The following is a 70,166-nucleotide window of genomic DNA, read 5'->3' as shown; positions in this document are numbered from 1 at the left end:
AAAATGGCAAGCTCCCTGCCAGAAAGGATGTCGGAGAGATGGCCCTTCATTGTGCCTGCCACCATGCCTGGCTCATAGAAGGTACAACAGATGTGGTGGCCATTTCTCCCAAGGGCTAAGGCACTGAGGAGACCTGTCCCCCTCCCTGGTCCCAGCCTCCAAGTCCGTCCTTGCCCTCCCCATCTATTCCCCCCCTCCCACTACCCGCTACCCGCTACCCTCTGCTGTCACCAGGTTTTTGCAGTCCCATCATGCCTTATAAGGGAGGCTGACCTGTCTCTTGCTGGTAGGGCCCACCCATAAAAGGAGAGAGGGGGATCCTTTCCCCAGTAGAGAGTGAGCCAAAGAAAATCTCAGCGGCCTGTCTGCATATGCTCATTAATGAGGAAAATTGTCATCCACTACAACCTAGGGACTGGAGGAGGGATATAGCTGCTCAGAGCAGCAGAGATCTCCTCAACCTGAGCACCTCCCTCCTCCACAATATGTAGCTGGCTGCTTCTGGCCCCAAAAGGACGGATGGGCTACACCCAGCTCAGGGAGCTGGAGAAAGGGGGAAGTCTGTACTCCTCCAACCCATCCTTGCTCAGGGACCTTAACTCCTCTCTCTATTCTTTGTCCCTGACCATGAGCATGCACCCTATGGCTCCAGCCACCACCCATAAATGTGCAGTTCCCACATCGCTCCCCAGTCCAGACCTGCTCCCCAGTTCCAGACCCAAATGCCCCTTTCGTCCTGGTCACCTCCACGTCCAAATCCAGAGACAGCCCAAAGTCAGCCTGTCAAACCTCACTTGCCTTCTGTCCCCAGCCCACCCCAACCTGTTCTTCCTCCCACACTCCCTCTGTCAGTGCAGGAACTTTTGAAGCCATTCATTTGTCCAACACAACTTCAATACCACCTGCATGCCAGGCCCTGTGCCAGCAGCTGGGGATGCTGAGATGAAAGCCATGGTCCCAGCGCTTGGCAAGTTCTCAGTCTAATGGGGAAGACAGAGACCAGGCCCTGAGGGGCAACTGCAGGGGCCTATGGGGCAGAGGAGGAAACGATCCGCCTTGCAGGCGAGGCAGGGGGTGGTCAGGAAAACTTCCCCAGAGGAGGCAGTCTGAGGGCTGAGCGTCCTGGGCACAGCTGGGAAGGAGCATTCCAGGCAAAAGACACAGCGTGTCTGAAACAGCTGAACAGCATGATGTGTTCAGAGAACATGGTCCTCTGCGGCTGACACATACGGCGGGAAACCAGAGGAAAGGAGTGAGTGGGGGAACCAAGGGTGCAGAGCAAGCAGGGAGTACATTTCTGTGTTGCTTTGCTGAGACCCTCCCTCTGCCACTGGGGGTGTTCCTGGTGGGACACCTGGGGGCTGGAGACTGCTAAAACTCCCCAGCAGAGCCCAGGAACAACCAAGCCTCCCGCCTAGAGCGCCTGCTCCCTCCTAGCTTCGTGCCCCCCTCCCCACTTGTGCTCGCTTGTCAAGATGCCCATTTTTCCTGGACTTTTGTGTGCACTCCAGATCCCTGCAGCCTTGGGTTGCCTGTCCTGGAGTGAGCTCCCCACCCCGGTCCAGCCAGCTGAAACCCAGAGGGGGCCCTGCGGCTGCCCTTGCAGTGAGGGCCCTGCAGAGAGGAGACTGGCCTGGGCAGGCGTGAGGTGGGAACACCTCCAGGTCGGCTCTGCAGCAGTTCCCAGGGGCCCTTGATGGAAACACTTGGCTTCTGCTCTGAGCGCCATGAGAAGTCAGAGAAAGGTCCCAAACGGAGGACGTGATAATGCTAGGTTTGTGAATTAAACAGATGATGGAAGATGCGAGGGACAGCCCTACCGAGTGCTTGGCCATGTGGGGCCCACTGGAATGCTCAGCGGGGAGGCAGCACTGGCCTGTCTTCCCATAAAACAGGGGTCTGGGAGCCTGGAGCACACTGATGGGAGCTAGTAGCTCAAGAAGAACCTTGCCCATGCTGGCAGGAGGTGGTGCTCTTCCCTCCCCTTCCCACCTCTCCAAGTCCCTAAGGAGCAAGAGTCTTGCACAAGGGGTGCCTCGGTGGCTCAGTGGGTTAAGCCTCTGCCTTCAGCTCAGGTCATGGTCTCAGGGTCCTGGGATCAAGCCCCATATTGGGCTCTCTGCTCAGCGCAGAGCCTGCTTCCCCCTCTCTCTCTGCCTGCCTCTCTGCCTGCTTGTGATCTCTGTCAAATAAATAAATAAAATCTTAAAAAAAGAGTCTTGCTAAAGATCACTGTGTGAGTTAGTGCCCTGAACTTCAGTCCAGTGCTGTGGAGGCTCTGTAGCTGTAAGCTATAAGCTGACAAGGGAGCCTTGCAAGAAGGACGAAGCCATCCCCAGCTCTGTGTAAGAGAGTGGGGAACCCCACAGGCCCCCACCCCAGCTCCCTTATGGATGTGGCCTACACCCAGAGCCCCCCCCCCTCCCATTTTTCAGCACTTCCTGCAACACGGCCAGAGGTAGCTAAATCAGCAACCTCATGGCCGTGGGGGCAGGGCTAAGAGGAGGCAGAATGTGAGAGGAGTCCCAGCATCCTTCCTGGGATCCAGACGGAAGAATTCCAAAGCTGCAACTCCACACGCAGAGACACATGCAGACAGCGAGTGGCGGGAGTTGCAGACACAGCCACAGCCCTTTCGAAGCATTTAGAGCTGCCTTGGCCGTCCCTTCTTCAGGCAGCTCTCGCTCAGCAATCGGGCAGGGGCCCAGCATACAGAGCGCCACACACAGTGGTAGCTGCTTCACTGGGCTTTTCTTCCTGGGCTCTGAATCGCCTCTGATGGGTTCTCAGTCCCCATCCTGCTTCCCGTCTCTGTCCCTATTCCCATGTCTTCCTGGATCTTACTCCACCTTCCAGCTATGACTCCCTAGGTGTCTCTGGCTCTCTGTCTTTTTTTTTTTTTTTAAAGATTTTATTTATTTATTTGACAGAGAGAAATCACAAGTAGATGGAGAGGCAGGCAGAGAGAGAGAGAGGGAAGCAGGTTCCCTGCTGAGCAGAGAGCCCGATGCGGGACTCGATCCCAGGACCCTGAGATCATGACCTGAGCTGAAGGCAGCGTCTTAACCCACTGAGCCACCCAGGCGCCCCTCTGGCTCTCTGTCTTGATCTATGTCTGTCTATATCTCTGTGTCACTGTCTTTTTCTATCTTTTTCTCTTCTCTCTTTTTCTGTGCCATCGCGGACCAACAGGTAGAAAGAGGATTTAGACTTCATCAGACCCCAAATGTACTTGTGGAAAAGAGAGAATGGGGGCCCAACAAGGGGAAGGGGCCTGCCCCTGGGTAGACACCAAAGCTTGTACTACTGTGGCAAGAGCCTCTCTTATTTGATCAAAGCCAGAGTCTTCATTGTCAGTTCATGCTGATGCTGATTGGGAGCAGGGTATGCAGGAGAGAGGGGAGCAGTGGTGACCCCACAGCAGCAAGGCGGAGTAAGAAGCACATTGGGCCAGTGGACGAGAACTCAGTTCTAGTAACAGCTGGTCCATGAGCATGGACCGTGCTCGCGTCACTTACCATCACAGCCTCAGTCTCCTGTGCTAGGAAATGGAGATGATCAGAGCAACCCCACCTGCTTCAAGAGCCTCTGGTTAATTTTTCATTACAGCAAGGATATGGAAGTGCTTTGGAATAAATTGTAAGGCATCAGGCAGTGATGGAAGGCAGGACAAAGATGATGGTTAAGGATCAGTGACAGTGATAACCCTGGTGATGGTGGTCGCGATGATGGCAGCGGTAATGATGGTGGTGGTGGAGATGATGACGGTGATGGTGGTGGTGGTAGTGAGGACGGTGATGGCAGTGATCATGGTGATGGTGATGATGGTGATGGTTATAAATCGTGGAGCTGGTGATGGTGATGGTGGTGATAGTGATGATGGCAGTAATGGTGGAGATGATGGTGGTAGAATGACAGGGACAACGGGGATGGTAGTCACAAGAGCTGTGATGAAAGTGACCGTTGCGATCTGTGATGGTGACCGTGGTGATCATGTTCACAGTAACACAGGATAATGCCCTGATCCAGCCTTCTGAGCCTGAGATATAAGACAACGGGCATGCTTCGGAGCCAGCAGCCCTCCTCCACCCCACACCCAGGGACCTCTCTCCACCTTCTGTGAGCCCAGACCTCCAATCCCAACTTCCCCTTCAAATTACCCCAAACTGCAGATCCAGGCTCCAGACCTTCAGCTTTCCCATCTCCTCAGCCCCTCCTTTGCAGATGCCACTCTATCCGGAGCCCAAGTGTCCCCTCTCTCACTGTAGCATCCTTCTCAGCTCCCCTTTCCTGGCCACCTCAGCCACCGGTTCCTTCCCTAGACTCACAGCTGCACGGGCAGGGAGGGTGAGCACACTCACCATGGCTCTTCATACCCAGAACACCTCGAGTTTGCCCAGCCCTGGACTCCTTCCATCCAGCACTGCTCTGCAATCGGCTTTCTAAGACAGAAGACAGTATGGACAGGGCTGCCCGCTCCCTACCTGAGGCTCTCCCAAGGCTCCTGGGACAGGACCACTGTGGGATGTATGAGGGCTGCCCCTGGGGTAGCCCCAAGCCTAGCCTTCTGCTTCCATTCCTGCCACACGGGAGTGACGACTCAGTCTCTGGAGACTACGAGAGAGTTTCCTGCCCGTGCAAATGAGGGTCAGCGGCTTCCAAACTCCGTTGCCACCTGCCAGTCCCTGGTAGGCTGGAGCCAGAGGGGTGAGGGGAGGCGGTAGCGTAGGCTGGGTCCTGTCCGCGTCCTGGGACAACCACGCCCTCTTCCAGGGCCTTCGTCTTGGCACAGGGAGGGGTCAGGACCCAAACCAGGAAGGACTGAGAGCAGAAGGGAGACAGAGCTGTCAGCCAGAATTGAAGGCTGAGGTTTGGAGCTCCAGCGTTCTCATCCAGTAACGCTTCCCGTTATGCCGCCCTCTCGCCTGTGCCTCAGTTTCCCCTTTGCAGGAGGCAGAACCACTGACAGATGCGGAGGCGCACTGGTTGCTTCACTGCAGAGTGGACAGCGGCTGGCAGCCTCCTACCACCATGGCCTCCCCAGGGTCACTCACGCGCCGCCCGGCCCGCCCCCCCCCCCCCCCCCCCCCCCCCCCCCCCCGCCACGGCTGCGCCTCTGACGAGCACCGCTAGGGAATCAATCACCTCGGCCGAGCCAGGCCCCGGCCCCTGACATTCCAATTAAACACTTCACTCTGACCTTGGTTGCATCATCTCGGCTTGGAATAACGTCATCTATCTTCCCCAGACGGACGGAGCCTGCAGGCCAGGCAGGGGGGACCCGCGGCCCCCATGCCCAGAGCCGGCCTCGTCACCACAGGGACACATTTCAATCAAGAGGACTGCAGCACTCTGAGGAAAAGAAGCCGTCAGCCTTCCCAGGGACAAGCATCCATCTCCCTGGGAGGAGAAAAATAGTCGTGGGCCCCGCCAAGGGGAGCCCCGTGTTCATGCCTCTGCCCTTCCCATTAGTTGGGCTGTCACCGGCCAGCCAGGAGCTCTGAGGTTTGGAAAAGGAGAGGGTCTGAAGGGGCTTGGTTTGAGGAGTGTGGGGCCCCTGGTAGGGGAGCCTTGCCTCATGGGGCAGCTTTAGCCCTTCCCTGAGGCAGCCCTCAATCTGAGAGAACCCCTGCCCCCAGGCTTCTTCCAGGCTGACAAGAGATGGTCTTGTTTGGGGCAAGTGCCAGGCTGAGTGGCGAGTCCTGCGTTGGGGAATCCTCTTCCTGGGAAAGGAGACCTAGACCTACCTTGTGAGAAGCCCTGTCTGAGAGACACAGGCCCTGCCAAGGGGACACCCCAGGCCTAAAAGGGGAACACAGCCCCTTCCTGATGGTGGAAACAAAGCTCCTGCCTTGGGAAACTCCATCTGAATGTCAGACATGGTCTCTGCCACATCTTGGGCACCCCCTGTACCCCACCCTGTGTGGGCCCCAGAGAGGAAGAGCCCCTCAATTCAGGGCTTCCTAAAGAAGCATTTCTCATCTTTGGCATTCGGCAGACCTGCCTGAGTTCAAATTCCAACTCTGTGCTTTCCTTCCTGTGTGTCCTTAAACCAGTGCCTCGGCCTCTCTGAGCCTCTTTCTTTACCTGGAAAATGGGACCTGCTTTGAGGAGGAAGCAGTGGGCCTCTGTGGTACAGGGAGACCCTTAGGGGTGGGCAGCAGCCTCTGGGTCAGACCAGCTCACAGGATGGGACAGAGAAGCAGTCCAGCCAGCTCAGGGATCCTGGCCCTTGAGGGAAGAGGGAGGCCAGGTCCCACAGGGGAGTAACCAAGCCAGCAGTGGGACCAGAAGCAGGGCCCCAGTGTGCCACAGTCCTCTTTAAGTCACTCGAAGACAGCAAGAGGCCAGAGGCCCAGGGGCCATCCTGAAGATGACATAGGGGTCCGGACTGTGTGGGGCCAGGGAGACAGGGCCGACTTCCCAAAGCAATTCCAGATTTAAGAATTCGACTTTATTACTCCAGAAGCAACAGAACAGTTCTTGGACACCCCCCACCTCCAAAGAACTGCCTCTGAGCTGGCACTGCTTCCTTTGGGGTTATTTTTAGCTTGTTTTCCCGGTAATGATTCTTTTGGGTGGATTTCAGGGTTGTAGCTGCATGCTCTCTGGGAGACAGGAGCGGTATCCACACAAGAAAAAAAAAAAAAAAAAGAGGGTTGTTATTCATAGTAATTTGACTGGATTTGTAAAGTTATTATTAAGCATTTGTCACCACAAAAGTCACTTTGATTTGGCTTTTCCTTGGAGCTCTTCTCCCTGCCCAATTTTCCTTCCTTATCTCACATAGGAGGCCTTAAGAGTTTAGAGGGCCGGTCAAGAACACACAGGGAAACATGGAGGCTGCTCTTCGCAGACAGAGAAGAGAGAAGGCAAACCCTCTGGGCCTTGCATCCCAGAGGAGAAACATGCTGTGGATCGTAATGACAGCAAATTCACACGTGATTTACCATGAACCAATCACTGCTCCAAAGTGCTTTGTAACCCTGTAAGGTAGGTACGATCAACATCCTCATTTAGAGATGGGCAACTGGGCACAGAGAGGTTCAATAAGTTGCCCAAGGTCACACAGCTCGTAGACAGCAGCGCTGGGATTTGAACTCAGGCAGTCCGGCCCCAGGGATTACATTCCAAACCACGCTCTAGACGGCCCCTGGAAGCTGCCCGTGAGGATCTGAATGACCAGTGCTGAGCAGTCCTGGGGAGAGGAGCCTCTGAACAGGTGAGAAGAACACAAGCGTTGGAGGGAGACAGACTCGGACTCGAACCCCGCCCCCCCCACTTCCTAAGCTGTGTAACCGAGCAGGTTGCTTTGCCTCTCTGGGCCTCGGCTTCCTCATCTCCCAGTGGGGAGGATATTTCCGTACCACTTGGAATCACAGTGAAGTTTCAAAGGCATGATGGAGAGGAAGTACCCTGGGCCACTGCCCCTCTGCCCTTCATTCGTTTGTTCATGAAACACTTACTGAACATTTAACGCATAGACGGAACTACACTTGGTGTCGTGGGAGACTTAAAGATGAATAAGATATCATTGCTGTCCTTAAGGATTTTGTAAGTGAATGGGGGGAACCTAGGAGAACGGGTGAACCCTAACTACAAGGCAGACAGTGATGGATTCCATCTGGAGTGAGGAATAAGGTTTTGCAGAAAAGGCTCCATGAGGAGGTGGGAAGGAGGAGCAAGTATTCCAAGAGAGAGAAGAGAAAGGGGTCCAAGGCAGAGAAGGATTCAGCTCACGTTAGAGGGAGCGTCTAAAAGGTGAGGCATAGGTGTGTGTGTGTCGAGCATTAAATGCAAGTCTGGGAAATTTGGAATTAATCCTGCAGACAGTGGGACATGGGGAGCTGGGCTTCTAACAAGAGGGAGACATAAGGAAGCTGAGAATCAGATTTGGGGGTGGGGTGGGGTGGGGTGGGGTGGGAAAAAACTAAACCAAGGGTTCCCCTCCCAAGGGACCAGGAAGAAGAACCTCAGTGTGCATCCCAACTCTGAATGAGCTCCCTGTGCAAAGTTGTGCGTTGTTCACGGCTCCAGGTCTCCAGTCCCCACTTGTTACACTCACGGACCTCCCAGGTGACCCAGAATGACCAACACAAGCCTAAGGGGTCAGGGCCTCCTCGCCAGTCCTCAGCACACTTGGCTCCCCTCTCAGCTTCCCCAGCAGCCCAGCCTGGCATCCTCCACCCAAAGCAGGAGCCCTGGGCTCTGCCAACCCCAGGAGCCTGGCAGAACTAGCTCGATACCTCTGTGGCATCACAGTGGATTGAGAAGGGGCTGTGGAGAAGCTGGACCCCTGGCTCTCCCTCTTCCACCTGCACCTGGCAGCCAAGCTGGCTGACGAAAGAGAAGCTGAGTGAGTTGTAGGAAAAGCAAGAGTTTGCTGCCATTTAGCTGCTAGGCCGTGGCAAAGACAGCATGCTTGCTCCCTCTGTATTTCTCTCTCTCTCTGGTTCTGGCTCTCTGTTTCTCTGCTTCACATTTGATCAGAGCTTTGCCCTGGAATTAAGTGAAGCCGTGTGGGGGCTGGGGAGGAAAAGATGGGAGAGCAGAGCCCAGCCCACATGGCCGGAGTCCAAATCCTCCCTTGGCCAGGTGCCCAGGGGTGGTCCCAGCTTACTGTCAGTGTGTGCCCAGGGGAGGAAGGGCAGGGGGATGGCTAGAGTTAAGGCCGGCAGAGGGTGGGGGTTGGAGGAGTGTGCTGCCTGACGGGGAAGCAAAGGTGGAGTGCTCTAGGGAAATGAAACTAGAAAGATCTTAAACAGATGGTTCGGGGGGCAACTCATTTTGCAGAGAGTTGGGGGGAAGGGCGTGTGTGTGCATGCGTGTGGGGCTTGCACACTCACGCGCTGTTAAGATGCTTTATAAGCCTCTCAGTGTCTTTGCTCGTGTGTGTGTGTGTGTGTGTGTGTGTGTGAAAGTTGTATGTAACTGACTAGAATAATGTGAGAGTGCGCGTCATCACAGGACCTTTGTGTGCCCCTTGCCTCTCCAGCCTCCCTCTCCAGCGCCACTCCAGCTCTCCATGCCTCAGCCCTGTTGTTTCCCAATCATATTCTATTTCCCCCACCCACCCACCCCCAGCTCCAGGCCCTTAGGAAAGCTGCACCCTCTTCCAGCAGCAGTCTCTTCTCCTGTTTCTCATCCCCACCACACACACTTTCTTGGCATACCCTAGCTTGTCTTTCTTCAGCTCAAAGCTCATCTCCTCCAGGAAGCCCTCCCTTTTCTTGCAATACCCAAGATCTAGGCTGAGCTAGACATCCTTCGTCCCAGTCCCCACAGCCCCTGTGTCACCTTCTCTGGAAGCATGCCCAGCTAGCCTGTCTCACAATCCTTGTGTCTGCCCACTTTCCTTCTCCAACAATGGTGAGCTCTCTGAGGGCAGAGACAATTCTATTTGGTTAGCTTAGCTCCAGACACAGAGTAGGTGGTCAATAATTCCTTTATTCAATAGCCACTAACTGAGCATCCAACAGATGCCTCTCCAGGGGCATACAATGGGGACAAAAGATATGTGATGCCTGCCTTCCTGGTCTCCCTCTTATAGAGGACAGAAGACACATCGACACGTGCATGAGTCGACATGGGCATGTCGGCATGCCTGTGCATCCTTAGATTCCAGAAACAAGGCCTGCTAGGGGGCACAGAGTAAGGCTGGGTGGGCAGCACTGGAGAAGGCTTCAGAGGGGAACAGGTGTCTCAGGGGAGATGGAACAAGTGATTATGAAATGAATCCAAGTTCTGAGCTGAACCAAATCAGGGCTGAACCCCCAAAATAATGACCTGGGGAGCTTCATACCCTCCATCAATGAGAAGATTGGTTCCCAAGGCCACAGCAGGACTGAGACAGTTGGTTAGATGTTGGGGATGACCACACGGTAGAGCTGGAAGCTAGGCCTATCTGTATGTGAGCTTCCTATCTGTCAATAACTGGCTGTGTGACCTTGAGCCTGTCACTAGCCCTCTCTGGGCCTTGGATTTCTTATTGACAAAACAGGAAGGGAGTGGATTCTGATCATAATCCTCATTGAGAACATGACCCCCATCCCTGGGGGGTGGGGAATTAACTGTGTAATAATGACTGGGTACTCAGGACAGAGAGAAACTGAGCACAGGGTAATGAAATCAGGATTTGGACCCTGGTTCATTCCATACCCTCTGTGTGTTCCTTTTTCTCACGAAGCCACGTAACCCTATCCCACTGAATCTGGGGAGACTTCATATTGGAGGCCCCTGAGCGGGGACATGTGAAGATGGGCAGAGTTTTAGCTGGGGAAGAAGAGTAAGGAGGCAGGGGCACAGCGCAAGCCAAGATGTGGGGAGAGGAATAAGCCTGCGTGCGGAGGGCCGTGCCTGGCGATGTTGCTGGCTGGCCTGGCCTGACTGGGACAGAGGATTCACACTGGGGAATGAGTCAGAACATGGCGCTGCTCTCGCCATGAGGGTACCCCCCCCCCAGAATCCCTGAGCTAGCCTCCGCAGCAGTGCCCTCCCAGCACTGAATGGCCTGTTGGTGCCCAGTGCCCCCACTGACCGTGATCGTCTCCAGCCAGAGGCTATAGCTTTGTCAAATGGAAGCGTGGGGACTTACAACTCACCAGTTAAAGTGGTTATGCAGGTTACTCGGATTTCTAGCTGTGTGAGCCTAGGCAAGACACTTAACCTTCTCTGAGCCTCACTCAGGGTCTTCCTCTGGAAAATAGCAGTGTGAACAGTGTCTACCGAACGGGATTGCAGGGAGCACCCAGAGAATGCCTGCAAAATGCCCAGCACAATGCCTGGTATGGCAAAAATGCTCAGTAAATGGTAGCTATTAATGTGACCAGCCACTCAATACGGGTCTGTAGAACTAAGCTCTAGAACCTCTCCGTCTGGCTCTTGTCTCTCTCATCCAACCCCTGTGTTCCCAGACCTAGTACAGTGCTTCACACAGAATTAGAGCTCAACAAAAAAAAAAGTCAAGGTAATTAATAAAATGACTGAATTAATTAATTAAAGAAAATGAATGAATAGAAGGACCTCTGTTTTTGCAGCTGGAAAATGAAAGGCCTAGCTTAGAATATCACCAAGCCCCTCGTCAGCAGACTAGGATTCTAGGGGAATCCCAGGAACTCCCCACAAATGGTGAGTTCCTCTTGGTGATGTCCCACATTGGCCTGCCCTATCCTCCCCTGTTGGCAGGCATCCTGAAACACAGGCCCATGGTGACAGGCCTAGCAGCAGGGGAAGTGGGTGCCTGGTTCAGCCTCGGTCCTTCAGAGATACCCATGCAGGGCAGAGGGGCCTGACACAGAGCCCAGCTTCCTCTCTGGCTGCCTGGCAGGAGAGTGGGGCTGTTACAAGTACCAACCAAGAGCTGGGGATCTAGGAAACACCCAACCATTGCCAGTCCTCTGGCTGGAAAGATACTTGGCCCCGGACAAAATGGGAACAGCAGAAAGGAGATGTCGCCACCTGGATGAAAAAGGTTTGGGGCAGAAGAGCACACAGATGCCAGGCCCTTTTTCCAGCCTGGGGTCCCCCCTGGGTTTGCTCCTCTGACCTCCTACCCGGGTTCCAGTTGGGCTCCACGGGGCTCACAGGTGAGGCCACAGCAGTCTGCAGGGATGGTAGAAAAGACCTGAAGGAAGGTATGAGCCTCCTTTCCAGGTAAACAACACGTGGGATTAGTTGGGGACAGCTGGCTGTGTTAACCTCATTGCCGACAGCTTTCTGTCTGAGTCCTAGAACTGGCATTGCCAAGAGTAACAGGCCAATGGGGGTACTGGGGTTGGAGTATTTGGGGCATTTTACTCCCCAGGTGGGCTGTCCACAGCTCTTTGCTTCCCTAGGGCAGGAAGGACGCATTGCCATTTGGAGCAACAGAGGGTAATCAGACCCACTGCCTGGCAGGAGGCTCCCAGAACATGAAGGGTAGATCCACAGAGAGGGTACCAGAAGAACCTGGGTCTGAAATGACATAGCAGGCTGCCCCTGCCTTCCTGACCCTGGGCCTCAGTCTCCACCATAAGAGGAGAAAAATGCATGCTGACCTATAACTTATCACAGAGGTGATCAGTCATAAGCTTAATGTCTGTCTTGTCCTCCAGAATGTAAGTTGCATGAGGCCCAGCTAGGTCTACCTTGCGCTCTGTTGTGAGGCTTCTAGGAACGGGCCAAGCCTATTTTCCAAAAAGAAAATGTCACTTTCCTGGGTGAAAAGGAAACTCACAGGGCCAGTAAGTCTGGGGCAGAGTCAGGTACAAGGCGGGGGCGGGTGGGCAGAGACAGAGCACCCCAGCTGGCCTTGCTCCGACCTACCTCAACACTCTCAGACTGGTTGAGAGAGTGACCCTCAAGATCCATGGCCACCACCCCCTTCCCCCATGAAAGTGATGTCTATAGGATTGAAGACCCTGTCCGTCCGGAGTTGAGTGGGATTGAGATGCAGCCCCTGGGGTTTGGGGCACGATACCCAAGGATGCTATAAAATCATTGCCATTGATCAAACGGGCCTATGGTCCTGTGATGGATCATGAAGTTCACCAAAGTGTGGTGAAAGGAGGGGGGCAAATGGAGGGGGTGGAGAGAGGCTTACCTTCCCTTCACCTAATATCTGGGTGGGTGGGGTGGCACTTAGAGAGAAGAACTAGAACTCTGTGCTCAGTTTCCAGAGAAGGCCAGGAGAATGGGCTGAAACAGCTGATCCACGTCAGCCGCAAACACCTGTTGAGGACAAGCTGGGACCCCATCACTGGAGACCATGGGTCCTCAGCTCAGAAAAGCAATCTGTGTCTCTCCCTAAGACTTACTCTTTACAGGCCTGGTGCCCCTTCCAGCTGGTGGAAAGGGATGGAAGTTCTCCCTGCTTTCTTCCTCTTTTTCCTGGAGCCCTCCTATCTGAGAAAGTGGCTTCTTTCCCCCTTTCTCCCACACACAGAGCCTGATTGCTGGCTTGCCTCTCAGTGGGATGGTTAATAAGCCCTTGGGTGACATTAATTGCTATCAGGCATTAGGGGCTTAATGAGAATCATCTTCCTTGACGACCAGCACCTTCCATCCTGAGGGCCTCCCAGAGCCCGGCCAGCCCTCCCTAGCTGCACCTCAGAGCTCCAGACAGATGTGGGGGTGGGGGAGGGGCGCGAGAGATTCTCCACAGGCCCCAGTTCTAAGCTGAGGCAGCAACAGCCAGCAGCCAGGGAGGAGGGAGGCTTCCAGGAACGGTCCAAGCCTATTTTCCAAAAAGAAAATGTCACTTTCCTGGATGAAAAGGAAACTCACAGGGCCAATAAGTCTGGGGCAGAGTCAGGTACGGGGGAGGGGGGGGGGCGAGGGGGGAGTGTGTGCAGAGACAGAGCACCCCAGCTGGCCTTGCTCCGACCTACCTCACCCCACACTCTCAGACTGGTTGAGAGAGTGACCCTCAAGATCCATGGCCACTGCCCCCTTCTCCCACGAGAGCGATGTCTATAGGATTGAAGACCCTGTCCGTCCAGAGTTGAGTGGGATTGAGATGCGGCCCCTGGGGTTTGGGGCACCATACCCAAGGATGCTATAAAATCATTGCCATTGATCGAACGCCTGGCTGACGGTTGACGGTTGACTTGTCGGGTCTGATCTGGGTTGCGCTCTAATGGAACCGGCCTGACGGTGGGAAAGGACGCCACCCCAGCCACCCCTCCCCCTCGTCAGCAGGTGCCTGGGTGAGTGTGCAGGAGGGGCAGTTCCCCACCCCCCATATCCCTTTAAAGCCTTGCAAAACAACCTGTAGGAAGGCGCGTCCCTCCCTCTCCGCCCCCCACCCCTACCAACGGACGGGTTTTTCCCCAGCTGCGCCCGGGATCCATCCCAAAAGAAGCCCAGCGGGCGAGCTCCCGCGCGCCGGAAGGGCTGGGCGCGACAGCTCGGTGGATTCCCAGCCAGTACCCCCAAAGAGACTCTGGGGGTGGGGGTAGGGTGCCCCCTACCCGCGCCTCTGGCAGAGCGGCTGTAAAGCACCGCCGGCGCCTGGCGAGGAGCGTGCTTCCTTTGAAAAGGGACATCGGTGGCTGCGGTGGCGTCTACCCCGGGGGAAATGCAGCCACCGCAGCCGGCCGGCCCTACTCGGGCCCCAGCGCTAGCCTACAATGGGGAAGAAAAATAAAACATAAAAGAGAGGCGAACAGAATTGCGAGGTCTGCCGCGGCCCGAGTCTCATTAAGGAGCCGCGCGCGCCCCCAGGCTGGGAATGCGGAATGGACACGTGGACCGGGGAGGGGGGAATGGCGTGGGAGGGGGGGGGTCTCCGAAGCGCGCGAGTCGTGGGCCGCGCGCTCCGGGCCCACGTGACCACGGGGAATCTGGGAGGGGAGGGGAGGGGAAGGGAGCGAGCGCGCCCGGCTCGGCGCCCGCTACTGCCGGGGTGGGCGCTGAATCCCGGACGGGGGAGGAGGGCGGGCGGGCGCGAGTGTGTGTGTCTCTCTCGAGTCATTTACGGCGGAGCAGCCGGCGCGAGCGCCGAGGAGGCAGCGGCGGCGGCGGCTTCGTGCAACTGTGGCTCCCTCCACCTCCTCTCGCTTTTTGCTCCTTGATTCTTCGCCCCCCACACACGTCCATGGGGAGCCGGCCCCCCTGCCGGCACCTCCTCTCGGCTTGGCCCCCTAGGAACCAGCTGCCGCCTCCCTGGCCGCGGGCTGCGCGGGCGCCCGGTGCCCCGGCCCCGGCCCCTGGCGTGGCGCCCAGGTCTCGCCGCCCGCAGCCGGGGCTGGCGCGGCGCTCCGCTCGCCCAAACTGACTCCGAGAGAGAGGAAACCGATGCTCAGCTGCACCAAGACAGCGGGCGAGCGGGCGTCCGGGGGCAGGGCGGGGGCGGCAGGGAGACGGAGACGTCGGAGACTCTGAACCCCACAAAAGTTCAAGGTTTGTGCAGGTTCCCCCCGGGGGAGGCGAGAAGCGAGGCGGAGCTGCGCGCCCCTCTGCTGAGACAGCGAGACCTGGGAGGAGAGGGGGACGGCCGGGAGCCGCCGTGGGCTGGCCGACCCCCCTCGCCATCCTACTACGGCTGACAGCCGGGAGGCTGGAGTCGGCGCCCCGGGCAGGGAGGGCGCGGGTCCGGCACATTAGCCGGCTGTCCCGCTCCCCCGCTTCCCCAGGCCGGGTCTCCATGGGGCAGCCGGTTCCGGCCGCACCACCCGCGCCCCAGCCGCGGAGCCGCTGCCCGAGCAGGCGGCGCTGAGCCAGCTTGCGTGGAGCCCGGGCCCTGGTCGAGACTGGAGAGCGCGCTGGAGCCGTGCAGCGAGCTCTGTGAGGGGACGAGCCGCGGGCCGCCCGCCTCGGGCATTTTGCCCCGGCGGCGCCTAGGGTGGCGGCGACCCGCGTCGCCAGTCTCATCACTGCACGGAAACTTTTCCTGCTCCAGATGGATTAAAGTTGCCTGGATTTTCTCTTTCTTTGCGAAAGAAAGCATTCATTTGCTCCTAACCTGGGATTTTTATGCTGGGGCTGCTGCAGGGCGCTTGGAGGAAGGAAGCCGCGCTATCTATGTGGGGTTACTACCGACACCGAAGAAACTGGGGCTTGCGCCGGAAATCTGCACCCTCGGGCGAGTTCAGATTGGAGCTGGGCCTCGGGACTGGGGGATCCTGCACTTGGCTCTAGGTAGTCTCCGAGACGCTGGTGGCCACTGCGCTCCGGGACCGCACGTGCGGCTCCCCCCTCGCCGCACAGATCCTGCAGGGGGCACCAGCCCGGGGAGGTGGAGGCTCCTCCCGCCCGGAGCTGCGCCCCTACCAGCTCCGAGGGTGTAGCCGGCGGCGCCTGGGACGCCCCCTCCCCTCAAAGTGTCCCCGAATTGCACTCCCTGGTCCCCAGAGCTACAGCAGAGACATTCGGACGCCACGACCACCCTGAGTTGGATGTGACCGAACCCAGCCTGGGGCCAAGTCATCGACGACTATTGCCCCTTCGGCCCCTTCCCGCTCCCGCCTCGGCCATGGCCCCAAGGATGTCGGGCCGCGGCGGCGCCGCCCTGCTCTGCCTCTCGGCGCTGCTCGCCCACGGTAAGTGTCGCGGCGCGGACTCGGAAGTGGAGATGCGGCGGGCGCCTCTGGAGGGGGCACAGGGAAGACTAGAGAAAGGCGAGCCCCCACCCCGGACTCGAAGCCGCTGCTCCCAGCCTTGCATCTCGGGCTGCAGCTCGAGTTACCTCCAGCTCCCCCAGCCCTTTGGCGGGAGCGGAGGCTGCGAGCCCCGCCCTGGGGACCGAGCCCGGCCCCGGAAAAGGGCGGGGGGGGGGGTACACTCCAGTGCTTTGCAGGTTAGGAAGAAGGGTCCAAACCCAAGAGTCTGGGGGCGTGTCCGCCCACGGAAATCTGCGGGGATCCAAGGGATCCGCTAGATCGCGTCCGGGCCGCCCCTCCTTGCACTCCCACCCCCGCAGCCGGCGGGGCTGGGGGACGTTTGGGTCCGCGGGGATCTTGTCTTCTCCGCGCCTGGTGCGCAGGCCGGTACGGGGCCGCGCCGCCCGTCGCCTCGCTTCCTGCGGCGGTCCTCGGGAAGGGAAGTGGACTGACCAGGGCCCGGGGAGCCGCGGCGGCTCGCCGTTCGCCGCCCGCCGTCCTGTGAGCTGCATCTAAATGGCCGGCTTAGCTGAGCCTGGAGGGCGGGGGTCTGGGCCACGGGCGCAGGCCGGGGCGGCGGGCGGCGCGCGGAGGGAGCGGGCTCCGCGCTCTCGCGTTCTGCAATCTGTTGCGTCTGCTCCCTGGGCTCGCCCCGGGCTCCGCGGGAAAGGGGGTGGGAGAGGGAGGGCCCGGGGTTGGCGCGCTCTGGCAGTGGGACAGCAGGAATACGGGTAGGGGACAGAGGGTCTCTGAACAGCCCCCCACAGTGGGAACTCCAATCCGACGGGAGGAGGCTGCAGCGGGCCTTCTGCAAGCTGGAGGCGCTCCAGGAGGCGAGGGTGCTGACCGATTGGGGAGGACGAGAGCTGGGGCGGAGGAGGAGAAAGGAGAAGAGAGGCCCTCTGCCCCCTCCCAACCTGAAGCCGGCAGACCTGGGACACATTTCCCTAACGGGCGTCGGCAAAGGAAGCTTTGTTAACCGCGTGTTGAGGGGTGAGCCTGGACAGGCTGGAGAGGGACTTAGATGGAGAGAGCAGTAGGCTCTGCGCATTGATGGAGGACCCTGGATAGGTCGCGCTCAGCTTTTGCCCACATCTGCCCAGTCCTGAGGAGCCTGCCCAAGCTCTAAGCTCCCCTTGCGCAGGCCCACAGCCACTAACCAGCTGCCCCTCAACCTGACCAAGGCGCTTTCTCAAGGTGGAAGAATAAAGAAAGGAATCGGCTCCCCGAATCTAAGGTCCTGGGGCTAGGAGGGGGTGGGGAACAGGCTGACCTCCCTCTAGGGTGGATTGGTTCTTCCCGGCTGGGGGTGACCCTAGAATGGGAGCGGATTTGAGTTCAATTCACCAGACCCAGCCAAGCTCAGTTCTTTATCAGAAGAATGGGCAGGGCAGCAGGATCGGGTGGGAGCAGGGCGAATGCAGCTGGGAACCAGAAATCTCGGCTCCCTGTGCAAGACTTAGGGCGGGGAGCGGGTGGGGTTGTGGGCTCCGCACTTCTGCGCCCTGGAGCTGCAGGGGCTACGCCTGGGACCGGGCCCTGGTCAGCAGGGTGTCTGGGTGCCTAGCTGGAGGAAACTGAGCTCCTGCGTGGGGCTAGGCGTGGTTCTGCCCCCCTCCGAGTCTTGTGCCTTATTGCCCACTTTCTGTTCTAAACCCCAGCCATGGCCCCACTTGGGGGCAGCGCAGGGGCTCCTATTAGGTTCCCACTGCCCAGCTTCCCAACCCGTCAAACCTGGCATTAAAGATCCTTTCTCTTCCCTCCTGTGCCAGAATCTTGCCTGCTTCCTAAGATCCAGCCAGGTAGGGCCTGGCTGTCCTTGCGCTTGCTTCTCTGGAGTGTTAGCAGTCTGCTTCGTTTTCTCCTTAGATGTCTGTGTCTTCCCTGTGCCGGGTTAGTCCCCGAGTGGTGGAGGCAGACCCGTGGGCTTATTCTCCACTGTCCCTCCATGCAAGCAGCTCTTAGCACGGTGCTGGTACCCACAGGACCCACGGCTGGTCCGGCTCCCCTTCTGAGCTCCTTCCCTAAGTCCCCATCCCATGCCTCAATCTCCCCTTCCTCAAGGAATGGTACCAGCAGATGCTCAAAGCTTAGGGGATGCCCCCGCAGAGATGGATAAGACTAGAATCACAGAAGTTCTTCCCCTCACCCCCCAATAAAACCCATATTCCCTGGACCTTCCACCTTCAAGGTTGCCTGACACCCACCCACCCAAACCATTCCTCTGTCAAGAAAAGGATTTTGCCACACTTCAAGCTAGCTTTGGTTGGGATCTCTGGGCTCTTCAAAGAAGCTGGGGTTGGTTCTCCAGCAAGCTACTGAGCCCCCAGGCTTCTGACCACACAGCCAGACTGAGCCAAATAGCCTGGGTTGCTCTCTGATCGACTCTGGTGCCATCGGGCAGGGTGACCTTGGGCTGTCTCCCTCATCCCCCAACTTCCACAAGCCGTGTGGCCCCCCCTCTGTCCCCTTTCTCACTTTCTGCTGGGACTACTGGGCAGGTACCATATGTTAACAGAGCCCTGCTACCTTTCGGGGCCCAGCTCAGCCTGTGGGGTGGGAGTCCAGACTCCCCTCTCGATCTCCAGGCTTCTGCCAGAGAACATCTAAGAAGGCCACTTTCCTGCATCTGGTCTTTGGGAAGGCTTTCTGCTCCATTTTTAGTGTGAATGGGAGTGTAGGGGGGCAGGGTGCTGGTGAAGTCTGTGGTCGAGCTGGTAATGTCAGCCTCCTACTCGGTAACCTTCACTGGCTCTCTGCTGCCTGTAGAATCAAGGATCCGTCTTTGGCCTAGACGATCAAAGGCCCTATACAATCTCATCTCGACCTGCCCTCAGGGGCGGGCACTGCCTGCCCGGCATCATCCATGCATCTTAGGAGGTATCCCTCTCCTCACCTTCCTGCTTCTCTGCTTTTGCACCCAGCAACCCCACCCCCACCCCAGAATACCAGCCTCCAGTTCTTACCCAGCCATCAAAACCCAATTCCAACCTCATTCCCCCCAGGGAATCTGACTCTGTTCCCCCTTGGCTTCCCACCAGTGGCCCCCGCCCTGTAACAGAAGCAAGTGCTCTTTGTGCCTCCTTCCCAGCACTCCCCCCCCCCCAGGGCCACAGTGTGTGCACACACGCGCGTGCAGGGTGTGCGTGGGGATATTCATGTGTGCACCCCCCTGGTGTCCACATCCTTGCATTGAGAGCAGGTGCCATGCATTCTTTATTCTTGCCCCATTCTGCAGTCTGTGACACATGGTAGGCGCTCCGAAGAAATGAATGGCGGTGGGACAACAGCTCCGTATGGAAGGAAGGGGGGCCTTCCTGTGGCAATTGAAAAGGGAGTTCTGGGACATGGGGCAGAAGTTGGGACAGGGAGGAGCTAGGGAGAGGCACTGGGAAAGAGCGCAAAGGAATGGGGCAGAGCCATGCCACACCCTCTTGAGGGAAACATACAGGAAACACACATCTGGAGTGACATGAGTAACATCACTCCCCAGACGAATGTAGGGTCCCACGGCATTCTGACTACATGACCTCAGATGGATGTGTCCCTACAGGCAACCTGGCAACCTCAAGTTTCCCTGGTGGCTTGGGTCCATGCTCTCCCCACCCCACTGATGACCCAAACTCTGGGATCCTTTTGAGAGGCAGAAGGGACCACAGCAGTACAGGGTCAACACTGTCCCTTGGGACGACCCCTCACTGCTGGGAGTGAGGAGAAACGCCCCCCCCACCCCCCCGCCCCTGCAAGCACACACACCCATCTTCTCGCTGGCCACACGGAGTCCTACACCACAACACAGCCCGGTTACATTTAAGACCAGTAGGTGGGGATGTGTTATAAACTTGGTGGCAGAAGCTTTATTAGATCCTGAGGAGAACTCAGTGCTTGGCTATACGGGGTAAGGCCACATTAGAACATGAGTGGAGGACGTGGCCATCTCCTAGACCCTTGCTGGGGGGCCAGTCTAGAACTGATGGCCCCCAGACCTGAGATGGGCAGTGAGTGCCCATGAGGCTGCAGAAATACAGAACCTTAGAGGCACCAACTCCCACCACCAGGGTCCACCTGCCCACCTGGGGCAGGGACGTGGGGGGCTTACGTGGTGGGGGTAGTGGAAGGGTTGGCTTTGCTGCCCTGCATATGGTGATGTCCATCCACAATCGGAAGCTGAAAGACGCACACAGAGCCCCACCTCAACCTTCATGCAGATGAGGACGTGGGTGCTGGGAGAGGGGAGAGGACTGGCCAAGGTCACCCTGCCAGTGTGTTCTGGAATCAGAACCAGCACCAGAGCCCAGGGGTTTCCTGGATTGGTAGTCGGCTCCAGGCCACTGCACAGACACCCCTGCCACCTCTGCTATCCCATCTCCTGAGGGCTTTGTGCAAAGATGCCCTTCTGGCCTCAGGCCAGCCTCAAGTCCCAACCAGTCAGGACAGGCAACCACCAGGGGTGGTAATAGGCCTTGGTGAGCACTACAGGGGAGTGTGGTGGGGCTCCGGAGTTGGTCTTCACCTCTCTTTCATGAGCTCAAAGTCCAGTGGAGGAGACCAGAAAAAAGCCCAGGTTCTGAAATTTGAGGCAGTTTGAAATTGGAGTCCCTAGGAGACAGAAGACAGAGGCTCAAGTCCTAACCTTGTCATCCACATGCTGTGCAAACTGCAGTAAAGCCATCTTCCTCTCTGAGTTCTTTCCTCCTCTGCCAAGGAGAAGACGGAGCCCGGCACGCCCCCTTTCACATCTCTTGTGATGGTCGAGCCTGCTGTTTCGTCCCTTATGTGTCTCTACCCGACGCGGGGCCCCCCTCCACGGATGCCCACAGCAGACGCTAACAAGGGAATCCGTTTCTTTCTCCCCGTTCCCTCCCCAGGGTCCTCCTTACTTCTTCCTTGCCAGCACTTAGCACAGAATTTTAATAAGAGATTAATGAGCCAGTTGTGGGGCATTGTGGTTTTTTTTTTTTTTTTTTTTTTTTAAGATGAATTTCTTTTTCTAGATCCCTTTTCTGTCTTTTGACATGAAAAGTGGGCCCCTGACCATCAATTCGGCCAGCTCTGCCGTACTCCAGCTGTCCCCAAGGATGGGGCAGTGTGTCAGGGAGCGCCAGCATGGGGCTAGCTACCACACTGGTCTCTGGGAGACAAACCACCCTCCCTGGGGAGGGAGGCACCGGGCCGGGGAGGCCAGCACAGTGACAGACAGGGGACAAGCTGCTCTGAGGACACAGGTGGAGAGGCCAGAAGTCATGTTCTCCTTTCTTCGGTCATGTTTGCCCCTTTCAGCCCTACCTCTCCTGGCCCCCCATGCCCACACGTCCACCCCCATGGGCTGGATGGAGTGGGAGACAGACGTGCCTGCCTGGTACTCAGGGCTTGGGGCAGGAAGGAATGAATGCGAGAATAAGGAACTCAGGGCAGAAAAAGGTTAAAAAAAAAAGAAGTAATTGAAGAAAATCACTTTTTGCCTAAATTATCTAGAGGATTTTGGAAAGTTCTGCTTTTTATCAGCCCTTGAATCCCTCCTACATTCTCCTCCCACGTTCTTGCCCGCACCTTTCTGGCCCGAGAGGTCGGACAACGGGTTGCTCTCTTCTCTTGAGGGACTCCTCCTGTTCTGTCCACACTGGACGCAGGAAGCAAGATGTGGACTTGCTGGTGGACTCTGCAGCTTGCGTCCGTGTCCTAGGCCCATACCTCGGGGCCCGCAGAGCCCGGAGACCGGTGTGCCCAGGCTTACCTGGATAAGCGGGATGACAGTCACGAGAGTCGAGGCTTCCGGAGGCATCTCCATCCAAGAATCCAGGTCTGAACTGCGTCAGACCTCACACGGCAGGCCCCTGGCCGCCAGGGCCCCCTGAACCCTGAAGCCCTGCCCAGGGGCACAGCCCCAGAGGGGGCCAGCCCTCACACCTAATGAGCCACAGCCACACTGAGTGCCAACCTCCTTGTTTTTCTGAGGGAGAAACAGAGAGAAGGGAAAATGGTTTCTGCCCCCCAGGAGTGCCCAGTATGACAAGGGGGACACAGTCTCATACCAGAGAGGCCCCAGTCTGATGGGAGAGGCACAGCCCCAGCCCTCAGAGGTGGCCTCGGTCCCCTTGCATGGTGACAGTCTGACAGTGAGAGACGAGAGGGCCCCCTCTGCCCAGAAGCGTAGGGCCCCACCTTGCAGGCCTCGTCCTCCGCTCCCCACCGCCCCCAGGGCTGTTGGAGAGCATGGCGCTGGGCCAGGAGTGAGTATATTTTTGGTGGCTCAGTACAGATGATACAGCAGACTTGTCACGGCAGGAGAGCAGTGTCGCTGGGAGCTTGCAGCACAGGCACACACTTGCGTGCACACCCACACACTCATGGGCACAGCCGGACGCACTTGAAAGCTCGAACGGCTCCTTGGAGTTCAGATCCACCTTTTCTCTGGATGTCCACAGCAGATCCCCATTTTACAGAGAGCAAAACCGAGGCTCCACGGAGTCCTCGCCACACCAACTCTTGAAGTCACATTTTCGGACCCTGACCATGGAAGTCTTGCCGTTTACCTCCCCGTCTCACACATACAGAGGATAAGCAGACGTGGACAGACAGACACACGGACCCATACACCCGAGTGAGTCCCTCCTCCTCTCGAGCCTCTCTCCCCCTTGCTCTCTAGGCTTCTTTCAGTCCCTTGAATGAATGGTGCCCCTCTGTGCATGGTGTGGCCTCTCACCAGAACACCGTCCCATACCTGTCTCCTCGTCAGCCTTCAGGTCTGAAGGTAACCACACCTCCTCTTGGAAGCCCACCCTGATTCTCAGGTGGGCAAAGACCCACTACCTTCTGCAACTCATTGCCGATTTGCCCTATGTGTAATTGCATTGCATGACCTCCCTGCGGGCCACTAGCCTGAGTGGACCTGGACGGTGTGTGGCCTCCTCCCTGCTGCTGTACTCCCAGGGTCTACTGGGACATCCGGAATAAAATAGACATCCAGTGATTTGTCAGATGGGTAATCAGTGTACCCTTGTGCACATACTTGCACACGGAGACACCTTCCCTGTCACTCCGTGAGTATTCAGTTGGTGGTTACTGTGGACCAGGCACTGTTCCAGGCACTTCCCGTCTTCAGGGAATATAGCACATTCTCTGCATTCAGGAGCCTGTATTCTGGTGGAAGACGTGGCGGAAGGCAGACAGCAAGGAATACATACATTCAGTAGGTGGATTATATGTTAGAAGGCAAAGGAGTCTAAGGAAAATAAAAACGGTAGGGTAAGGGACATTGGGAATGCCTGTGTGTTGGGAGGGGTTGTGCAGTACGGAATGAATGCTCTCACCTGATAAGTGTCATTAAGCACACTCACGGGGGTGCGGAGCACACCAAGTATGCAAATATTGCCGATGGCAGCCTAGGGCAGGAGTGGGCTTGACCATTCTGACACAGCGAGGACTGCCCGAGGGAAGGAGGCGGGAGGAACTGGACACCCTGAGAAGAGGAGGGTTGGGGAAAATGGGTGGGGGGGAGTGTAAGAACATTGCCTTGTAGGCTCAGTGAAAGGGGGAGCCATAGCAGGGCGTAGAGCAGGGGTGACCTGAGCTGACCCACTGTTGCAAGCTTGCAGAGCTTCAGAAACTGCAGGGTCAGGGACTGCTCCCCACCCCCCAACCCAGGGCCACAGGAGGGGTCCTCTGTCTGCTCCCTTTAGCCCACTGACCCTCACCGTCCTGGCTGTGGCCTCCTTTCCCAATACCCATGGCTCATGGGCATAAGGCCCTTTCCCAATGCCCAATGCCCATGGGCATAAGGCCCATGGCCACCCCATGGTAGTGGGAAAGGAGCAGGACACACCGGGGCCCAGCTGCAGCAGAGACCATCCAAGGAGAGGCCGAGCTGATGTCCAGCCCCGCCCGGCCAGCCATGTGGCTGTCCAGGCCTCTTCCAATGGGCGTGGACCACTTGTCTATAAAACAGGGCTGCAGCCCTGGGTGCTTCCTCGGCCTCTTCTTGCCCAAACCCCCACCATCGCCTCCATGGTGGGAGCCAGACGCCAGTGTCTTCTTCTCAGCTGAGGGATTTGGGATGCTAAGCTAGCTTTAGTTTATTTCACAGATTCTGATTTTTTTTTTTTAACTAATTATCTCCTTTTGCAAAAAAATTCTCTTCAGGAGCAAGGGGGGTTATAGGCGCTTGTTTGGACAGCGATCTTATACCACTGATTTGGGAAGGATGACAGCCAGGATGTGTGCAGGGAAAGCAAAACCCCATTTCCCTGGATCCCTGAGTGCCCTGCAGTGATTCCAGATTACCTGTTGCTTTGACCTCTGCCTGTCCCTGTTTTATGTCTGCAAGTGCTCGGTCGGGGGCCCCCTCCCTCCACCACAAGCCCCCTGCCACGGCAGGATCAGTGCAGCCCACACCTCTTAGGCAGGGAGGTGACCTGAGCCAGGGTGGCGGGGAGGGGGTGTGTGGAACCACACCCTCGCCAGCCCTGTCCTTCTCTGGGGAGAGCGAGATGGTATGGGGCCTTTGTCCAATGGGAAGGAACTCTTGGATTGAAAATAGGAAAAAATTACCATTTTTTCAGCTGCCAACACAGCAGAGAAATGATCTCAATTTTCTGTGGCTGTTCTCGGCAGGAGAAAAACGGCCAGCCGCCTGCCCCATGCATGAGAGGTCTGAAACGCAGGAGAAGGGAGGCTGGAGCTGGCAGAGGTGGCGAGGTGAGCAGTGGGGGCACTGGCATCATGCAGGAGACTAGCTTCCCCACTTGGGCCCTGCAGCCCTCCTCCAGCCCAGCCCCCACTGACCACAGGCCTATGTCAGGGCACCTATGGAATTACCTGATTACCTCACTTCTGTTAACTGAGCACCTGCTATGCACCACCCACTATGCTGGGCACCAGGAATCTTTCCCATGGAGCCAGGAGTAGACTTTGTTCTGTTTTTGTTTTAGTCCTGATATTCATAGCTCTCCTCTTCGACCCTTATTCGTCCCTGCTCTGGACTCTATAACCACCTTGTCTGGCTTTGTCCCTTCCTGTGTGACTCTGTGCCTTGGTTGACTCATCTGCAAAGGATTATGAAAGTACCCAACTTCCAGAGTTGTAATCATAATTACATAAACGAGTCCGTGTTTCATGTCAGATACTGAGAATAGTGCCTGGCACATACTAAGTGCCCCAGAATGATGGCTGTCAATGCCACTGTTATTAATATGCCTAGTATATGCCAGGCATTGCGTTAAATGTAAAAATGAAGAAAATATGGTGCCTGTCCCTTGAGGGGCTTTTAAGGGGGCGCCCCAGGCAGATGAGCTGTGTCTGCACAGACTGTGATACTAGGCGGTCATAGGTGCGTCAGGAGGGATGAAGAGGGTCATGGAGGGAGAAATCTCATAACTATTCAAGAAATCAGGGCAGGCTTCACAGAGGAGGTACCACTTTAGGAGGCCTTAACAAGGTTTGAGTTCTGCCCCTGAAAACTAATCAGTCAACATCTACTATGTGTCTGTTACCCTGGGGAGGACAGAATTGCAGGGCAAAAATGGCTCTTGGCCTACAAATTCAGTCCAGTGAGGGAGAACCAAGGCTGCCTGGGAAGGAGTAGTAGGACAGGGGCTAAGTGCAGGGTATATGGTTGGTAATTCTTTACCTGGATGCTCTTTTGAGGCCCCCTCATAACTTTGATCTAATATCTATGGAGCACTGGGGAGCTACTGAGTGTTCTGAAGTGAGGGAGTGATGTGATCAAAGCAGGGTTCTCTGCAATGACTCGGTTGGGGGCAATTTACAGGTTGGAGCAATGCTGAAGGACACCATTGAGTGAGGACACTGGGGATGGGAAGTAACCACTAGCCATCATAAGAGCACCACCCTATGGGAAAGAGTCCACCCTTAGAACCAGAGAGACAGAGCTAAGGGCTGGCTCTGCCACTTGTCCGTGGCTTGACTTCTTTCTACTCCTTGGTTGCCGCTTCTGTTGAGATCTGACAGCAGATGTGAGGTCCAAAGCCTGCAGCCTAAACCTCAGTGTTTGGAGCTACCTTGATTGTCCTGGCAGCTAAGGCCCAGGGAGCCAAAAGGACTCGCCTAAGACCCACAGCCATTTCTGACCTCCTGGGGGTCCAGGAGTGTCAGGAGTCCTGGGGAACATGGCCTGGTAGGAGAAGTGAGAGAGACAAGATCTCCCTCAGTATTTTTAACAAACACCCGGCCTCCCTCCTCATTCCCCAGCCCAACTGGCAGCCAGAGGCCAAGGGGTCAGATCCCAGGGGTCACTGCCAGCCCTTGGGCTCCGGGAAAACCTCAGAAGAAACCACATCAGCTCAGAGAACAGTGGTAGGTTTTTAAGTTCATGCAAATGTAGGTTGGACTCTCAGCCCTGCGTCAGTACAGCTGGGTGACCCAGAAGCTTTTGCCGGCCTATCTCCCTGAGCCTCAGCTTCTCCATCTGCAGAATGGGCGTAATACTATCACCTCTCCGGGGTGGGGCTACTCCAAGGGTTCAAGCATGGAAGTGCCCAGAACAAAAGCTGTGGGCCTGCCGGAGACCTCAGTAAGTGTGGTAGGCTTGGTTTGTGTCCTTCCTTTCTTGCCTGAAGCCAGGCCTCGCTGCTGGGAAGCATGGGTTAAGACGGTGCCAAAGGCTTCCCGGAGCTCTGCTTCCCGGTGGTTGGGTTTTTTTGTTTTGTTTTGTTTTGTTTTGTTTGGGGTCTTATTTTTCTTACCCTTGATGCCTCCTAGCAACATGCTGCCTGTTTTAAACACAGCAGTGGCCAGCAGCCAGCCCCTTGCCTGCACTCCCTCATTTCTCTTCGTGTCCTTAACCAGGAAAGCAGCCACAGACCTTGTGGGGCCCCCATTCCCACCCCGGGGCACAGGAGGCATTCCTGGGTCCTGCAGCTGACCCCCCTGCAGTACCTGGGTCGCACCGGCTTGTGACTGCATACGTCACTTGCACGGTAGTTCTGAGCCGTGGCCAAAAATCAGGTCTCAGGTTATAGATGCTGAGCCCGGGGCGTTCCTAAAATACTTACTCTGATGCATCCTGCTGCCCAAAGCATGTGCAGACCCTTGTCCCAGAGCTGCCTGGTCTCCCTCTTGGGTCTCACGATTCTTCTTCTGCAGACTGGAGGGAAAAAACCAAACCCACCGTGTAGGGGAGTTGAGAGCAAGGTCCCTGAGCTCCTTCATCCTGCTGGCAGAGTCGGGATTTGGTACAGGTCACTGTGACTGTTTCTTCTTCATCATGAGTCCCTAGCGGTCACCTCCAATGACCCAAACCACCCACGGGGCCCCTGTCTCCCCAGCCTCGTGCCGTGTCCCTCCTCTGCCTCTGGGCTCTTTCCGCCAGCCACCCACCTCGGACAGAGCCTTCCTCCCGCTGGAGTTCAATGCCCAGGTCGCTGAAACCAGGGCTTCTGTACTGGATCAGGGCTGCTCCATGGAAATAGACCCCCAAGACACCTGTGTAAGTTACATTTTCCTAATTCTCACATGAGAAGAAGTGGAAAGAAACAGGTGAAATTGATTTTAATGTATTTTAACCAATATATACAAAAGGTTATCATTCCAATATATTTCAAAATATATTTTAACCAATGTATACAAAAGGTTATCATTCCATTTAATTAGTAAGGAGCTATTTTATGTTGTTTCTTTTGACTTCTGTATTAAATCTTTGAAATCCCTTATGACTGACTCCTGTAGAAGCACATGGCAATCCCAGCACGCCCCATTTCGGTTGCTTGGTAGTGGAGTGGAGAGTGTGTGTGTGTGGCTGGCGTCCTGGACAGGCCGGGGCTAGGTGCTCCCCAAGGACGCTACCAAATTCCCCCCTGGGAGCTTCCTCTGGGGGCCCTGGGGCTGGTGGGCTGGGCCACTGGCCTTTCAAATGCAGTCCTAGGAGATTCCCTGCCCACTAGGAGCCCACCCAGCTCCTCCCCAGCCCTGGCTACAGTGTCCCATTCATGCAGGGGCTCCCAGTCGCCTCCCAGGGGCCATTTTCCCTTCTGCTTTATCCTGAAATCATATAAACCACGTGTTAGATCAAGTCACTCTCCTGCTCAGAGCCCTCCACCTCCCTGAGAGGGAAAGCCAGAGTCCTTACGGTAGGTGACAAGCCTGGCGTGATCTGTCCCTTTTCCTGGCCATATCTTCTTTCTCAGCGGCTCGCCCCACCCCCAACCCTGTCCTCCACTGTCCTCACCAAGCCTCAGCGACTCGACCCTGGCTGCCCTCACCTGGCCTCTTCCCCCCCAATACGTGTGACTCAATGCCCCCATCCTTTGAGGCCTCCGCTCAAATGCATGTCCCAGAGTGGCCCTCCCTGGCCGTCCCCTAGCCACACTAGCCCTGCCCACACCTCGCTCTGCCCCCCACGGTCTCTCTTCACCTGATATGATGTGTAGTTATGTGTCTGCTGGATCAGGGACCGGCACCCTCCTTGGGATGGGAGCTCCTGAAAGCTGGGTGCCGGCTGTCCTGGTCACTGCTATACTCATTCCCAGCACCTGGATCGGTGCCCGGCACACGGGAGATGCTCGGTACCTATGTGTGGAATGAAAGAAGAAAAAGGTTGCGACTTTCCCTCCTCTTAGCTTTCTCCCCAGGTTGCAGCTGGGATGAGAGATCTGGGATTAAATGGATGACATTAGACCATAGAGCAATTTCTCCCTCCTTCCCTCTCTCCCTTCCTTCCTTCCTTTCTGTCCTTCTTTCCTTCCTGTCCTGCCTTCCTTCCCACACTCCTCTGCCGTATCCTAACTTTGTGGTCTCGGGAAAATTGCATCACTGTTCTGTGGGCTCAGTTTCCACATCCATAGAATGGGAGACCAAGAGTACCCATCTCATAGGGTTGTGGCAATGAATACATTAAGGCACGTAATCCACTTGGAGCAGCGCCCAGCTGGTAGTTAAGTGCTTAGGAAACGGTAACGATACTTGTGTTCAGCCCATGGTTTGTATACCTGCTCCGCGCCCAGCTCTGTGACCGGCAGTGGTCATGCAGCAGTGACGACACAGTCACTGGCAGATGTGGGACAAGGATGCAAACACTTTCTGTGCAACAGAACCCGGGCCAGGGTAGCCAAGTGCAGGAGAGCGGGGTGGCAGAAGGGCCTCCCCTGGACTCTGGGGGGCGGCGGCAGCGGCGGCAGCAGCAGCATCCAGTCATTTTGCCACAGTCACTGCCCAGATCTCTGTGACCTGGTGCGTTGAGCCCCAGGAGCAACAGGGGTGTCCATTCCGTCCTGAGGCGCGCCCACCTGGCTCCTGCCGAGTGCTGGACAGAGCCCAGGGGAGCGCCAAGGGAACCTCCTTGCCATCAGCACCTACATCTGAGATCACGGGGGTTCTGTGAGCTGGTGCACATGATGGCCCCAGCTCTGTCCGGGTGCCGGGTAGGCAAAAGGTACCAGTTATATTATCACCCTCACTCCTGAAGTACCGGCAGGCAGTGGAGTCTCCATGAACGGCGCCCTGCCCACAGTGGGCTCTCCGTCCGTGCCTGCAGAGTGCACTGAAAGCTGGTGCCCTCTGAAACTGCGTCTGCATCCTGGCACACGGGGGCCACTCAGTGCAGTGAGAGCCTTAACGTCAGAGTGCCTCGGGTCAGGGGAGCTAGATGGGAGTGTCAGCCCCCTCTCATCCTTGAACCATCCCTGTTTGGAGAGAGAGCAACATCGAGGGTCCAGAAAGGGACAGACCACACAGCAATCGGGCATGGCAAAGCCACGCCTAAGACCTGGGTTCCTGATGCCCAGCCCAGTGGGCTTGTCCTTGTGTCTTCAAAGGTCTGGCATGAGGGTATCAGAGATAGGGTCCCCCCACCACATCCGGCTTCCCCAGCGGCTGTATCTGGGGGATCTGTCTGTCTCAGCAGGCACGGTGTTTACTGGAGTAACTAGATTCCGTCCCCAATAATCACATCACAAACAGCGTGAAATGGGAAGTGTGGGGAAGGCTTTGCTACATGTGCGACCCGTTTCCTTATTTTCCCTCCAAACGCCAGCTCCCCCACCCCCCCACCGCTGCCACATCACACGCCCACACGTGGACGCACACGCACGTGACCTGCACTCCCCAGGTATCCCGGTTTGGGCCTCTAGTCCCAGCCCAGCGTAGGTCACTTAGGTCCCTGTTCAGCCCTCGAAGAGCAATTTTTCCTGTCAGGACTGGGGTGTGGGTGGGGGGGGACAGGAGGAGAGGCTATTCGTCACCCCTGATGGTCACCACTGTTCCCCACCAAGACCAAGGAATGTGGTGCCCTGGATAGTTCCAAAACGGCTAGCACACTCTCTATCACCTTATCCCAGGTAAGCCCAGCCTATGAAATGGGCCATCCTGATCCCCATTATATGGATGAGGTGGGGATTAGAGAGGAGAAATGACCAGCCCAGGTCACAGATGGGGAAATCTGTCTCTTCCTTTGGACACTACCTTCCATTCCCCCTGGGCCCTATCTCCTGAGTCTGTGGCTCCAGGTCCAAGGGCCTCTCTTCTCGCCCCGAAATCATGGAGAAGAGCCACCCCCTTTCAGCGTGGTTCCAGAGCTGTCAACTCATCCATGCACACACCCCGGTTACCAAAGGGGAAACTGAGGCACAGAGTGACGGGCTCATCCCCTGGGGCTGGCTTCCCTCCTCATGGGTCTCCGCCCTCTGCCTGACAGATCTTCCCCACTCATCCCTTTCCTCTGTCCGGGGCTGCTGCCTCGGGACCCCCGCGGGAGATTTGTCGGAGTAGAAACCCTGCAGGCCTCCTCCCCTTCCCCACACCCGGAGGAATCCAGATTCTCCTTGGCAGCCCTGAGAAGCTGATCTGCATAAAACCATCCCCGGGCCCTGCCTTTAAAAGTCTTCATTTTTTCTCTTCTCCCTAAACGGCCCCTAAATGATTTCTGTAAATTGCTCTAAGTAGCTCAAAAAAAAGAAATAATAATAACTCAGCGAGTGGCTGCCTGACCAGAATGCGGATGGCTTTCCCCCGGCCTGGTCCCCACTCCCAGCTCCTTCCTGCCCGGCACCCAGACAGAGCACCCTCCACTCCTTAACCCAGGAACAAGGAGCACGGCCTCATAGAACCAGCCTTGCCTCCTCCCTCAGGAAGGGATGTTCTTCCTTCCCCTTCCCCATCCCCACCCCCACCAGGCTGGGGACTCTCCCAGGATGGAGCTGCGCCTCCCTCATCAGTCTTCCAGAGAAGATAGTGCCTCCATCGTCAGATGAGAGGTTTTCCCAGGAGCAGGGGCACTTGCCCCATGAAGCAGGGGCTTCTCTCTGGGCGGGGCTAACTTCCCCTGTCCTGCAACCAGTTCTTTGTAGAACCTCATTTCCTTCAGCCCACCTTAGAAGCTTGGGCCCTGATTCCTAGACTGGGGTCCGTGTCCTTGACTCCAATCAAGCATTCATTCATTCATTCATTCATTCACTCCTTCATTGTAGAAAGCTTTTCTAAATACCTCCTGGGTGCCAGACACTGACTTTCTGCAGATCTGGCCCCTTTGCGGGGCTCCTCTGACCAGGGCCCCCTGGCACAAGCCTGGCTCTCCTGGGGGTAGGGTATCCAGCCAGAGGGCCAGCTGGGCTCGCATTGCCCGGGGGCATGAGCCCAGCCTCAGTCCCTGGTCACCGTCATGACCTCCTGGCCTCTTTGTTGTGTGGACCAGAGAGGGGTTTCTCTTGGGGAACAGAGGTCAGAGGCAGGAGGGAGGTGCTTCCATGGAGACCCTGGCCTGGACGTCGTTCCCTCCATAACCTCTCCCCAACCCTCCTCACCCCAAGACCATCTCCTAGCCACAGGGGGCTGAGATCAAGCCAGGAGTCCTTGATCCTAACAAACCAGGCCCTAAAATGGTGGCATGGACTTGAACAAATCTCTTCCCCTTTCTGGGCCTCAGTTTCCCTTTCTAGGATGTGACAGAATTGGACTCAATCAGCAATTTTTTTTTTTTTCTGGCAAGGGAAATACATAGTCTATACTCTATATTACATAGAGTGTATGAGTTTCATATAATACAGGTGTTACACAGTGCAGAGCTACTGGCTAAATGGAGAGTAGGGTTGTCTCCTTGAGGGCTTATCTGCCTCACCTCCCCCTGTTGCTCTGGGGAAGCCTGGAGACTCCCCAGTGAGCCCAGCTGGCAAGACAGGGGTCTACTTAACCCAGCCCTGAGCCCCTATCCACTCTGCCTGGGTAGTACTGTTCCCTCTACCTCTCTGCCCCCCGATTCCCCAGGTCCACACTCAGCCCCCCAGTTAAGGGTGAAGTCCATAAAAAGACAGGGCTCTCTCCTGAGCACCCAGCACCCCCTAGGGCCCTTGAATGAGTCCAGCCTCTGATGAGAAATGCAGGCATGAGAGCCGCTCAGAAGGAGCAGGTGGGGCCAGCCCCAGGACAGCCCTGCCCGCCCCTGATAGGAGGCGGATTGTTCCAGATGGGATAAAGCCCGTTTGTCACCCTCCCTGCACTCTCTTTGATGCGCAGAAGGAGGAAGGAGGAGAATAAACACAGACACAGCCCTCCGCTTCCTCTCCAATTTAATTGGAACCCAATTAAGTGAGTAATTGTTACAAATGTGAAATCACCTTCCACGGAATTGGGGATGTGATCCTGCACTCGGCATGAGTCTGTGGGACACAGGCTGCGGCCCCGGCCCTGGCCCAGCAACACAGGGTTTCCAGGGGCTGGGCAAGTGGGGACCCACAGGACACACCCCCCCCCCAAGCTGGGAGAGATGCAGGGTCATCCCAGCCAGCCCCCTCTGCCCGAGCACAGCCTCTGGTCTCCAGCCTCTGATATCCCATTCAGCCAAACTTGACCTACCCAAGGTGTGGAATCCCCATCCCAGATCCCACAGATACTTGCTTATCTGACTCCAGGTATATGGAAGTAAGGGTCACCACTGAGGCAGGGCCATGGGTCCCCAGAAGATATGGGAGTGAGAAAAGTGGGGGGCAGGTGTGAGTGCTGGTGTCTGTGGGTTCAGGTCTAGGGAAAGGGGAGACAAAGAGAAATAGAACAACTCAGGCAGCAGTTCCGAATCTTGGCTGCACATGCAGGAGTTTAAAAAAAAAGAAAAAGAAAAATTGCTCGTACCTTGGTCCCAGCCCTAGCAATTCCCTCTCAGTTCCCTCTCAATTCCACTGCCCTCTCATGACCCAGGATTTGGGCAGTGACAGCTGACCAGAGTCCTGGGAAGAGTGTCACCAGACATCAAGGAGGGGTCTGACTCACAACCTTCTGGAGGTTTGCAGGAGACCCTGACTTGACAATCATCCCAACGTCATTAAGCCACAGGTCTGGGGTGCAGCATGGGCTCCCAGGTGATCCCTGAGGCTCATTACTAGAGCAAGAGGGGAGGGCTGGCAGTGGGGCAGGAATCCCCTTCCTGGACCCACCGAGACCTGCTGACCTGTGTGGCTGGAGAAGGACCAGGAACCTGCATCTTATAAAGCTTCTAGAATCGGGATGGGCTCGGGGGGGCTGCTGCCATGCCGCGGTCCTGTGTGGAGGGGACTTGGAGGCCCTTGAGGTCCAGAGGCTGGGGGTGCTAGGAAGGAGGAAGAGAGTAGACAGTGATTTGAAGAGAGACTTGGTTTGAGTTTTTCATCTTCTCACTCTCTCACGTAGTCCTCTGTTTCAGGGCCCAGAACTCAAGGGAACACGGTGAGAACCCCTGTTCAGTTTCATGAGACACCTCGTGGGTGCCCAATAAATATTTATGGGACACATTATAGGCGAGATCCGTTTGGTGGGCTCGCCTGGGAACAGAACTGCTGGGGATAACACCAGCTCTATGGAGGAAGATGTTGAAATGCGGTTCTAGGTTCTCATACCCCATTTCCAGGGAACTTCTGACAGGCAGCCCGCGAATACGTTGGAGTGTGTGGAGGTGTTTGTACGTATGTATGTGAGAGAGAGAGACTGTTCAGCTCCCTAGTATGGGACCCACCCTCGGGGCCTGCACTGACATGGGCTTTGGCTACCCAGATTGACCTCTGTGGTGCATTTATGGAGAAGGCAGAGAGGGGTCAGAGGGAGGAGGGCCTGAGTGGTAGTTGAGGAGTGAAGCCAGAGAAGGGCTGAGGTGTCCAGGACAGGCAGAGGGGACTGGAGTGGTCAGGGCAGAGCTGCGGCCCAAGGTGCCGCTGTGAAGAACACAGACGTCAGGGTCCTTTACACACACGGCCTCCATAGAGTGTGCAAGGACAGGCCCGGCAGATAAGAGATTCCAAGCAGAAACAGCCAAAGACAGGGAGCTGTGAGAGGGAGGCCATGAGGTCACGGGAGCCCCTGACCTGGAGCTTCGGTCCAGGCCCAGCTCACCGTGGGTCTCTAACTGTGTTTGCTGTGAGAAGAGAGAAGGGACCGTCCCCACCAGGGAGCAGGCCCAAACCAGAAGGGGGCTGGAGTGGGGAGGAGTGTCTTTACTGCCCTCTCATGACCCAGGATTTGGGCAGTGACAGCTGACCAGAGTCCTGGGAAGAGTGTCACCAGACATCAAGGAGGGGTCTGACTCACAACCTTCTGGAGTTTTGCAGGAGACCCCGACTTGACCATCATCCCAACGTCATTAAGGAACTCTGTGGAAAGCTGACAGAGAAGCAGAGACTGGGCAAGAGGCCTGGTCAGGGCCCTCCCTCCCCTGAGCCTCCAAAATATAGGAGTGGGGCAGCATCTCCAGGGAGGAATGAGGGTCTATCTGCGGGCCGGACCGCCCCGGGGCATCCATCTATCTCCAAAGGGCAGCCATAGAACTCAGAATGAGGGGCTTGAGAGAGCCCTCCCACCCTGGCTCCTGAGGTTGCCCCAGCCCAGCCCAGGCTGTCTCTCCTGAAGCCAGGCTCAGCTCCACAGGGCGCTCTGACCTCCTGCCGAAGGCTATCTTTGTCCCCAAAGTCCCAGCCCTACTTCCTGCTGACCGAGGACTCCAGAGAGGCAGCCATTCACAGGGGAGGTGACCCTGTTGGCCTTGGGGGAGGGGTCCTCCCCTGACCACACAGGGTGACAGTGATTAAACGTACCAGCAGCTGGGCCATCAGGGCCCTCCCTGCTGCTAATTTGGGTCAATTAAGCCAATTTGTCTTTGTCGACTTGAAGTCCCTTCTCTGTAATGGCTGCGGTCCCTCTGGGGCTTCCAAGGGAGGAAGCAGGGCGGAGGGAAGGATGAGGCAGTGCCCTGGCCTCAGTGGCCTTTCTCCCACCCCCATCCCAAAGCCCCAGGCTCAGGGACATTCCTGAACCTTGTGACCCCTCCTGGTGCACTTCCTGACAGCCGCCACAGCTGTCACCCCTGCACTTGCCCCAGAAGGTAGGTCAGGGAGGGTTAATCCCTGCTCCACAGATGAGCAATTAGGGGTCCTCCAGGGAGGAGACGGCTCCGAGCTAGCAGAATAGAAGGATCTAGGCCTGGCGTTCGGAGCCTGGTCGCGCGCTCCTCTCCCCACAGCACTGGGACTCTGCAGCTTCCTGAGGGAGCTCGGTCTGTGCCCTTGCGAGGTTCCCAGGAACACCGTTTGGAAACCACTTCCCCACTCTATCAGGCTCCATTTTCCCTCAGAAGAGGGAGGTGGGGACAAAACCAGGATTTCCAGCCAAGGAGAGAACAGCCATCTTCTGGAAGGGACACTAGTGCTGCCTGGAAGCTGGGCCCTGTGGGTGTCCGGGCCTGGCCTCACCCACGAGAGGGGTAGGAGCAGCAGCATTTGAGGCGAGCACAGGGCCAGAGACCAGGTTTCCCAGACCAACATGTAGGTCGAGCTGTGGGATCTGAGACAGCCCCCTTCACTCCTCTGGGCCTTAGTTTACCCTTAGTTGACCCAACTTTGGGCCTGAAAAGGAAGGTAAACTAGGGCCCTACAGCCGTCATATTTGACAAGTCATCCTAGAAGGGAAGGGAAGGGGCCCTTCTCTCTTCCATGCCTGCAAGATGGAGTGCTCCCTCTCGGCCTCCCCTCTGTAGAGGGGAGAGCCGGCGGGACACTTTGCCACACTGGCGGGCCGTGCATAAACCAGTCAGATGTGAGGGACCTCAGATGCCCCAGTCTGTGGGTCTCGGGGGCCCGCAGGGCAGGAGACCGAGTGACAGACTCGCAGACCACCTGAACCCTTGGGGCAGAAGCTGTCAGGGCTGGAAGGGGCCCAGGGATGGCCCAGCTTAGCCCTTTGTTAGTGTTTCTGGGAGAGAGACCAAGGCCCAGAGAGGTCACAGGGGAGGAGACAGCTCAGTGGCCAGCACGTCGTGCAGATGTGCTCCGTGGAAGCCACCTGATGACTCCCAGGCTTAGCCAAGTGTGGCCTTCCAGGTCATATTAAATAAACCCCCACACTGGGGTCGGTACCGTGGGCAGGGAGGGGGTGGGCCATGCCTGCTCCGGTACAGACATCCATTTGATTGTGGGTGCACCCAGGGCAGGGTGGGTGGTCATGTGGGAAGGACTTTGGCCCTGAACTTGGAGGGAGCCCACAAGGGGCCGTTCCTTCTCTAGGTGTGATCTGTGGCCCCTCCCTCCTCTGGCCAGCTGTCTCCCCTGAGCCTTCCTCCCCCGCCGCTGACCCTGCCTTCTCAGCCTACTTGGGGCCCCTCTCCTTCCCCTCCACCCTCAGCCATGTGCCCTGGAGAGCAGCCCTCCCTCTAGGCTCTCTCAGCCATGCTCTGAGCCCTGGGTGCCAGACCCAGCCACCCAGCCACGTCTGCTCTGGATATCACTCGGCTTCCTCCCTGAGGTCACCCACCAGCCCAGTCACCCTCTGAGCTCCACCTCCCTCAGCAGAGCTGCCCTGCTTCCACCCAGAGGCCAAAGTAGGGAAAGTGCCCGTCATCTAGACCTCTCCCTCTCCCGCCTCCTCCTCCCTCATCCAGCCTGGGGTCTTGTTGGCAGTGCTGCTATAAAGTGACAGCAGAAGTAGTTGTCACCTGCCAGAGCTTACCCATGACCTGGCATTTTTTCCCAAGGGCTTTGCACATATTAACTCATAGAATCCTCCTAACAACCCCAGTGGGTGCCAGTGCTGTTCACATTTTGCAGAAAAGGAAGCAGGCCCAGAGAGGGTGGTGATTTGCCCAAAGCCACACAGCAGCTGGGGTGTGGAGTCGGGACCAGGCTCAGACAGACGGGCCCTTGAGTCTGGGCTTCACAGAGACTTCTCAGGAAGGGTACCCCCCCCACTTCCTCACTGTCACCTTACCACCCGGGCCCCATGTCTCTCCCCTGGACCACCGCAACTGCATCCCGTGTCCGAGGGGCTGCCATCAACATGAAAATCTGACCACATCACCACCACATTCCCGCCTTTACTAGCTTCCCTCTCCCGTTGCCCATGTGCAGGATAGAATCCTCCAAGCTCCTCACGGTGGCATCCGGGGCCCTGATCTGGCTTCGCCCATTCTCCTGTGCTTTCACCCACCTCTCTGCCCTCTCCCCATGAACATGTGCTCTCAGGGTGCTCCCCCACCCGGATGGCCCTCAGTGCCTGAACTCACCATGTCCCAAATGTCCCATGTGGCCCAGCCCTGGCTCTTCCTGGCGAAATCATAGTCAAGCTGCCAGCTGAGGAGATGGCTGAGCCTCCGCGGGGGGACCCCATGATTCCCTGCTCTATACACCCCCAGCAGCCAAGTTAGCTCCCTGTGGTCTGTTCCCCTCGGCATCCAGTGGTGACCTCTCTCGGCCCCACCTGGCACATGGAAAGCCTTTGAAGGACTGATTGAGGAACAAATGCATTTTCAGGAAGATAAAGTCCTGAGTCTAATGAGTGGGATTTATGATGAATAGCAATGACTAGCATTTATTCCTGAGCGAGCTCCTACCTGTCGGGCACCACGCGCGAGCCTGCGTGTACCCTCCTATCCTCATGGGCTGCCCCATGAAGCATCCAAACCGTTGTCAGCGCTTTAACGCACAGGCGACTGAGGCTCAGAAAGGTTGAGCAGCTCGCTCAAGGTCACACAGTTGGAGAGAAGCAGACCTGGAGTTCAGAGCCGGGTTTGTTGGAGTCCAAACTTGAGCTGCAGACCCCCACTGCCAACAACCCCGCTGCCAAAACTGCCCAGAAAAATGGGGCAAGACTGGAAGGGCCATGCGTGCGTGGGCAGCGCTGAGAGGATGCGCCTGTCCTCAGCGGCCTGAAAGCAGCTTGCATTTCTGTATGTAATCAGCCATGAAGTCCTAAGTGAGCAGACTCAGGTCCCTTGTCCCTGACTGTCACACGGGCAATTGGGGCCCTCCGAGCATGAACTATATGATGAGTGAGGCTCAGCCCGGCACTAGAACCACATGGCTCTTCACGGCCGGACCAGCGAAGGTATCTCTTTTTGGGAGTCAGGTGTGCCCGGCACCCCCATCTCCAGGGCCACATGGGACAGGAGGGGCTGATCCTTCCAGGCAGCCTCCTTGGGGGCCCTTCCCTGGTCATCCAGAGCCAGCCTGGAGGAGGCACCAGCTTCCCCCCAATACACTCTAGCTTCAGGGCAGCCTGACCCTGTCCCGCTGTCCCACCTGGGCTGTAGCCCAACAGGAAACCGCCCTGTGCCTGCTCTAAGCTCTGGGCTTGTCCACTGGCGGGAGAAGGGCTGAGGCGACCTTTCACAGGATTCCCTGTGTCTAGGAATGATTATCAGTCAACTCCTGCCATGATAAAGCCACATAACAGACAAGCCCCACCCCTCCGGGTCAAGGTGTGTGTCTTTCTCGTGAGTCTGTGGGGTGTCTGGGGTTTGGCTGTTTTGCGCTGGGCTCGGCCGGATGGACACTGAGCTGCAGTTTGGGCCTCCGTCACTCCACGTTTCTCGCATCTTCTTTGGATCAGAAGCTACTTGGGGTGTATTTTCGTGCTGAAAAGGCCCAACCGTGCAAGCCCGTTTCAAGCCTCTGTGTGTTTCATTCTCTAGAATCTCATTAGCTTAAGCAAGCTGTGGCCAAGCTCCAGATCAGGAGGTGGGGAAGGCCACCCCACCTCCACAAGGCCATGGCAGGGTACAGGGCACTGAAGAACCGAGACCAACAATTCCACCTGTCACCCAGGGAGAAACTGAGGCAGACTCAGAGCTGGAAAGGGGCCCAGAGATCACAGGCATAGAAACTGCGGCCCAGGAATAGGACAGGACATGCCTAGGGAGGCATGGGACGGATGCTGCCTCATACTCTGCATTTGTGCTTGTGTCCCTAGAGAGAGGGAGGGGCTGGACCACCTGGGGTTGGGGGCAGTGTGCCACCCCAATCCGGTGACCTCCCCTAAGGAGCTTGAGTGTCTCCTGCTGCCATCCCTACAGCCCTCCCTGGCTGCACCCACCCTGCCTGAAGGACAGCTCCCCACTCTGCATCTCCCATTCACCCCTTCCCTCTCGGCTCCATTCCCTTACTCCTTCCTTTCTTCCTCCAGCTTTATTCACAGTTGCTAAGAACCGTAGCCTCATGGAATCTCATGGTTGGAAGGTCCTCCAGGCCAACCCTCTGCCTGTCCAGAAGCCCCTGTGGGAGATCGTCAGCCTCAAGTGGCTGGGATCCTTCCAGGGATGGGGAGCTCACTACCTATACAAGGCAGTCCTTTCCATTGCCGGACAGCTCGGACCCCAAGAAATTACCACCTCATTTTTAGTTCCAAGTCTGCCTGCCCCAAAATTCTATTCGCTGATCTTAGTCCAATATTTAGGAAAACTTACTTGTCCTCTGGGGCCTGGGGATATAGCAATGAGATGAGAGTCCGTCCTCACACCCAAGGGACCACAGACCACAGGAGAGGCGGACAAGGGTACAAAGTGATGGGTGTTCAGATCGGGGAGTCATGGTTATCCTTGGGTGGTGTCCTAACCTTCCTGCTTCCTGGAGCCACAGACAGATCTCTTCCTCTTCCCTCTCATCCTGAGGTGCCTTGGTACTAGTCAGACCTGGGCTTGAATTCCAGAGTCATGATCTGTTAGCTGTGACCTTGGGCATGGCTAAGCCATAGCGCCCTCCTGTATAACCCTGGGCTATTGCATACATGGCCTGGTGGGAGAACAGAAGGAGGACTGCATAAAGGTCTTGGCACACAGATGGGCTCCACGAATGGCACTGTTGTCCCCCTCGCTGTTCGTCACGCGCCCCAAGAGGGAGGCAGCAGTTAGCACATCCTCGCTGGGCAAGTTCAGACTTTGACCTGCAGGGCGGGACTTCACACTGAAGCGATGCCACCTGCCCTGGTGTGGCGTCTTCTGGAATCTGAGGGCTGTAAGGAAGCTCAGAAAGGGCTCGTTGAATACCCCATCTCCGGCTCAGAGTCAGGAGGGTCTGGGCACTGAAGACAGATGCAGGGGCCACTGATGTCCCCATCCCCATCCGTGTCCCCAACAGCACACACTGTTCAGCATTGACTGCTCAGATTCACGGTCACCCTCGACTCACGCTCCTCCACGGGAGGAGCAGGAATTCCTCACCAGTCTTGCCTTGCAGCAGCCCACGCAGCTTCCTAAAGGAGGCATGTTCCAGGTGTGGGTGGGGAGGGCCCTGGGCTCCATTCTGCTGCCCTCCCAGCAGGTGCTCGGGAGACAGCTGGTGGGACTGGCTTTGAGTGGACCCAGTACAGGGACTGGGCAAGAGAGGAGGAAGCAGAAGGCTGTTGTCAACAGAGGGGGCCATCAGGTGAGCTGGAGGCCAGGGCAGGTGCCTGCCAGGGGTCTATTCCCTTGGTCTGAGGATGCCTGGAGCCCAGGCTGACCTGACAGGTTGTTGCAATAACATAAACTCAGGAAATTCTTGGCAATTACGGCGTTTGCTTCTCATGCCATGCATCAGCCCCTCTGAGCTGCAGCGTCATCCAGGTCCCCTGCTTCTGTCCTGCTGTCTCTTGAGTGTATGCTGGAGGCAGGGCGTATGGGAGGGGGGCTGGGAGACCCCCTCATGGCGTGACTGTCCTGCTCCCGAACCCTGATGGCTCCCCATCACCCGAGTCATGATGGGCAAACTTTTAAAAGCTATCATGCATGTGAAAGCCTCTGTGAAAATCCCTGACGAGCTTCTGTAGTCTGGGAAGCTACTGAGGACCCCGTAACGCCCCCTCCTTGTGCCACCCTGGGCCTCGTAGGGCCTCAGACCCATCTGCAGAGCCCCAGGGCTCCAGGGTATACAGCTAGAAAACCCCTGGGATAAAATCCCCAGATTCCTCCATCTGGCACCCAAAGCCCGTCGCCCCCCTCCATCACTGCCCCCTGCCATCCTCCCCAGCTCTCTGGTTCATGCCACCCAGCCCAGAGCAACTTAACGCCAGGCCCCATTTGCCACCCTGCTCCCTCTGCCTGGAAGCCCCCACCCTGCCAGGTCCCATCACGCTCCTGAGTTGATGCATTTCTCCCATTCGTGGACACCCCTGCTCCTCAGTCCCTCCTTCCCCGCCCCCACCCCCGGGGCATCTGGCTCCCCGCCCCCCCCCACCATTGCAGCACTTCCTACCTTGCAGCGTGGTTATTTATGTACCTGTCTGTTCTCCCTGTTTGCCAGAAACTATCTGCTTTATCTCTGTCTCCCTGGCAGCTCCCAGCAGGGTCTGGAGCAGAGAAGGGGCTAAGTAATGTGTTGAATATCTTTACTGAGTACTATAGTACTGGGCAGTCAGGCTGCAAGGTGAAAGGCCCAGTCCCTGCCCTCAGCAAGGCTTCGGTCTAAGAGAAAGCAAAACCTGGAAAGCGAGTCACCATACAGAGAAAATGCAGAACGATGGATGCAAGCAGCTCAGAAGTGCCTAACCCAGCCTTGGGGGTGGTCAAGGAGGGCATCACAGAGGAGGTGACACGTGGGAGAAATCAAAGGACAAGCGACACCTACCAGGCAAAGTGTGTGGGGAACAGCATTGCAAAGGCACAGAGGCAGAGAGCAGGGCTGGAGTGGCCCAGACCCAAGTGTGTGGTGTGGGGAGTGGGAGATGACTTCAGAACAGGTTGGGACACGCAAAGCAGGGCACTGTGGAAATGAAACGCTCCTGGGATATTGACCCAGAGAGCAGGATAGAAAGCATCCCACGAAGAGGAGGAATGGGCAGCAATGAGGCTGCATGGTACATGCGGGAGGCGGGAGCTGTGAGATCTCGGGCAGGGTTTTTCTCCTCTCTGAACCTCAGTCTTCTCACCTGGAGAGTGGGTGGTTCCAATCAGAGAGTCTTGAAGACCCCTGACCAGCCCTGGATCAGAAATGCCCATGGAGCATCAGCTAGACGACTGCCCGTCAGTTAGTCAGTGTGGGGCCAAGAGCAATCAGGTACCAGGGGGCCTGGGTTTGGAGGGGCAGTGAGGGTGGGGCAGAGCAGATTAGGAGGGCTCCTCGGGGGTGATAGGGAGCACCTGTGAGCAGGGGTCCTTGAGAGCACTCAGTATGGATTCCCTCACCTACTCTTGACAACACCTGTATATAGGTAGGTTTTGTTGGCCCCATTTTGTGGGTGAGGGAGTTGAGGCCCAGAGATTAAGTGGCTTGATCTCCCCGCAGCTGGCAGGCAGATCCCGTCACCCAAAGTCCCACCCCCCACCCGCCCTGCACCTGGGAACCTGGGCCAGGCCCCACAGTCACCCTGCACACGAGGTCATTCTTCTTTCTGGGCCCCATCACAACCCCGTGGGGCAGAGAGGAAAGGGTTGGTCAGCCTCCTTCTTAAGGTGACTGGGTATGTAATTCCCCCCGGGACCGAGGGACTGTCTGTACAAAACCCATGACAGTCTCAAGCAAACCAAGACAGAGGGGTCACACTGCTCCCCTGCAGGAGGTGACCTGAGGCCCAAGTCACTCCTTGCAGGGGGCAAAGGCCCTGGTCCCCAAATTGGCCCCACCTCTGGCACACACACGTGTTCCAGCCCAGGGGCGGCTTGAGAGGGGGGTCTCCCCTGCCCCCAGCCTCCCAGTTCCCGAAGCCCCAGCTGGGAGCCACAGGAGACTCTGGGAAGGCACGAGACAGCTACCACTGAGTCAGGGAAACCCAGCCAAGGCTCAAAGCCTCAGGACCGTCTTGGGCTCCTTCTCCAGGTCCCGAGGCCCAGACTGGCTTGGAATGTGCTCTGCCCCTCTGTGGGCGGCTCTCTCCTCCCCAATTGGAAACCCTAAAAGGGGCTTTGTCACCCAGGGCTCAGCCATGCAGCTCCAGCTGATCCCCGCCCCCCTCCCCATCCAGCTGATACATCCAGGGATCGGGAGTCTGACTTCCCAACCCTGCTCTGTAGCGAAATCTTGGGACCATGAACAAACACCGTCCTGTCACTGGGCCTCAGTGAAAACGGGATCGGAGGAAGGCCCACTTCTCAGGACTGGGGTCAGAATGTCAGAGACGGTTCACGTTTCTGGGCTCTGTGACGGCTCACGTGGTAGCGCCCACGTGGCGGCTCTGGAAGGAAACCCAGTTCCATCGGTCAGTACGCCGGGTCCCCAACTTCCAGTTCCCAGTGCTCCCCGGAAGTGAGGCCAGGGCCAGAGCAATCAGGAGGCAACACTGGGGCCTGACCCCAGCTCTGGGGCCTGGGGCCAGTAGCCTCTTAGCCTCTCTGAGCCGTGGTTCCTTCCCTGGCAGAAACGGATATGTTATTTCCTGGGTTTATTGTGGGGTCGGAGCAATACACTTAGCCCAGGGTCTGCTCTCTCTAAAGCAGCCCCGAGGTCTAAGCTGGGCCCCCCCAAGGTCTGAGCCAGCCCCCACGGCCAGGAGTTTGCCCTGCCTTTCGAGGCCCTTCTGAGCAGGGCAGCCCTGACCCGCACACACCAGGATGGAGTGGGCTGCAGGGGTGATGGAGATTTCCCCAGCTGTCCTCGAGCCTCCCCCTTCCTGAGGCCCAGCTCCAAACCCTCCCTTACCCATCGCAGGCAGACGCAGGCTGGAGCCACACACACACACACACACACACACACACACTTTCTTTTTCTGTTGTTTGCAGCTAATTGTTTATTAGGAGATGCAGGCGCTGCGCCAGTGGGAAGGCTCAGCTTGCTTCGCTATAATTAGGATAATGCACATTAGTCATTTAGTGTAACTCAGAGAACAGCCCCTCCCCTGCGGCTCCCGTGGCAGCTCCCAGGCCGGGCCGCCCTGTGTCTCCCACCCGTGCCCTCTGCCCACCTCCCTGCCCTGTCCTCCATCCCCACCCCCAAACCCCCCACCCCCAGGCACCTGCCGGGATGAGGTGTTCCTCCCTCCCCCTCCCCCTTCTCCCTCTCCTGGTTTCCTTCTCTACCTTCCCTCTTCTCTCCTGACTCTAGCTTTCTCTCCCCTTCTCCCAACCACCCCCCCGCCCCCCCCGCAAACCCTTCCTCTTCCTTGCCTCATTTCCGCCGTCCCCACTTCCCAGCCCTCCTGGGAGCCAGAACCAGCTCCCAGGTAAGGCCAGCAGAGGTGGTCAAGCCTGGGTTTCCAGGTTTTGGGGCAGGGGCAGTTCGAGTGTGTGGCGCGACTCGTGGGGGGCCCACCTCCCTCAGGCCTGCTTCCCTGGAGGGTGCCCTGCTTGTAGCTGCCCTTCCCTCCTCCCTGCCCGAGGCCCGAGGACCGGACTGGCAGAGCAGGGCTCTGTCCGCAGAAGCCCCCTCCCCAGGAACAGGGATGTTTGGAGTGATGTGGGCTTGGGGTTCTGGGAGCCCTCCATCTCACATGGCCCAAGGTGGGTAGGGGGAAGCTGGGAACCAGGGGCTATTCCAGCAGTTTCCTTTTGTTCCTGAGAACCACAGCCATTAGGAGACTCCAGACCTGGCCACGTAGGAGCCCCCCAACCCCTCTTCCTTCACACTAGAGCCCCCACCCAGCCCTTTCCACCACAAAGGGGACCTCACATCAGACCCATTACAGCTGGGCAGACTGAGATTGGCCCTCGCCCTAGGAGTTGTGGCAGGGGGCAGAGGTGAGGATGGGGGTCCCCTCCGGATTTTCAGAAATCAATAAAAGAGCTGTTCCCCAGGGGTGAGGGATGCTTGCCTGGAAACACAAGGCCTCCTTGTCCTCAGCAGCCTATCTGAGCCTCTGGTCCCCATCCTGAGTTCACAGATGCAGACAGACTAACAGACACACGCTCCCAGCTTCTAAGGGCAGGCCCCCAGAGCAGGCACAGGGATGGGGGTGGGGGCAGGATCCCTGGGCATTTTGGAAGGGACCAGGATTCTGTCCCCAAAGCTGATTAACCCCTCCTCTCCAGGACTCACCCAGCCCAGGAACCCTACCTCTGTGCTCAGTTTCCTCCAGCCCTGGGGTCACCATCTGGACTCCCCCAAAAGGCCTGTCTCACCCCCTCCCAGGCTATCCCTTCTCACCCTCTCTCTCTTCATGAGCCCTGAGGGTCTGTACCCTCCAGCCTGGCTGGTGCAATTCACAGCTTTCCCCAGAGAGCGTGGAGGCTAAAGAGGAAGGGAGTGAGTGGGCTGAACCAGGCTCTCAGGACCAGGAAACCATTCCTGGAGTCCCTCCACTCTGGCTCCGAGGCTCCGGGGCTAGCAGGAAGGTGACCCTGGGGCCAGCAGGGAGCCGGGACACAGGACCCCTGGCTCCAGGGGTCTCTGACCTGCTGTACAGCTTATCCCTCCCCAGGCTCAAGGTACCCAGGAGCAGGACCCGATGGTCAAGGCCAGCAATGAGGGCCTCCTAGCGGCAGCTCGTTGGGGGTCATGGCTGCCTGAGCCCTTGGGGCCCTGGCCCTCCTTTGGGCCTCTGGGAAACCCCCGACTTAGCTGAGCTTGATTCTTCCTCTCCTCTGCCAATGGTTCCTCCTCCCCTCCATTCTTCTGCCTGCGTCTCTCTGATTTCCTTCCTTCTTCTAGAAGATGATGGGTCACAGCTGGTGGCGGGAGGGATTTTAGGCTGAGGGAGAAAAAAGGGGTGGCCAGGTCAGGATAGCTGTCCCAGGACAAGAGTAGGGCAGGGTGCCTGTAGGGGGATGACTGGTACAGACCCTGTGTGTGGGCCTGTGTGTGTGTGTGTGTGCCCGTACATGTGTATACCTCAGCAGACACGACCTCCCAGGACCCCCAGTCATACATTGGTTCGTGGCTCTGTGCTGGGTGCCAGGGATAAAGGAAGCAATCGCGCAGCATCAGGTGACCCCTGGTCACAGCAGCAGAAGGCTTGGGCACAGGGAGGAAGGGAGCTAGTCACTGGGTTTTGGGGGACCCCCAGGCCCCACCTCAGGAGGCTGTGTGGTGTCCCTCCAGTGATGAGGACGGTAACTCTCAAACAAAAGCTGACATTTAAAGAGGCTGACATGCACAGCATGGCTGAAGGGCTTTATGAGTCCGCTTACAACCCATGCATTTCCTTTTTGTAGCCTCGCGGTAGAGGGAGGGGCTGCTATGACCCCCCCCACCCCACCCCAGGACAACTGAGGAAACAGGTAGAGGTGTCCTCAGCTGCTGCTTACCCAAGCTCACACAGCTGATGAAGGCAGAGCCCATTTCTGGGGAGCCTTCTTGACCCTCTGTTTTGGGGTGGGGACCCTGCTGTCCCTACAGCGAAGAGACAGGGAGTTCCCGGGTAGATGCGGGAAGTAACCTGGTGGCCCGTCACCGGCGCTTCTGGCAGTGAGAAGGCAGTGGGGCACTGAGGCAGAGTAGGGGATGGGTGCTTCTCTCCCACTCCCTCCCCCCAGCTTCTTCCAGCCAGGTGTCGCAGAGGGTGTTACCATACAGGGAAGCTGCCTCCCAAGGATTTGCAGCCTCCAAGTAGGAGAGCAAGAGCCACCTGGGGGCTATGGGCTTCTGGAAGCTTCGATTACCTCCAGCCCACCCTCCACAGCCCACGACAGGAGTGGTTAGCTCTTGTATGCACCCTGGCTGCTCCCAGCCTAGCCAGGGCTCCAGGCACACGGGGCCTCAGCAGGGGGGGCTCAGGAGCCAGGCTGGGAGGGAGACAGCCCCACCCTGATGGAGCTGCCTTGGGGAGGGGCATAGCGAAGTGGAGGAGGGGAGAGTGGGGCTGGCGGGAAGGGGAAGGCAGGCGGACAGCTCAGGCCCACAGGGAGGCACCCATCCCTCTACTGGGCTGATCCGCAAAGAGATGGTTTAGGGTAGCCCCAGCCTTGGGTGGGGACGTCCTCCGTGGACCAGCCTATACGACATCCTTGTCGTATAAGAAAGACAGATGAGTCTCTGCATGATGAGGAGGGCCTCGGGCTGGACGTAGTCCCCTGCTGGCTCTCTGGCCGGCATCTTCGTGCAAGACCCAAACTATTTCCCGGGACGCGGAGGCCCTGTCCTAGCGGATCGGGCAGGGCAGTGTTCGGGGCCCACCGGGCCCAGCTGTCATTTCCTCTTTACTCAGCTGACCTCTGCCTGGTCCAGAACCTACCAGACTCCCCCCACACACGGCACCTGCCCGCGCCTAGGTCACCCAGGTGGCACGCAGGGCAGGGACTATCTGCTTCTCCCCGATGAGGCCCAGAGAAGGGAAGACATGGGCCGGAGGTCACACAGCAGGCCACTGGCTGGTCTGCCTGAGCTGGATTCAAGGGCCCCCCAAAACTTGTACTCCTTCCAGCCTCGTGCTGCTTTTGAGCTCCCTGGGATGCTCTGCTCCACGCACCTATCATCTCTGTACTTGTCCTTTTTAACTTAACAAACACTGACAGAAGACTGCTGTGAGCTAAACAATACATCAAGTGCTAGAGAAAAGCAGGTCGGCCCTTCCCTTCTCAGAATGAAATAACCAATAAGTGTTGAATGAATAAACGAATGAACACTGGGCACGGACACTGTACCAGCAATTTGCTTATTTAGTCACAACAGCATTAGGAAATGGGTTCTAGGATCCTCGTTTTATAGGTGTGGAAATTGAGGCCCAGAGAGGTTAAGTAACTTACCTAAGGTCACACAGCGAGGAACCATCAAAGCTGGGATCTGAGTGTGAGTTTGTGTGGCTCCCCAACCACACAGGTTCTTTCTTTCTTTACTTTTTTTTTTCCCCAATTTCCTTTAAAAAAAAAAAATCTTGGAACAGCTTCAAACACTTTCCTTCATTTTTTTAATGACATTTATTGTTTCCTCTCTTATTTTACAAGCAATGCATGCTCGTTGCATTCAACTGGAAAATACAGCAAAGCCTAAAGTAAAAAAATAACAATCACCGAGAATCCCCGCCCCTCAGATATAACCACCATTAGCATTCTGATGTCTTTCCTCCCAGGGTCTATATCTTTTTATGTAAAATTGGTATCACACCGTAGAGCCAGTTTTATACCCTTCTTTGTTTAGTTCAAACTATTTAGTGAGCATTTTCCCTTCTGAGTCAATATTTTCTTTTTTTGAAAACTAGACCTGTAATGGCTACACACATCCGTTCTTAAGCATCTGCTTTTATTTAAACCCTGCTTTTGGACACTTAGGTGTTTCTAATTTTTTACTGAGAAACATAACATTGCAGTGAATATCTTTTTACATAAATCTTTGAGCTGATGTCTACACACGGGATTCCCAAAGGCGAGCCGCTGGGTCAAGGAGCATGAACGGTGTCAAGGTCTTGAAAGCATATTTTGAAAGTGCTTTCTGGAAAATTGTCTTGTGTACCCTCTGACCGAAGGGTGTGTGGATGCCCCCATTCCTTACAGCCCTTGCTAATACTGGTATCACTAATTTAAAACACAAAAACCGAAAAACCTTCCTCAAGACAGGTTTTTTCCAACCAAGGCACCCCTCTCCATGGTACCTGGTATATTGGTTCATGATTCCCCATTTTGCTGATGGGGAAACGGGGCCTCAGAAATGACAGGCTTGCCCCGGTGAGATCTAACCCATTAGCCAAGGAAGAGCAGAACTGGAAGCCGGGCACCCCTCCTCCTGGCCAGAGCCATCTTCCAGGCACCCTCAGAGGGGAAATTCCTCCCCTGAAGCTCTCCTGGACCAGAGAGGTTTCCCCTGAAGTCCCAGCCCTGCTATGGGCCTAGAGCTTGACCTGCGGGGGAGGGGGGGGTGGTTTCACTGTGCAAAGCCCATCCCTGGCCCCTTGACAGCAGACGCATGGACCCTGGGATCCTGGTCATCTGCAGCAACCATGTCTCTTGCTGCGTCTTGTTCATTTCTTCATCCATTCATAGATTTGGTGCTTGTGTGTGCCAGGCTCTGTGCTAGACTCTGGGTCCTTCATCATCTGCTGTCAGCAGTGCCAAATTACGCCGTACAAGCCACAGCCTTCAGCATCTCCCAACCCTTCCAGCCTAGCACTGTGTTTTCCAGACCCTGTGATAACAAGGCCTGGGATGCTTGCTAAACATACAGATCACCGGGTCTCTGCCCTGGCGAAGGGGATGGTGTTAAGCCCGGGTCCAGCCCTAGAGTCGGTTTGTGCTTGTTTTGTTCGCTCCTGCTGAGTCTGACGTTCAGGCAAGTTCAGGAGCAAGTGCCGAAGGGTCCCCTGACACTGACCTCTGGTGGGGCACACACATGCTCACACACACAGGTGAGTAACCTAGCCTGCTCAGAGCACAGCCCAGTGCCCTCGGGCCCTGCTGACACCCTGCTGTGTCCCTCAGCCTCAAACTCACCAAAGCTAATGACAATCTTTTTTTTTTTTTTTTTTAATTCTGATTTGCCAGTGATTAGTTTTAATTTTGGGACAATTAGAGGTAGAAGCAGGAGGCATCTGATCTTGATTAGGTAGAAGCAGGGAGATGGCCAGAGGCACCCCCCGTCTCCGTCCTGCCTGGCTCTAGCCTCCAATCTGTTTGCGGGGGAAAGGGCAGGGCTGTGCGCCTGGAGAAAAAGTGAGAAGGTTTCCTGGGGGCGCTCAGAGGCCCCCACTGTTCTCCCAGACACCAACAGCCAGCTGAGATGAGAAGGCAGGGCCTCTGTCCAGCCACTAGCCCTGCACAGGTGCCCCAGGCCTTATAAGATGGTAGAATCGAGATTCGTTAACCCAGTGTCTGCCCATACCCCAGTCCTGCTGGAAAGACCAAAGCACAACTAAGCAGGTGCCTCCTGGTATTGGGTGTGGCCTGAGAGGGGCGCATGGGCCTGCCTTCAGGGTGCATGGGCCTGCCTTCAGGGAGCATTCCCAGGAGTGACAGATGAAACAGTTTGGCGATCATTTGCGTGTCGCACATACCAGGGCCGAGCTCCAGGTCGGTCACAGCCTAAGCTGGACAGAGCCAAGCAGTAGGGAAGCACAATCCAGGTGGCCATGGTGAGAGGCAGTGCCAGGACCAGGCACAGAAGGATGAGGGGACCCCACACCTCATCTCCTGCCCTCTTCTCTTGGGTGCCGGCGGGTCTAGTCCAATGCCCTTGGACACAGGGCCAGTGAAGCCTCTATTCATGCCATCATGTCTTTCTGGAACAAGAAAGGAACGATGAAGGCCAATGCCTCTCAGGGAAGCATAACCCAGAAGCAGCCCTGGGTTGGTGCTCCCCAAGGGGCTGGGCAGGGAGGGATGGGAGTACAGGCTGTGGCACCCACAGACACCCCGCTCTGAGATACCCCGCTGTGAAGAGCTGGGTGCACCTGCCGGGGTCAGCTCAGCGGGAAAGGGTCACATGCTAGGTGTGGTGTTAGGAAGGGGCTCGGAGTGCCTTGGCCGCCATCCTTATCCCTGTGCGCTCTCCCAGCCCATCTTCATCCCTGGTAAGGTGTCTCTACTCCCTACTGGGGAGACTGAGGCTGTGAGGGGCCCATTTAGCCAATTCCCTGTGTGAGTCTGCTTGGGCGGCCCTCGCACAGCACCACAGGCTGGGGGGCTAAAACAACAGACTCTTGCTTCTCGTGCTGGGGCTGGAAGTCCGAGGCCAAAGGGTCAGTGGGGAGAACTGCTCCTGGGCCTCCCTCCTTGCCCCGCAGCGGGCCGCCTTCTCCCTGCGTCTTCCCGAGGACTTCCCTCTGGGTATCTGTGTCTTGATCCCCTCTGCTGGTAAGGACACCAGTCGTACTGGATTGGGGCCCACCCTAATGACCTCATGTTACTCTCATCACCTCTTTGCAAGCCATGTCTCCAAACACAGCCACTTTCTGAGCTCCTGGGAGGTCAGGCCTTTCATGAAGGAGTTGGGGTGGGGAGGTCACAGTTTAACTCCTAACACCCCTCATGTGCCCGAGAGGATATGGAGAAGCCCTTTCTGTGAGAAGCAGAGGATCCCGGGGCCAGGCCCAAATGCCTCAGGAGGCCCGAGGCTGTGTACACAGAGAAGAGCCCGGCTTCCACTCCAGCAGGGAGGCCTCTCCGAGGGGAGCTGAGGCAGGACAGGAGGACAGAGTCAAGCCTGGTCCTCAGGGCGAGCTGGTCCAGAACATGAGAGCAGGAAGTAGGGGTCTGGAGGGCAAGTGATCTGGGGAGCAAGGGGAACAGGGAGAGGGGCCAAGCCTGAAGACCAGCTAGGGGCAGGTGTGCGCCAGCCTATGGGAGCAGCTGCCCCTCTGTTGGGGGTTCAGGCTGTCTACCACTCACACCCCTACAGCACCTCTTGCCCCCCACCCCCTGAGCCCACCAACCTCAGATCTGTGTAGATCTTCTCCTCTCCCACCCGCGGTCCTTCAGGAAACTGTCCAGCAGCTCTTCCGTCCTCAGCCTGGGCCTGCTCCAGGCTGAGATGCAGGCCAGCGTGCACACTTGCGCACGCACACACGCGTGCGCACACACACACACACAAGCGTGCACACACCTTCCCACAGAGCATCCCTGAAAACCTGATCTGTCTGCCGACAGCTCCACAGGTCTCCCCTCCTGCCCCCGCCACCCCCAGAACACTTCCAGAGCCTCTCCCACAGCCCTGGGGAAACCGAGGCCCAGAGAGATCCAGCAGCTTCCTTCAGGCTGCAGAGTCAGTGAGCCCAGGAGACAGGGGGTTAGTGCTGGAGTCTCAGAAGCCCTCACCGCCCCCACAGAGGAGGCTCTGGGCCCCGGAAGATAGAATGACTCACAGTGGTGACTGGAGGGGCTGTCGTGTGTCACGACGACATAAATACAGACACTGTAGCGCCCTAATACTGTCTTTTCTGGTTCCCCTGTCTGAAAGCAAGCTGGGTTTTTTTGGGGTTTTTTGTTTGTTTGTTTTGTTTTTTTAACACAGGCTGCTCCCCCTTTCAGAAACTCAGCCTCCTTATCCGCTGCTGCCCAGCATTGGGACCCCTCTCCCTCAGTGCCACCTAGTTTCCCCTCGGATGCTGCAGGAGACACTTCTACCCCGCATGGCACCCCAGTCCGTGGGCAGCTCCTTCCAAGAACTCCATTCATTCACCAAAAATCCACTGAGGGCAGAGGGGTCCATGCAAACATGGTCTCCAGTCCCCTCCTCCATGCCCCCATCTGCTGCCCATCTGGTGGCCCGTGCCGTGCCTCCCAGGGGTCCAGATGGCCCACAGGGAGCTTGGGACAGTGAGAGGGTCAGAGGGGACTAAGTGCCACTTAGCAGTGTCTGGGATCTCCCAGGGACGGTAAGCAAGGCGGGGACAGTGGTTATGATCTCTGCAGCCCCACCCGGCCTGGACAGGGAGCACTTACAGCTGCGGCAGCTGCCCTTCCACAACCCCAGCGGGACAGGCATGGCCACTCCTCCCCATCCCAGCCCTGGCCATCCCGCCATCCTGAGCACTGCCCTCCCCTGCCCCCTTGGCCTCTTATCTACTCTCAACATCCCTATAAGGGGGTCGATATCACCATCTCAATTTTAGATGTGGGAACCAAGGCCCAACATGAGAAGTAATTTGCCAGGGAGTATCACAGGGAGAAACTTGAACCTGAGTCTTGAAATCTTTGTTTGCCTGCTTCTCGCTGCTTCCAAAGCAATTGGCTGGCTCCTTGTGCCCTGGCTCAGATTGTTTTCCTGGACCCCAAATGTGTGACTTGGGCCAGCCTCCCAACAATGGCGAGGGTCAGAGACTCCTGGAGTAACTGTGCGGCGGGGATTCCTGCCAGAAAGGCTCCCCCCATCTCTCCAGGCATCTTCCTGTCCTCCTCTTGAACTCAGCTACCCACCTCTAGCCCACCAATGGCAGCCAGCATACCCCACAGGGTGCAGAGCATCCAGGGGGAAAGGTGGCCCAGGAACAGAGTTCTCCTGGGAATGGAAGAAGCAGTCTGGTGGTTAAAGCATGGGCCGCACCCCCATGGGCAGTTTCCCCAGCTGGCCCCAAGGGCCACTCAGAGAAAGCCCTGAGCAGGTGCATGAGACCAGGTGCCACTCCTCTTAGAGCACCTGACTCTAAGGGCCTATACCTTGCCCCAAGCCAAATGCTTCTTTTTCTGAATGAGGAAATTAAACCACAGATTTAAAAAAAAAAAACAATAGGACATAAACACTAGAGCCACCAGAGTCTCCAGAGCTGGGAATTTTTAGTTCATTGCCTTTATGAGGAATTGGCTGGGAAGGTTTGTAAAACTGTTAAGGTTTCTTTGATGGTGATAAAGTGACAAAGGTGCATAAACTTCAAGCAACCACTATAGCGTTGATTGGGAGTCTCCTTGCGATGGGGGTCCCCACCAATCAGCCACACTTTGTGGAAGGCTTGCTCAGTGCACAGCTTCATAGATAACTAACTTCCACACAAGGCAAGACGAGAGGTTCCCTCAGAGAAGGAACACCCCAGGAATTGAGGTCATATCTTGGAGGACTTCACGGAGGAGGTGGCATTGGCACTGGACCGTGGAGGAAGATTTCATTCTGGATGTGTACAGTTAGGAAAGGAGTGAATTTGACTTAGAGGGCATGGCAGGAGCCAAGGAGGGGAGATAAGGTGGCATTGGCGAGTGCTAAAGCCAGAAAGTGTCCAGTCTCGTTGGCAGTGGGAACTTGGGGGGAACAGTGGAGAAAGGGGAACCTGAAACCCTGTTGTAGAGCGTCACAGTCCAGCTCAAGGTGAGTTTGGATTTTGTTTTGTAAGCAAAAGGGAGAGATTCTTTCCTAATATTTACATTGCATAATTTATAGAGTGCTTTCTTACTTGATTCTCAAAAACAGAACAGTAACAGCACCACATCTTTTTAAGATCAGCATTGTTATCATTACCCTGATTTTAAATATGAGGAAAGTGACTCAGGGGTCCATGGCAAGATCCAGAACTGCTTCTCAAACCTCGAACCCCCACATGTTGGTCCTTCCTATTCCTTGACAGTCTCCAGCAGGAGTTGGGCCGGCGGTGAGGGGCCAACAAGCTCCCATCTGTGTCCAGGACGAGCACATCACTCCGCTGCTGTGGAGGGAGGGCATGCCGGGGAGACGATTACGGGGAGACAGGAGACCCAGTCATGCCATGTGTCGTCCTAGCAACAGCATCCAGGACAGAACTGGGGCAGGGTTCCAGGGATGGAGGACGAGGGCAGCTTGGGACACACCCCAGAGTCAACAAGCGGAATTGCTAGAATTTGGCAGGTTCCTGCACGGATGTGGGGACCAGAGACGTCAGACCTAAGGCCCACGTTGTGTTTGGGAGACTGGGATCAAATTCCCTGAGTGTATAGCGCATGGGGGGGGAGTGGGAAATAAGGGATCTCCGGGGGCCCTGCACCCTCTTGGGCAGTTGGGGCAGGAACGGCCTTGGCTTTGAGAGTCAGGTGGTCCCGCGTTCAAACCTTAGTCCTGGCCCTGTCGCTCAGTTGACATGGGTAAGTTACTTAAGCATTCCACACCTTGACTGGTGAGATACAAGAACAGGCTCTCAAAAAAGAGAAATTATTTATAGAAAACAGAACAAATCCAAGGAAATGGTAGAATACCTGGCTGGGAGGGTCCATTTGAGCCTTAAACAGGCCAATGCCTGCGAAGTGCTGAGTAGCTTGTAACCCCCGGAGCCCCCGTCATTCCCAGGGCCACACTTCGCTCGCAGCCCTTTGTGCACACTACTAGTAAATCTTCACGACCACATTTCCAGGCAGAAGCCCATTTTATCCTCATTTTACCGATGAGGACGCCAGGGAAGAAAGCCTCTAAAGCTTCACCATGCTTTGCGCTGCTATCAGGCCTACCACCGCCCCCATGCTGGGGCAAAAGAGGCAGTGGTGAAGGGGGAGGAGGTGGTTGGAGCTGACGCCCCCCGCGGGGGTGGGACGCTGGGGTGCCCAGAGGTCCCAGTCCAGCCTCCGCTGACCCCTCCGGGCTCTTGCTTCTGTCTGTCCCCAGCCTCTGGCCGCTCCCACCCAGCCAGCCCCAGCCCCCCGGGGCCGCAGGCCAGCCCCGTGCTGCCGGTCAGCTACCGCCTGTCGCGGACTCGGCTGGCCTTCTTCCTGCGGGATGCGCGGCCTCCGCCGCCTGCGGGTCGCCAACGGCTCCCTGCAGCGCTCGGAGCCCTTCGTGGTGTTCCAGACCAAGGAGCTACCTGTCCTCAACGTCTCCCTGGGGCCCTTCAGCACCAGCCAGGTGGTGGCCCGGGAGCTGCTGCAGCCATCCAGCACCCTGGACATCCCTGAGCGCCTGACCGTCAACTGGAAGGTGCGAGCCTTCATTGTCCGCGCCCGCGTGCCCGCCTCGCAGCCGGTGGCCCAGGTGCTGTTCTATGTGGCTGGCCGCGACTGGGACGACTTCGGCGTCACCGAGCGACTGCCCTGTGTCCGCCTGCACGCCTTCCGGGACGCCCGGGAGGTCAAGAGTTCCTGCCGCCTCAGCGGGGGCCTGGCCACCTGCCTGGTGCGCGCCGAGCTGCCCTTGGCCTGGTTCGGACCCCCCGCCCCCGCCGCGCCGCCCACCACCCGCCGCAAGTCTCCGGACGGGCTAGACCCCGAGGCCACGGGGGAGAGTCAGCAGGCCGAACTCTACTACACCCTCCATGCCCCCGACGCGTCGGGCGGCTGCGGGGGCGCACGTCGGGGAGCCGGGCCGGGGACCGGCGCCCGCGCGGAAAGCCCCACCCAGCACCCACTGCTGCGCATTGGGAGCATCAGCCTGTTCCGCCCGCCCCCTAGAAGGGCCCTGCAGGAGCACCGGCTGGACAGCAACCTAATGATCCGCCTGCCGGACCGGCCCCTCAAGCCTGGGGAGGTGCTCAGCATTCTCCTCTACCTGGCCCCCAATTCCTCCTCTCCCTCCAGCCCCAGCGTGGAGCATTTCACACTCAGGTAGGGGGCTGGTGGGTTGGGGGTAGGGTCTGCCTTCCCTTCAGAGGTCAAGTGCATAGCTCGCTGCCTTGTAGGGGCGAGCGCCTCCCTGCCTGCCTGGCCAGCATCCTAAGCCCACCTCTTCCGTTTATCGCTTGAATAACTTCAGGAAGACACCTTATTTACTTGAGTCTCGTGTTTTCACCGGCTTAATGACAGCAAAAATTTCTGCCCGACCTCTGACCTCTGTGGGTCAGGGAAACAGTCAAGGAGAAATGTCAGTTTTCACAAGCGTAGGTATGAAAAATGAGAGAATGGGGTTGGAAGGGCCCATAGATGTTAGCTGGTGCACCTCTCTCATTTTACAGATGAAGAGACCAAGGCCAAAGAGAAGAAATGGAGATCAGAGAGCAGCCCGTTGGCTGGGAGCCAAAAGATGAGCAGTAGTCTGTCCATGTATCAGGACATTTGCCCCATCCTGGAGTTGGGAGAAAAAAATTTCCAGGAGTCCCAGCCTTTTCTACACCCTGAACAGGATACAGTTCACAAACTCAGAGATACTTTAAGTAGGTCGTATCAAGGGCAAAATATCTCCCCTGCCCCAGGTATTATGCATAGGACCCAAAACATTGCCATTGACCTCCAACTTCTTTGAGTTAAATTTTGCCCTCTCTCCTGAGGGTGTCACTTTATAGTTCAGATATTCCTGAGAGGGATAGACCTGATTTATTGATACCTGAATGTGAATATTATTTAAATCAGTCACCACAGATCTTGGGCTGCATTAACAGGAGTAGAACATGTAGAATTCAGGAGGTGGTCACTGTTCTTCTTTAGTCAGTGTTAATCAGAGCACAGCTGAAGTGTTGTATTCCGTATGGGCCACAATGCCCATGTGTTTAGTGTCCAGAGGAGGGTGACTAGACCTAGTTGCAAGGGCTGAACCCTAACTGCAAGGGTTAACTTGAAACTATGGCAAAAAGCAACAAAGAAGACTCAGGGAACACCTGCCCCGCTCCCACTGTCTGAAGAACTGTTACAATTGAAATGAAGGAGAGTTGTTCTCTCTTGCCCGGGCAGAACCCATGACTGTTATACTTCTGCTAAATGTGGGAAAGGGGTTTCTAGTTTTTAGGGGCTTTCTAAGAATGGAATGGGATGTGTGCAATAGTGAGTCTCCTATCACTGAGGTATGCAAGTAGAGGTTTGATAAAAGCTTGGCAGAGAGATATGGTAGAAGTGATTGAAGCCTCCACGGAGGGTTGGAGGTTTCAGCTATATGATACCAGATTCCCCAGGTTCATCTCCAGCATTGAGTCCAGGATAATTTACTGGGGAGAATTACTCACCTGCTGCCCCTACTCCTAGCCCCATCCTGAGGTTGGGGGGCAGGATTGGCCAGACAGGCAGTCACTGGGCCCTAGGCTGACTGTCTCCCTCTCTTTTTCCCACGTTGTCCTAGGGTGAAGGCCAAGAAGGGTGTGACCCTTCTGGGCACCAAGTCACGGAGCGGCCAGTGGCACGTGACCTCGGAGCTGCTGACTGGAGCAAAGCACTCAACAGCCACTGTGGATGTGGCCTGGGCCCAGGGCACGCCGCTGCCCCCCTGGTAAGCACCCTTGCCCACCTCCTTGCCGGACGGCACTGAGAAGGGGTGTGTGGGGGGGGGGACCCATGATGGAGGAAGCCAGGCTGGCAGGAGGGCCGGTGCTCTGGTGCTGGGTACTTTAGATCCAGGCTGGGGCACCTGGGGTGGCCGGAGAAGGCTTGAAGGCCCCAGCAAGCAGGCTGCCAAGGAGGGCTGGGGGGCCCACAAGGGATTTCAGAGCTTCCGGGCTGTTTGCAGCCCTTCCTCCCGGGCTCTACTTCCCGCCCTGACCCTGCAGGGAAGGCCAGGGGCCGCTGGAGATCCTGCAGCTGGACTTTGAGATGGAGAACTTCACCAGCCAGTCGGTCAAGAGGAGAATCATGTGGCACGTCGACTACCGCGGCCACAGCGCCCTGCCTGACCTGGAGCGGGCGGTCACCGAGCTGACAGTCATCCAGCGGGATGTGCAGGCCATCCTGCCCCTGGCCATGGTGAGCAGGGCGGCGGCCGGGTCCGTGGGCGCATGTGTCTGTCATGGGTGCCTGTGCGTGACCAATGTGTGCCCGGCTGAGCATGCATATGGATCAGTGCTTGTGTACACGGGGGCCTGAGCCCAAGTGTGTGACTATCTCCTGCACCCAGGCGTGCCTGTGAGTGGAAGGGTGTGTGCGTGTGTGTGTGTGTGTGTGTGTGTGCGTGTGCACGCACACTCACTGGAAGCAGGTGGCACTCTGTGCCTGGTACTGGAGTAGGACTGCAGATACGCAGGGAGCCAGAGGTGGGAAAAGTCACCCATAGAGAGGCCACTCAGGAGAGGCTTCCTGGAGGAGGGGGTCGTGCAGTTGAGCCTTGAAGGACAGGTGGAAGGAAGGGCTCATACAATCAGAGATGGTGAGGAGGGTGCTGTAGGCAGGGATCCCGTGGGCAAAGGTGTGGGGATGGGAATGGGAGTAGTCTGTCCTAATATACAGTGCATGTGGGAAGGGTGCCATGAGGTGGTGAGGCTGGAGTGATTGTCTCCAAACAACCCAGGGCACCTGCAATGGCCAGAGGGACACTGGGCCAGCCCAGGGGCACCTGGAATGGCCAGGCAGATGTGTTGAATGTGACTCTGAGAGGCATATAAGTTTTCAAAGAGAAGGTGGTTGGGGCACTGGGGAAGGGCTATTTCATGGCAGCGGAGGGAGGTAGACCAGAAGGCTACAGCAGGAGACCAAGCGAGCAGAGCATCTGAGAAGATGAGTGAGACTGGACAGCTGTACCTCTGTGCATATGTGTGCAGGTGTCCCCAGGGAAAGGCTGTCCAACCAAGGGGTAGGGTAGTCAGGAGCCTGGGCTTGGCTGGTGTGTCCTGGGAGAGTGGAGGAACACAAGCGCCCCTCGCTCAGCAGGGCCCCACCCTCCCTGCAGGACACCGAAATCATCAACACGGCTATCCTGACGGGCAGGACGGTGGCCATCCCGGTCAAGGTCATCGCCATCGAGGTGACTGGTCTCGTCCTAGATGTCTCTGCCCTAGTGGAATGTGAATCTGACAATGAGGACATCATCAAGGTGGGTTTCCTGGAGATGGGGGCCCCCTGGGAAAAGGGCCTCAGACCTTCAGGGGGAACAGAAACCCAAGCCAGAGGGGAATTCGCATCCCAAACAGCTCCCTGTGGCAGGCAAGAGGAGGAGAAACTGGGGGGTGGCGGGGTGGCAGGAATAGCTTCAGGCCTCCGTGGCTAGTGGGGTGAAGAAAAGCCCCAGGTACTGCTGGTCCTGGTGGGCTTCCTGCAGGAATATGAAATATGGCAGGCAGAGGGGAGCAGGCAGACAGCCTGAGCCCAATCTAACACATCAAGTGATGACTGAACCCCTGCCCGGACAGACACTGGGCAAAGCAACAAGGGTGGGAAGGGGGCCTCTCGAGGACGCGCCCTGAACCCGGTGCTGGTGCCCGAATGGAGGAGATTCAGCTCAGAGATGAAGCCCCAGAAGCATGTGAGTTAAGGTTATGTAAGGAAGGACCTGCTCAGGGCACACACACCCCCAAATCCTCCAACTCCTACAGGCCCCTCCCACAGCTCTCTCCCCAGAGACCCACTCTGGGCCCCAGGTCCTCACAGCCCGACAAACAGGACAGCCGTCTGACTCAAGGGACCCACCTAGTTTGCCACCTCCCCAGGAGGGCCTCCAGATTTACCCCTTTCGACAGCAGTCACAGGCAGTGGGACAGGCAATGACACAGGAGAGTGGCAGTCCTGGTGCCGGTGTGGTGGGTGAGCTGTTCATCGGGCCAGCCTCCAGCAGGTGCCCAAATCAGATGATCAGGAAAGGGAATCTGTTCCCTGAGCCTGTAAATAGCTCAGGCTGAAGGAGAGCAGGAGGAGTGGGCCGTGGGTGTCCTTCTCCCTCTGGCTAACTGGGGTGGGAATGTGTATGCTCTGTCTCTCCACACTCTTCCCCAGATCCCCCCAGGTCTGGGGAGCTAGAGCCTCACCTCATCCCTCCCGCATCCAGGAAGAATGACCCCTCACCCCGAATGAGCAGGAGCAGATGGCTTGGTGCCTGGGCTTGCCCAGGCCCGTGGAACTTTCCAGGGCTGGCAGGCTGGGACAGGAGAAAAACGGACCTGCTTGCAAAGGCCCTCATCCTGCCTCTGCCCCCCAGGCTCCGCCACCCTGGCTGCAGAGTGGACGAGAACAAAGTCTTGACTGCTTAGATACCAAAGGGAATTCACAAAGACTCGAAATGGAATTTGTTTCCACTCTCGATGGAATGCACTCGGGTTCTGTATGAAGTTTGCCAGCACTCAGAGTGGAATTTGCCAACCTTCAGAGGGAGTTCGCTGCCTCCTGAAGTGGGAAATGAGCATTTCTGGCGGGGCTGCTGTCCCACGCCCTACCACCCCCACCTGAGATGATTATGGGAGCTAGCAGGAGTTTGTGAACAGCCAGGGGCTCATGAGAGATGAGCCAGAGTCCTGGCACCCTCCCTGGCCCCCAGCAGAGTCTTCAGAATGTCACGAGCCCACCAGCTGCATGATCAGATCCTCCCCAAATGCGAGGATATGCACCCATGGGTGTGTACCAGCAGGAACACCTCAACGCATTGCACATGAGATTTACTCCAGAGTGTGCCAGGTACCTACTGGGCACACTTGACGTATACACCCACCCGGATCTGTCCTGCAGACTGGCACCGGTGTCCCCTGAGATGTATTTGGCAGGCACGTGCCCACCCAAGGAACCTCTAGGAATGCAAGCTGGGGTCTTGGTAGGCATGCATTCGTACAAGCTGCAGCCACTGGTGGCAGCCAGCCACCTGTCTGTCCTGATTTTTTCCTCTCTCCATCCCCTACCTCCACCCCTGGCTAGAACAGTCCCTGCCTCAGAAATTAACCAGCTGCTTATTTTCTGGTGGTCGCAGGGCCAAGGGGGCCGGGGGGAATCATGAGTTCAGGACACATCCCTCTCTACCGTGGAGTACGCCACCAAAAGACACCCATGCCAGGGCACAAGAAGTCATGTTGGGAAGGGGAGCCAGCTTGGGGGGCCCTCAGCCTTAAGGCTCCTCTGAGGTGTACTCTGCGCCTTCAGAAGCAGCCTCCTATAAAGGCAGGTGCATGGTCACCCCTTGCCAGGGAGCAAAAACGTCCCATAGTGGCCACTGAGAGATGATGATCTGTGAAGAAATAATGGGAACAGGGACCCCCAAAGCTAACACCTCCCTCTTTCCCCCTCGCCAGGTATCCAGCAGCTGCGACTATGTGTTTGTGAGTGGAAAGGAGTCGCGCGGGTCCATGAACGCCAGGGTCACCTTCCGCTATGACATCCTCAATGCCCCTCTGGAAATGACCGTCTGGGTCCCCAAGCTGCCCCTGCACATCGAGCTCTCGGATGCACGCCTCAGCCAAGTGAAGGGCTGGAGGGTGCCTATTCTCCCCGACCGGAGGTACAGCCCTTCCACACACTGGATGCTCGGGATACTCACAGGTGGACACGGCCCTGGTATGGGGTCTGGCCCATGTATGTGTATAAGGCCCCGGGTGTACACAGGCTGCTGGTCGGTTAGGCAGTCAACAAACATTTACTGAGCAGCTACTGTGTGCCTGCCACTGATGGATGCTTGAGACATGGGGTGAGTGTGACCAGTGCCTGACCCAGCCATGGTCTGGGTCCAGCAGGGAGGCTGTCCTGTACATGCCACAGGACATGGTGGACCCAGGAAGCCCTCTGTGTGGGGAATCAAGGGGCACAGAGGAGAGAACTACCTCTTCCTCTAGGATAAGTCAAGGCAGGCTTCCTGGAAGAGGTGACTCTTGGCTAAGTTTTAAAGAATGAGTGGAAAGGAGTTGGCTGGGAAGACAGGGTGAGAGAGCAGCCAGGCCAAAGACAAAACCTGTATGTGGGTGCCTCAGCCTGTGAACGCCAAGGGCACCCTCGTGTGTACCAACCCAGCCATGCAGTGACTCACACCAGGATCCCTCGCTGGGGGGCACCTCATGTACCTGAGTGTGCATCTCAGGGGCATGTACTCCATTCACCCCTCACTGCTGCTTGAGGGAAGAGCCAGCAGGGCAGAGGGAGGAAGAGGGGTGGGCAGCGAAGTGGGGAGGGGCTGGGCTGGGGGAGAAGTGGTGGTCAAGGAAGAGCTGGGCTCAGTTCAATTACACAGAGATCAAGGAAGAGCCAGGCCATGTGGATCAGAGCCTCTCACACTTGAACGTGCACGTGGTAGCCCAAGGAGCCAGTTAAAGTGCCGATTCTGACCCAGTGGGTTTGGGAGGGGGTCTGTGATTCTGCCCTGGGACCAGCTCCCGGGCCAGCTTTGAGTTCACGAGGGTGTAGTGCACTGTGAAGTGAGATAGGCTGGGTTTAAATCCTGATTGCCGTTTCCTAGCTGGGCAACCTTGGACTACTTAACACATCCTCTCTGTGCGCCCCATTTCTTCGTCTGCAAAATGGACACGTTAGCATGTACCTCAGCATGGTGGTGAGGATGGGTCAGGCCAGGTGAGAGAGCCCTCTGTGGATGGATATTCTGGCTTCTTTTCCACAGCAGTAGCAAAACGCTAACCATGTCCTTGGCTCACTCTCTCCAGAGCCTGCTCTCCGGACCGCGAATCCCCTGGTTTTCGTATCTTCGGCAACCTGGATAGGCTGAATGTCCCGATTCATCCAGTCCTGCCTCCCTTTTGCTTACTGGTGCTTGGCTCAGTTTACCTCTCTCCTCTTGGGTTTTCCTATAAGCAGCAGGAGGAACCAGGCCACACATTCCACACGCTGCTTGGAAATCTCAGCCAAATCTCCAAGTTCATCCCTTCCAAGTTCTGTTCACACCCAGCTGTAAGGGCACCCCCAGCCGAGCAGTCTGGCACTCTGAGCAAGGAGTGCCTTCGCCCCAGTTGAGAGCGGAGAACAGGGCCAGGCGTGTGCTCAGTGCTGAGAAAGAGACCGCGCTTGTCAGGGTTCGACGCCGCTGATTTCCAGGCTTGGGTGAAGACCCGCAGAGGCCAAGGGTGCCAAGGGAGGGGCAGGAAGTTGCCTTTCTGGGAGAGAAAAGGCTGGGGACACCTGGCTCCCAGCTGGTCAGAGACAGAAGGAGTGGGGCGGAGCCCGCAGCCCACAAGGGTGAGGGAGTGACTTGTTCAGGTCGGAGGCCGATGAAGAGCCCTGACCCCCGGCCTCCCCACTCCAGGTCGGCCCGGGAGAGTGAGGATGAGGACGAGGAGGAGGAGGAGCGGCGGCCGAGCGCTAGCCGCGGCTGCACCTTGCAGTATCAACATGCGACTCTGCAGGTCTTCACGCAGTTCCACACAACATCGTCCGAGGGCGCCGACCAGGTGGTCCCCATGCTGGGCCCAGACTGGCTGGTAGAGGTCACTGACCTGGTCAGCGACTTCATGCGGGTGGGGGACCCCCGAGTGGCACGCATGGTGGACAGCAGCACGCTGGCGGGCCTGGAGCCGGGCACCACCCCCTTCAAGGTAGGCACAGGGGCACCGTGCGGGCAGAGAACACAGACGTCCCAGGAGGGACAGGGATTCTGTCCCTGGGATCAACCCCAGCAGGCACCCAAAACACACTCGCTGCCCCGCGCCCTGCTCCCCCCACCTACTGAAACCCCACTGTCAGAGGTTAAGATCCTCTCACTTCTCCTTGGAGGACAATCTCCCTGCAAGACCTGGTGACCTTTACCAACCCCATATGGCTCGGTGTGGTCCCTGAGAGCAGGTTTGGGTGAGGAGAGGGGGCTCAGGAAAGGGAATTTGGGGACGTAGGAACTCAAGTCTGACCCTCCTCCTCTATAGCTGTGTGCCTGGGTAGAAATCTACCCTCTAAAATATGGTGAATAGTGTGACCCACCGGCTACTAGCCGCCTCCATATGCCTTTATCTGTAAAGCGGCTGATTCATCAATGAAACATTGGGAGCTCTCTTGTTTTCGAAGATCTAGACTTCTGGTTTTACAGACAATTAATCTGGCAACCCTGGGCCTGCATTCCTACCTGGCACTAACTGGATGGAGTCAATCCTGCATGAGCACAAGTTCTGTTTGCCACAGTCCCCACCACTCCCTTTTGTCTCCCCAAGATCAATCGCTATTTATCAGTGTGAGGGGCTATTTTTTGCCCTAGAATCTGCCCACCTTTCATCTGTGTTCCTGCCTGGCTCCTGCAAGCCCCTGAACCTCACTTGGCCTCTGGACCCTGGTTCCCAGCTGTAGCCCTAAAGCAGGGCCCAAGAGTCCAGCCTCCCAGCCTACCCTCCCACCCCCACCCCACGCTCTGGCCCTCTCTTCTAGCAACACTGGGATTCCTGTGGCTGGGAATCTTGGGGATGCTGCTTTCCTGGCCTTGGCCCACCCCTGTTCCACTCTGTCTCAGGTGGTGTCCCCACTGACGGAGTCTGTGCTTGGGGAGACGCTGCTAACAGTGACGGAGGAGAAGGTCAGCATCACACAGCTGCAGGCCCAGGTGGTAGCCAGCCTCGCCCTCTCCCTGCGGCCCAGCCCAGGGAGCAGTCACACCATCCTGGCCACCACAGCTGCCCAGCAGACCCTCAGCTTCCTCAAGCAGGTAACCGGGTGCCCAGCCTGCTGGCCAGGGGGCTTGCAGTGTGAAAGGATGAAGGCAATTCCAGTTTGTCCTTGTGCCATGAGCCCCCCAAATTCAGGCTTTAATGGAAGATCTGTCCACTATTGGTGCCCAGCACACCTGGCCCACCCCATTCTCCTGCCCATCTGCACAGGGAGTCCAGCCAAGATCTCGCTTCTGGCACCTGCCACCCCGAGATGTTCCCACTGAGGGCTCCCCCTCCCGGATTCTCACACAGCCCATCACCTCTGCCTCCACCCCTAGGAATTACCCTCACCCATCTCTGGAGCCCCAGCTGCAGCCCCCCAACAGATGCACCGGGGCGCAGGACAGAGGCAGAAAGGTGACAGGCAGGAGCACAGGGAGCAAGAAGGCAGGTGTCGAGCACTGAGCCAGGAGTCCCCCTGCCCCTAACTTGCTCCGTGACCCCAGGCCAATCCCTTCTCTCAGGGCCTTGCTTCCTCATCCATAGGGAAGGCAATTCTCAGAATGTTTTAACAGAGGAGAAGGTTGGGAGGAGAAGAGGAGAAGGTCTCCACATGTCTAATGGGAATGATCCCAAAGTCAGGCATGGCATGGAGATATGGGGTTACTCCTGCAACAAAGGGGGCTCAAGGTCGACCCAAGGCAGAACATACATTCAGGTTATCAAGGGGAGAAGGACAACTGGACAAGGAAATGCTTAGAGCAGTAGCATGCCCCTTACCTGCCCACAACCTCCAGAGGAGGACTTCTTGCTCCCACAGTTCTTCCTAAGCCCTGCCACCTGCCAGGAGCAGTTCCAGGGCTGGGAATACAGCTGGGACCCACAGTACCACAGTCCCTGTCCTCAGAGAGCTCAGCATCTGCCCAGCACCTAGCAGGGAAGCCAGCCAGGACTAGCTCTCTGACTCCCGTTCCCTTCTTTCTCCTCCAGGAAGCCCTTCTAAGCCTGTGGCTTTCCTACAGTGATGGCACCACCGCCCCCCTCTCCCTCTACAGCCCCCGGGACTACGGGCTGCTGGTGAGCAGCCTGGACGAGCGGGTGGCTACGGTGACCCAGGACCGGGCCTTCCCGCTGGTGGTGGCGGAGGCCGAGGGTGCCGGGGATCTGCTGCGCGCAGAGCTCACCATTGCCGAGAGCTGCCAGAAAACCAAACGCAAGAGTGTGCTGGCCACGACCCCCGTGGGTCTGCGGGTGCACTTTGGGCGGGACGAGGAGGACCCCACTTACGACTACCCGGGCCCCAGCCAGCCAGGCCCCGGCGGGGGCGAGGACGAGGCCCGGGGAGCCGGCCCCCCGGGCACAGCGATACCAGCAGCGGAGGCCCCGGGCCCAGGCACTGCCAGCGCCGTGCCGCCCACGGAAGACTTCTTGCCGCTGCCCACCGGCTTCCTGCAGATGCCGCGCGGGCTGACGGACCTGGAGATCGGCATGTACGCACTGCTGGGCGTCTTCTGCCTCGCCATCCTCGTCTTCCTCATCAACTGCATCGTCTTTGTGCTGCGCTACCGACACAAGCGCATACCGCCCGAGGGCCAGACCAGCATGGACCACTCTCACCACTGGGTGTTCCTGGGCAACGGGCAGCCCCTGCGGGTGCAGGGGGAGCTATCTCCACCCGCGGGCAACCCGCTGGAGACCGTGCCTGCCTGCTGCCACGGCGACCACCACAGCAGCGGCAGCTCCCAGACCAGCGTGCAGAGCCAGGTGCACGGGCGGGGCGACGGCTCCTCGGGCGGCTCGGCCCGCGACCAGGCCGAGGACCCTGCCAGCTCGCCCACCTCCAAGCGCAAGCGGGTCAAGTTTACCACCTTCACCACGCTGCCCACGGAGGAGCTGGCCTATGACTCGGTGCCCGCCGGCGAGGAGGACGAGGAGGACGAAGAGGACCTGGGTTGGGGCTGCCCGGATGTGGCAGGCACCACGCGGCCCACGGCACCCCCAGACCTGCACAACTACATGCGCAGAATCAAAGAGATCGCGTAGAGGCGCCGTCCCCCGGGGTGGGGGGGCTCTGTGGGAAACGTGGCTGGGACCCCCGCTCACACTGACGCAGGCCGGCCGACATGGATTTTGTACTCCCTGCCCCTGCAGCTTTGCTCCGTGCTGGGTGGCCGCCTACCCTACGGGGTCCGTCCGGCCACCTCACCCCGTACCCAATTCTGCCACTCAAGGTGGAGGGCTCCCTCCTCAGGAGCTTCGAGGAGGAAAGCAATCCCGGGCCATGTTCCACTCTTTGCAGACCTCCTCCCGTCGTAGACAACCCCCTGCCCCAAAAGTGAGGTATGGAGGCCAAGCTTGGGGTGAGGTGGGCCACACTGTGCCCCTGCCCCCCGTGTCCCCTGTCTTCCCCCTGTGTTGGGGGGGGGCTTTGGGGGGTCTTGTGTCACAAGCTGCACAAAGACTTTTCTCAAACCACTATTCAGGGATTTCTGTCCTGCAGGGTGGGGAGGCGGCGGTGGCCTGCCCTGCCAAGGATCTTGCTGTGGACAAACTATCGGTGGTGGTGGGGGGTGGACACTGGTAGCATCTGCTGGCTTCTGGGTGCCCCTGGTCCCTTCCCAGGACCTGGGAGCTGACCCTACAGAGGGGTCTTGGGCCAAGCCAGGCACCTTCCTGAGATCTCAGGACTCCTTCCTCTGTCTAAACTGGCTGTGGGCAGGGGCCTCAGTGGGGAGGAGCCCTGGGTCTGCCCCTTGCAAACCATACCCCAGCACTGTGGTCTGGGCAGCCCAGGGACGCCGGGTCCCCCTGCTGAGCCCACAGCGAGGTCAACACTGCGCCTTAGCCCCACCCCTCCTGCTCTGCTGACCATGCCTTCCTCTCCGCAGGGGCAGCCAGCCACCCTACCCCCAGGAAGCAGAATCTGGTGGGAAGGGGAGAGGGTACCAGGGGACATGCTGTGAAGGACCTTGGGACAGGCCAAGGCAGCAGGGAGCCAAGCGTCTCCCCACCCCTCCCAGCCCACAGCCGCTTCTCTCTTGGGTTCTACCCACCACTGTGTCTGATTTTCTTAAATAAATGGGGGTGACCAGACTGGATCGGAGCAGCAGCTCCTGGAGAAGAGAAAAGTGCATAGTGCCTGGCTCTGTGTCTTGCCCTGGTGCATGCGTGCACACGCACATGCACACGCACACTGTGGACACACTAAATGGCCTGAGATCAAAACACGGCTGAGCCGGGCCACAGGCCTGCTGCTGCTCCGACATTCACATCCCTTCGGACCCTGGGGCTGAGGACGTGCTGACCCAGAAAGTTCCCCTACAAAGAGGTACCTCCTCTAGGAGTTGCCCTCATTGATTCGGGAAGGTGGGGCAAGCCTCAGGGCTTCCAGAGAAAAGGCTGGGGTGGGGTGGGGAGTTGAAAAAAGATTGGTATCTGGATTCCTTTCCCCCTTCAGTCCCCCCACCCCCCAGCAGGTCCCTGCCTGTCACTGTCACACTCAGGGAGGCTTCCCTTCTCCATGGAGGAAAGCCCGTGGGGGGAGGGGGTCTCTATGGCAGAGAGCCAGGCAGGAGAGAGCAAAGGCGGCTGGGTGGGCCTCTCCCTCTCAGGAGGACTAGCAAGGGCTAGTGCACAGTCCCTGGGCACATCTGGTCTGTGTGTTTGCACAGGGCCTCCACAGCCCTGGGTTGCCACTCCCCAGAACAGGCAGCAGCCTTGGGGTGGGTGGAGATGGGGGTGGAGACAGGAGGCCTGGCCAGAGGCAAGAGCCCAACAGGATGCCAGGCCAGCCTCCAGAGGCCCAGCCAGGGGGCTACAGCCACCGAAATCTGTGCCTTGAGGTACCAGGGACAGGACTAGGGCTGCACTGGTACCTGCCCCAACATTGCTGCCGCCCAGCATGGAAGGAAGCCTGTCTTCCACAGTCATCTGCCCAACGGATCATGGCAGCCCTCGGGTTGCTGACCGGACTGAAGCTCCCAGCACAGACCCTGCTCCTAGAGGTTCTCAGCAAATGGAGTTTCTCAGGCCTTCATGTTCAAGATCTATTGGTCTATTCAACACATTAGGCTCCTACTGTGCACCAGGCCCTATTGGGGAGCATGGAGGCAAAACCAGGAGCCTGTCCCCCTAGGAGCCCCAGCCCTGCTGGAAAGATGGACGAGTCAGCTGCCCACGGTTATCTGGAATGATTGATGCCATGTGTGATGTTTTAACCTTGGTTGGTGGGACACAAAGGAGGTGGGAGGGGACGTTCTCAAACTGAGTTTGCTAAGGATGGAGCCAAAGGCATTTTGGGAGGCGAAGCCGGTGGGCATAAAGGCCCGAAGGCCGCACACCCCATGCCCCGTGCTTTTTTTTTCTTTTTTTTTTTTTTTCCCATATCTCTGCACATGTTTCCTTTATTTTTTTTATGCATATATTTCTGGAATAGGAGTCACTAGTGGTAAAAGAAGCACGAAATACACATGCAGAATTGCAGAAGCCAGAGGCAGTGTGCTGAGTTCAGCGTGGACAGGGCAGGGGTGGGGGTGTCAGGCTCAGACTTGAGGTTTAGGCTATTTCCCTCTGACCCGGTGACCGGAGGAAAATTCGGGGGCAGGGGGGGCAGGAGAACCAGTTCAGAGGATGCTGCCGCAGAAGGGACAAGAACCAAGGCAGCAGGAACAGAGCTGGGTGGACCCCGTGGCATTTGGATGTGGAATTGCCAACTCCTTGGTCCCGCGTGGGGATGAGGGGGAGGGGACACGAGCCACTGCTCACCACTGAGACCTCCTGCCCAAATGAACTACAGAGACCAGGTCACTCCAGGAAACCAAGGGGACGCCGTCATGATGGTGTCTGTCAGCCTCCACACTTTCACACACGGGAGACCCCAAAGAAGGGGACCGTTGGCCCAGGGTCACCCGGAGAACTTCATAACGGAGTCAGAGCCTGGCCTGCCGCCCTGTCCTGTAATCCGTGCCCCTTCCTCTCCATTCCTCACCCCCACCCCTCGTCCAAATGCGAGAACTCAGAAGCAATTGCTGGAAATGGCAAGTCCTGACCCTCGTGTAGTTCAAGAGGGAGCAGGCTTGGAGGGAACGAGGCAGGACATTAAGTTAACAGCCCCTCTGGAATGGCCCTGGCACTGAACTCCTCTTTAAAAATTTGTCTTCAACCCCGAAAACGAATCGAGGGACCTTGTAAGGAATAGTTATTGACAGAGAGCTGCTCAGGGAGCACTAGGACCCCAGGCCCATGAATCAGCTTGCTAGCAAAATGAGATTTCTCAGACAGCCAGGCCTGGCAAAGGCAGAGCTGGAGGGATGGAAAAAGCACCTGGAGCCTTTGCCCACCCTGATGCTCAGCTCCCTGCCCACCACCCTCTCCCCTGCCAGCAGCCCGTCCGCACCTGCCCTGCATGTGCCTCCATGCCTGTCTTCAGCAAGTCTTCACAAGTGCCTACTAAGTGCCAGGCACGCTGCTCCCCTGAAGAGAAGGCTTTGGGAGTAGAGGGGGGGGTCTTGAAGCCAAACTGAGATGGCTGAAAATGCAACAAATGGGCCAGAGGAAGGAAACCCTCACTTGAAGGGAAGATACTTCCTA

General features: G+C 57.3%; 1 protein-coding gene across 1 annotated transcript; it reads left to right on the top strand.

Annotated features, from left to right (window-relative positions):
* Positions 1-14,386: 14,386 nt before the first annotated feature.
* TMEM132E (transmembrane protein 132E) lies at positions 14,387-67,708 on the top strand. The gene is given in 10 exon segments (XM_013053587.2): positions 14,387-16,019; positions 55,073-55,206; positions 55,208-56,004; positions 57,446-57,592; positions 57,870-58,062; positions 58,982-59,125; positions 61,302-61,507; positions 63,254-63,542; positions 64,442-64,633; positions 65,568-67,708. Coding segments are annotated over 10 exon segments (3,222 nt in total). The 5' UTR covers positions 14,387-15,952; the 3' UTR covers positions 66,621-67,708.
* Positions 67,709-70,166: the final 2,458 nt, after the last annotated feature.

This window comes from Mustela putorius, unplaced genomic scaffold (assembly GCF_011764305.1).
Source record: "Mustela putorius furo isolate JIRA1106 unplaced genomic scaffold, ASM1176430v1.1 tig00003962_pilon_pilon_pilon, whole genome shotgun sequence".
NCBI lineage: Eukaryota > Metazoa > Chordata > Mammalia > Carnivora > Mustelidae > Mustela > Mustela putorius.
This window is presented reverse-complemented; position numbering and strand designations above follow the sequence as displayed.